The sequence below is a fragment of the Phyllobates terribilis genome, unplaced genomic scaffold (genome assembly GCF_046119375.1).
Source record: "Phyllobates terribilis strain yellow unplaced genomic scaffold, ASM4611937v1 Scaffold_4__5_contigs__length_816908805, whole genome shotgun sequence".
Taxonomy (NCBI): Eukaryota; Metazoa; Chordata; class Amphibia; order Anura; family Dendrobatidae; genus Phyllobates; species Phyllobates terribilis.
Genome location: NW_027362764.1, coordinates 507771780 through 507843868, shown reverse-complemented (window position 1 = coordinate 507843868; position 72089 = coordinate 507771780).

The window sequence follows — 72089 nt, the reverse complement described above, 5'->3', positions numbered from 1 at the left end:
ATCTGTTAAAAAATGAAGATGAATTTCACCTTTCAGAACGACAATGACCCTAATCGTACCAGAATATAAAAGTTTTGGGATGGGCCAGCCAGAACCCAAACCTAAATCCAATTGCAAATCTGTGGGTTAACCTAAAGAGGGATATACACAGGAAATGCCCTCATAATCTGATAGATTTGCAGAACTACTGCCAGGAAGAGCGGGCAAAGATTGCAAATTTTAGATGTGCCATGCTTATAGATTCCTTCCCAAAAAGACTGAATGCTGTCATAAATTCAAAGGGTACTTCAACAAAGAATTAGTTTAAGGGTGTGCATATTTATGCAACCACATTATTTTAGTTCTTTATTTTTCTTTTTAAATCTGAAAAAATCTGTTTATTTTTCAAGAGAATTGTACAGATTATGAATGACATTAAAAGTGGGAAATGTTGTGAAATGATTCTTCTTGGTATAATTTTTTTTTACATAATAAAAACCTGGCCTTTTATCAAGGGCGCATATACTTTTTTACTCACTGTATAAAGAAACATGTGGATTTCTTTGCTATAAGGATTGCATATATCAAGGTATCATTTTATTCAACATTCTATATATCCTTATAGATGGCTTAGGAGGGTTATGAAAGATTTCCTTGTAAGGGTGATTTCCAGAAAATGAAGTTATCCTCTATCTATGGGACAGAGGATAACATGCTGATTGCTTGGGGTTTGACTGCTGGATAGTTGGATAGTTCTGGAACACCTAGATCAGAGCTTCGGAACCTATCTTCAACAGAATGGAAGTGCAGTCACCACTCCATGCGTTCTATGGCACTGCCGGGTAACAACACTCAGCTGTTTGGTTAATCCCATTGACAATGAAAGCAGTGGAGGCCAAGCATGCACATTTTCGCTCCATCTAGGTTGGGGCTGCAAAGGGTCACTTTGGGCTTCCAGAACACCAGTCTAGGTAATAACTCTTTAATCACCCCTCAACCTAGATTATAATAACATCCCCCACACAGTGCAATCCTTTTTTATAAATATCGACATTTCACAAAATCAATCCCCATAATATCCATCCCCAAAGAACTAGAATACTGATACCCCACTTTGCCAAATTAAATGCATAACAAATTGAGTGCTGGCAATGTGACACAACCCGATGTACACAAATCATTGGCACATTGACAGCATTAGTCAGCAACCTAAGTATTACTGTATAAATGATCAATCTCACTTGGTGTCACTACCAGTCATGTACAATAACATCACCCAGCCCACAAATGTAGCACCCAGTCTACAAATGCAGGAAGGATGAAAAGGTCTACTTCTGCGTGGATCATCCTAAAAATTGTGATGGAGCTGCAAATGATTTACTCCACTCAACCCCCTATATATATATAATCCTATCCTGTTGTATATTGCTCCTCAGCCCCTCTATATATAGCCCCATCAGTCTTTAACTTATATGTACAGTGCCTCAATCTGCCCTTCTATACAAATTCTCCATCTGCAGTACATGCTTTTCAGCCCCTCTGTGTAGAGCCTGTATCTGTGGTAAATGCTTCTCAGTCACTCTATGTATAGTCTCCATCTACAGTACTTCGCTCCTCAGAGTAGTACTCTCATCAGCCGGCTCCTGTGACCAGCGGTAAGCTTCTTACCGGGGGTCACAGTCACAGCTGCGGGCTCACACTGACATCTGACAGCGTGATCTCACAGCATTCTGACCGGCAGTAACGATCTTACCTCCGATCATAGCCCTTGTTTCCCAATGTTCGGGGTACCGAACCCGAACAGTAACATGGACTTCCTGAGGAAGTCTATGTGCGGGGTCCATGCGCGAACACTAGGTGTTCAGTACGGACCCCGAAATTTACTGTTCAAGTTTGCCCATCTCTAATCACAATTTGTGAAATTGTGCCTGTTACATATTATGAGGTGGCCACAGGTGAATTGGTAAAACACCCAGGTGCCCCTAAACAGTTGTTAGATGACCTGACGAGGGCCCTCTGCATCCCAGCCTAGCCTACCCCTGACTGAAACTGGGTGGGAATCTTATGACCTCTGGCAGCATGTGTGACGAGAGACTAAGACTGACCTGCACTGATAGTGCGCCTAGAATTTAACAGTTGAGTTAGGCCTCCTTCATACGTTTAATGACCAAAATACCACAAACATGCTGCTGGTCGGCACATCAACACGTAAAAACGGGAGTGTGCCGCTGCAAGAAAACCACTCCAAATGACATGGAAATGAGCAAGAAAAGAAAGGAGTTCTAAGGTTGAAAGTGTAGTAGTGGTGAAGGAGGTAGTGTTCCCCCTGGCACAGAAAAAGGGTTAACAGCATGTTCCCAAAAGTTTGAACTCCCGGGGCTGCAGTTAGGTCCAGGTAAGGGGTTAACTGTGACAGCCAGCCCAGTAGAGGGAGGGGGAACCCAGTGCTAATGTTGAGTACAGGAAGTGAGTAGTTCAGTTGTTGGCAGTACTTCAGAGAAAATTGACAGGCTCTATATATTGGCTGCTAGGGTAGACATGGGCCTAGTATCCCAGACAGTGGATCATCAAGCAGAAGAATCTCTTCACAAAAGTCCCCTTAACTGGACTGGGAACCTCGAGAGAGTCGTCGGGGACCTATCTGCTGGCTTGCAGAAGAAGTTAGGACTCAAGGCTAGGACGAGTAGAGAACTTAGATCCGGATATACAGTCTTTGGTAAGGAAGATTCTCTAGGGCTAGAGAACAAAGCAACAGAGATGCTTCACCTAAATTGGGAACCAGGGCTGAAGTTGTATCAAGTACCTGTGGGAAAGATGACAACCCGTTGGGCCTTATCCTTTATGCCTGCCTGTAAATATTGTAAATACTACCAGTTACTAAGTAAAGTTCCAGTTATTGTTATGAACTTTGTGTCCTCTGAATTCATTGCTGCCCTGGTTCCAGAAGAGAAATGCCTGGAGTCAGAAGAGACCGGCTCGTCAGAAGTAAGTGGAAAACATCACATACACAGCAGCATGCCAGAGGGAGGACACTCTGTGTCTGTAGGGTGCCAAAGCAAACATGGGATACAGCTCGCCCAGGACTACCTTGCTGGGACACCTTACAAAAGTATAAAACAATCCTTTATTAAATATACAGAATAACACGTATACATACAATTCATAAAGGGACAAAATGTAACTTGTGCAGTATGGAATGCGGAAACACCTAAGGAGCCGAAAACTCGGAAAAAAAGCCAAGTAGAAACTAAAAATGGTAATAGCGAAAATGGAAAGATTGGTGCAGTATTGAAATGGCCACATACAAGGAACACTGGCTGTAGAGTGGCATTTCAGACCAAGTGGTCAATTGCAATAAATATACTGTATTACCATAACAAAACTTGGCCAGTGAAAGACCCTAGGGGGCAAATAATACAACTGTACACATAATATATGTTCAAATATATACTGCACCACATACACAGTAATATACAGGCTCCTAAAGAGTGTCAGAGTGGATACTCAAGAGGAAGCGGTGTACGTCCACTCTGACACTCTTTAGTATATTTATTACAATTAACCACTTGTCTACAACGCCACTCTACAACCAGTATTCCTTGCATGTGGTCATTTCAATACTGCACCAGTCTTTCCATCTTAGCCAATTCCATTTTTAGTAGCCACTTGACTTTTCTTCCCAGTTTCAGGCTCCTTAGGTGTTTCCGCTTTCCATACTGCACACGTTCCATTTTATCCTTTTATGTATTGTATGTATACATGTTATTCTATATATTTAATAAAGTTTTTTTTTACTTTCAACCTTACAACTCCTTTCTTTTTTCGCTCATTTCAATCTCCTTCATACATTTGTATAAAACACGTATGTGAAGAATCAGTACAGGTGTCGTTAGTGTTTTCCGTCCCCTGACGAAGCTGCTGGTGAGCGGCGATACGCGTTGGGTCCACTCACTTTGTAGGTAACTAAATGCATTGATCCTATATATAATGCTTTCATCTGCCAAGGTCACGTTTTTTACCGCAAATATTGATTGTTTATTAATATATTGATCCAGTGGTCAGTGACCTAAGGTATCGTTTTCTATCTGGACTCAATAAATACTTGACTTTTCACAGTACCGACAAAGTTTAGAGGTTTTCTGCATTGCTGGGTTATTTTCCCATAACTCTTGTATCTGAATATTTTCTACACAGGTTGTGTTTTAAGTGTTTTTTTAAAAAAAACTTGGTTGTTCGTGTGTTGTTGATGTATTATTAATAAAAACTTTTTGATATTTTGCATTACATTTGGAAGTGCATGGTCTTTGTTTGCCCTATGCCCTTTTCTCTTCCGTATACCAATTGATTCTCAGCGTGGGATTACTGTAGCACCCCTTTGTTAAAAATAAAATGTTTTTCTTTTTTATAGTTAATCATTGAGCAGTGCCCGCTAAATGTGTTGTGTGTTTTCCATCAGTGTATCATCAGTGTGTCATCCCTGTGTCCGTTTTTACCATCAGTGTTTTTCCGGTATGGATAAAAAAATAAATAAATTCAATACTTCTCCAATGCTTTTCATTGATAAACACAGCACATGGATGCCCTATGTGTGCTGTACGTGTTTTTCACGGACCCATAGACTTGTATTGGCTCTTGTCATCCATCCTGCTGAAAAAAATGGTCACGGTTTTGCACGGGCATAGTTACATAGTTTATAAGGCCGAAAAAAGACAAGCGTCCATCCAGTTCAGCCTATTTCTTGTGCACTGCAGCTATTCCGCAGCGTTGATCCAGGAAAAGGCAAAAAAATTGCAAATTTATTAAAAAAGAAAAACTGAAGTATCACATGGTCATAAGTATTCAGACCCTTTGCTCAGACACTCATATTCAAGTCACATGCTGTCCATTTCCTTGTGATCTTCCTTGAGATGGTTCTACTCCTTCATTGGAGTCCAGCTGTGTTTAATTAAACTGATAGGACTTGATTTGGAAAGGCACATACCTGTCTATATAAGACCTCACAGCTTACAGTGCATGTCAGACCAAATGAAATTCATTAGCTCAAAGGAACTGCCCAAGGAGCTCAGAGACAGAATTGTGGCAAGGCACAGATCTGGTCAAGGTTACAAAAGAATTTCTGCAGTACTCAAGGTTCCTAAGAGCACAGTGGCCTCAATAATCCTTAAATAGAAGACGTTTGGGACCACCAGAAGTCCTCCTAGACCAGGCCGCCCAGCCAAACTGAGCAATCGTGGGAGAAGAGCCTTGGTGAGAGAGGTAAAGAAGAACCCCAAGATCACTGTGGCTGAGCTCCAGAGATGCAGTAGGGAGATGGGAAAAAGTTCCACAAAGTCAACTATCACTGCAGCCCTCCACCAGTCGGTCCTTTATGGCAGAGTGGCCCGACGGAAGCCTCTCCTCAGTGGAAGACATATAGAGTTTGCTCAAAAACACATGAAGGACTCCCAGACAATGAGAAATAAGATTCTCTGGTCTGATGAGATGAAGATAGTACTTTTTGGTGAAAATTCTAACAGTATGTGTGGAGAAAACCAGGTACTGCTCATCACCTGCCAAATACAATCCCAACAGTGAAACATGGTGGTGGCAGCATCATGCTATGGGGGTGTTTTTCAGCTGCAGGGACAGGACGACTGGCTGCAATTGAAGGAAACATGGATGCGGCATGTGACATCCTCGAGCAGAGTAACGATACAGGAACTGTGAAACACTTAAAACCCAACCAATGTATGTAAACTTCCACAAAAAGGAAAGTTTCTTTTTGTGGAATAGAAAATACAAAACATATTGGACTGAAGGTAATTATATACACCAGATATCTTGAGCAGAAAGTAAGTGGATATTCACATTAAATACATTGAGCTCAGTTGGTCTTAATAGCTAAAAATAAATATTTGCTTTTTGGGAAACTAGCAATTGACATCAGAACCAGTGCGCTGTAGTACTCACCTATAAAGGAACTGCCATAGCCATGGAGTGTAATCCCTGACGAAGGAGGAGTATACCTCAGAAACACGTCAGATAGGAACATTCACACTCCTTTTTGCCTCAAAGAGAGCCCGTAGCTAGTAGCGTCACAGGTGCATAGGGCAGCAGTTTTCTTTTTCTTTTCCAATAATTTTTATTAAATTTAGATTTAACAAAGGGAAGGGAATGATAAAGAGGGGAAGGAAAGGGAGGGGAAGGGAGGGGAGGTGAGAAATGTATTTACTTTTCAATGGGACAAGGAAAAAGGAGGGGGGAGGGTAGGGAAAAAGGGAAAACTTAGTTTGATACAAAGTAGATAGTAACGAGAGCAGTATTGCAGTGAACAAATTAGAGATAAAAAAAACAAACAAAACAAAAAAGTTTGAGAATTATCATTAGGTTTATACTATATATAATCAATATTTAAATTACCCACGAGAGTACCAATTGAAAAAAGAGAAGTATGCAAATAACAATGTCAAAGAGAAGATAATCAAGGGAATTTTTAAGTCTAGCAGTTCCATTTTTTGTGATGTTTAGGAAGATAGTTATTGATTAGGGCATATCTAGATTCTAATGAGCTATGGAGAGAGATTTTTTCAATGCTGTCACAAAGTTTAGGAGGTTGAGAATCCTTCCAAAGGGCGGCAATAGAATTCTTGATTACGAGAAAGATGTGTATCAGAAGCTGTCTTTGAAGAGGTTCAACATTTTCGAAATCCAGAGAGAGGAGGGCTATTTGAGGAGTAATTGGGAAATTATTATTGAATAAATTTGTTATCAGAGAAAAAACCTGGCTCCAAAGTGATTTAATTTTGGGGCAGCTCCAAAAAATGTGAAAAAGTGTGCCCGGTTGGCTGCAGTTTCTCCAACAAAGAGAGGAACCATCATTAGAAAAATGAGCGAGTCTAACAGGGGTGAGGTACCATTTGGATAAAATTTTGAAGAAAGACTCATGAAGGAGCATAGAGATATTTGAAGAATAGGAGTAATCTATTGCATTCTTCCATTGTTCAAGGGTGAATATTTTGTTTAGATCTGTTTCCCACTTGTGCATGTAGGAAAGTTTGAAAAAAGAAGGGTCGTCATTAAAAGTATTGTAATGATATTTAGTGCTCCAGAAGACCTTGTGATCCCCATCATTAATTAGGTTACATGTAACCTCAGATAGAGGAGCTTTGTTAGATAAGATAGTGTTTATATTATGCTTCAGAGATGTACAATATAAAAAATCAGTCATAGAAAGATTATGTTTCTTTTTTAAATCTTTGAAGGGAGTAAAACTGGAGCCATTAGAAATATCTTTTATTTTTTGGAGGCCAACTGAATTCCACGAAGGGAGTGAATGTTGATCAAGAATTAAATTGACAGACAGGAAGGAGAGGTTTTTGATTTGGTCTGATTTTTTTATTTTTTTCTAAGTTTGGCCATTGTTTTCCAAGTGAAGATGGTAGCTTGTAGAATGGGATGGGTTGGTTTGTGAGACTTTGGATTAAGCAAATGTTTAAATAGAAGGTTTCTTAAGGGTTGGTAATTGTTATGAGCTAATTCTAGGTCTAGCCAAGCAGGAGTGAATTTAAGGTTAAACCACCCGTTACTTTGTTTAACTAAATTAGCGAGGTAGTATGCGTGAAGGTTTGGTAGACTCAATCCACCATGAAGTTTGTTTTTATACAAAACCTTAGAAGCTACTCTAATTTTTTTATGATTCTAAATAAAGTTGTTTAGTAATTTCTGTAGCTTGGAGAGAGAGAGTTCATATGAATGATAATGGGGAGAGTCCTAAAGATATAGAAGATTTTAGGGTATATATAGGTTTTGACTACCATTACCCTACCTACCCAAGATAATTCAGAGGTGTTAAAAGAGATTAGGTCATTAGAAATAGTTTTAGACATATTATCCATGTTTGTAGGAATAAGGGATTTCAAATTTTTAGTTAGGAAGATTCACAGATACGGTATTTCCTTATTTTCCCAGTTGAAAGAGGATAAATTCCTGATGTCATCGATGGTAGTGCTTTTTAGATTAAAGTGAAGAATTTGAGATTTGTCAGAATTGATTTTAAAGTGTGAGACTTCAGAAAAGGCTTTTAGAGTAATTAAAAGTTCTTTTATAGAGGTAACGGGGTCAGTTAAGGAAAGAGTCAAATCATCTGCAAAAAATCAGATTTTCAAGTGACGAGTAGGAGTATGGATACCCTTGATAGCAGGGTTATCTCTTATAGATTGGGTTAAGGGTTCGAGAGCAAGGGCAAATAATAGAGGAGATAGGGGGCAACCCTGCCTAGTGCAGTTTGATATCTGAATGGGGTTTGAAAGGTGATTGTTTGCGTATACTTTGGCCTTAGGGGAAGAATAGAGTGCAAAAATAGAGGACAGACTAAAGGCCCCGTCACACTAAGCGATGCAGCAGCGATCCCGACAACGATACGACCTGTCAGGGATCGTTGCTGCATCGCTAATACATCGCTGGTGAGCTGTCAAACAGGCAGGCTCACCAGCGATCAGGGGAGCAGCGATATCGTGGAAAGAATCGTTCCACGATGTCCTGCTCCCGTTACCAGCCTGCTGCAAGCAGGAGCAGGCTGGTAACTATGGTAAACATCGGGTTACTAAGTGCGCGTGTGCCCCTAGTAACCCGCTGTTTACCATGGATACCACTCTGTTACGGTGCGCGGGAGCCTCCGAGCACCGTAGCAGAGTGGTATCCATGGTAAAAAGCGGGTTACTAAGTGCGCGCGTGCCCCTAGTAACCCGATGTTTACCATAGTTACCAGCCAGATCGTTGGTCCCGCTGGTCACACACAGCGATGTGTGCTGGCCAGCGGGAGGCCAACGACCAAAAAATGATCCAGGACACTTTGCAACGATCAGCGACCTCACAGCAGGGGCCTGATCGTTGCAAAGTGTCACACATAGCGACATCGCAGGTGAGGTCGCTGGTGAGTCACCAAAACCGTGACTCAGCAGCGATATCGCTAGCGATATCGCTATGTGAGACGGGGGCTTTATTATTAAACCCAAATTTGGCAGGGGTCAGTTTGAGGAATCTCCAATTCAGTCTATCAAAGGCCTTTTCGGCATCTAAGGAAAGGATGATAGATGAAAGATTAGAGGTATAAATTCATTTATAATATTTAGAAGTCTCCTGGTACCATTGGTCGATTGACGACCCACAATGAATCCTATCTGATCGTTATTAATGAGTTTGGGTAAGATTGTTTCTAATCTATTTGTTAATATTTTTGCATATATTTTTAAGTCAGAATTAATTAAAGAGATCGGTCTGTAATGTTTAACCTGATCAGGATCTCCTTTAGATTTGTAGATGAGAATGATTGTAGCTTCCAGCATTTCTGTAGGAAAGGAACCCTGAGTCGAGGCCAAATTAAAGACTGTTGCAATATGAGGAGCAAGGAGGGCGCAAAAATTTTTATAATACTCGTTGTTGAATTTTTTCAGGACCAGGAGACTTCATAAATTAGAGTTTTTGTATTGTGGCTAGAATTTCATCAGTTGAGAAGGGAAGATTAAGGCTATGTGCCCACGTTGCGGAAATTAAGCATATTTTTTACGCTTCTCCCTGGCAGGAAAAACGCATGCGGATTTTACATGTAGTTTTCCCGCCAGGTAGAAGCGTTTGTGAAGCGTCTTTGCATGCATTTCTGCATGCGGGTTATCAAGCGCTTTTCCAAGCGATTTTAGCATCGCTTGGAAAAATGCTTGACAACTTGTTCACACTATATAAATCCATGCAACCGGCATGTATTTATAGTAGTGTGACCAAGTTAGTTAAAAAAAGAATAAGAATGGTGAAAAATAAAAACTGTAAAAAAAAGATTTTTAAAATAAAAAATAAAGTTTATACTCACCTTCCGATGTCTTCCCGGTGTTTTGTCTGCTCCGTCCGGTGTCTTGCACTGCTTGCGGGGGTGTGAAGGACCTGCGGTGACGTCATTGAGCCATGTGATGGGTCACATGACTCAGTGACGTCATGGCAGGTCCTTCACATCAACGCGAACATTGCAAGACACTGGACGGAGCAGACAAAACACCAGGAAGACATCGGAAGGTGAGTATAAACTTTATTTTCTATTTTTAAATCTTTTTTTTACAGTTTCTAGGGTACCCAGGTCTGAATGAGAGTCTTCTCTCCTCCAGACTTGGGTACCATCCGCAAATTGAACCGTGTGATATCCTCATGTGCAAATGCAGTGATGCGGATGTCACGCGGTCCAATGCAAGTCAATGGAGGCGATTACGCTGCATATCTGCAAAATTAATGGACATGCTGTGGATTTTTGAGCGCAGCATAAACGCTGCGGAAAAATCCGCAACATGGGCATTGAAAGTGCGGCTTGTCATTGGGGACCATGGGGGGCGGATTACCAAGTGTTTCCCAAGCGTTTATGCTGTGGAAATTCCGCAGCATAAGCGCTTGTAAAACGCTACGTGGGCACACAGCCTAAGAGATTCTAGGTCTAATGGATTGATTTTAGGGAGATTAAAACTGGAGAAAAAGTTGTTAATGGATTCCTCGTTTGGGGGTTTAATGGAAGGGTCAGAATCAAGATTATGTAAGTTTGAGTAATATTTGACGAATGATTCAGCAATATCTTTAGAATGATATTTAATTTCACCTGATGGAGATAAAATTCTATCAATTCTTTGTTTGATTCTGGAATGTTTAATTCTCTGGGACATGAATTTAGATGGTTTGTTAAGGGAATAATAAGATTTAAATTTACATGATTTGATGAATGTATCGTATGAGGAAAAGAGTTCTTTTTTGAGTTCTTGTCTGAGTGTAATTATTTCTTGTTGCAGGGTGGGAGAGGGGAAGGCTAAGTTACTGTAGATTGTGAGGCTATTTTAACATTTAATTGGGTTTGTAAATAGGAAATTTTTCTCTGCATTTCTTCTTGTGAATGGAGGATAATTTCATCAGGATACCTCTTATAACCGCTTTATGAGCGTTCTAAATATGGAACGTGCTTACTTCATCGAACGTGTTTTCATACTGTTTAATAGGTGATTCAATTTCAGATTTATAGGAGGGGAAATGTAGGTGGGAGGAGTTACATCTCCATAATTGTTTGTTTAGTAGATTAGGACCAATTTGAATTTTTCCCAAAACTGGGGAGTGATCAGAGATGGATTTTGGTAGGATTGAGACCTCTACAAATTTGGAAATAGAGAAGGTGTCGGTAAGCAGTAAATCAATTCTAGAAGAGGAGTTGTGGACATCAGAGAAATGTGTGCATTCTCTAGAAGATGAGTTCATACATCGAAAGACATAAAAAAACTCATTTCTTGTCAACCAGGAATTTAGGCTAGGGGAGGATTGTCTTTTTGAAGAGGAGTAGTCAATAAAGCAATCAGGTACTATATTAAAGTCACCGAGTGAAATTAGATCGCCTTTTCTTATTAGTTGAATTTTTTTAATAAGTTTATCCAGGAATTTGAAAATTCTTTTGTTAGGGGCATAGATATGGACAATGGTGCATGGGCAATTATTAAGATAACATACTAATATGTGGAATCTACCCAAGTCATCCCCTAGTTCCTCTATCAATTTGAAAGGGATAGTGTTCTTTATAATTGTAATAACTTTTTTATTATCATTGAGAGCTTTAAAAATATGGGGAAAGTCTCTTTGATGGAAAGATCGGTGGTTAGATTTACTAAATTTGGTCTCTTGAAGGCAAATTATATCGGCACAGCTATTTTTGATCTCTCTCCAAATTGTGAACCTTTTCATGGGACTGTTTAGGCATTTGACATTGTATGAGAGAAAATTGGTACTCATGACGGGGTGTAATGTATTTGTGAGTAAGAGGATATTAATTAAATAATGATGGAACCAAGCAAAATTAAGTTAAACTAAGAGATGGAATATAGGCAGTAAGTGCTGTGAAGAATGGCGAAAGTCTCAGACTGCAGAACAAACACGTTCTGAATCGCAGCGTGAGACCACAGTAAGCCACAGCAGTCATGGTGTGCAATAGAAGTTTATTTAAATATGAACTATAAAATCTTACTTGAGATATTTAAAAGGAAACAAACATAAAAGAAAAAGTTCTCCTGAAGGAACACCGCCAAACAAAGGGATCTCTCCTCTTGGTGGGGGAAAGTTCAGTGAAGAGGTCTGCGAGGGACATCTCGATAACTTTTCGGAAGCCTTGTAATGTAATTTGAAATAGAGAAAAATACAAACAACATATAGCTAAAATTACATTAAAGACCTGCGTAACAAAAAATATCTAACTACTCAATATTTCAAGTCAAAGAGACTAGGTCTGGAATGCAGAGTTCAACAAGTGAGGAAACATAGTGGATTGTCAAAGATTAGCAATGACATGAAGGGTGTTATCAATACCAAAAATGTTTATAAATGGTGGTGAGGAAGTCCCAAAAAAAAACCAAAGTCTCACTCAGCGATTCACTCTGGTTGGAGAGACAGATTTTAATGAAGAAATAAATTTGATGCTTTCTTCTGGAGTGAATAGGGGTATAGTCTTTCCTTTGAAAAAAAACAAGGAGCTTAGTAGGAAAGTCCCACCTGTAGGGAACCTCCAAAGATCTCAGCAAAGAGGTGACTTCACCGAAGGATTTCCGAGCGTTTATAGTGTCTTTAGATAGATCCGCAAACAATTTAATATGGGAGAATGGATCTGGGAAAGATTTATTCTGTTTGATGAAATTTTGGATCTTGTCTTTGGTGGCAAAAAAGTTGATTCATAAAATGGTATCTCTTAGGGAATCTGGATGAAGACCATGGGGACGAAGTAGGCGATGGATTCTGTCGATAGACATGTCTAGGTCAGAAAAGCTCGGAATATTTTTATGAAATAGGTCTTTGACATAATTTGTTAAATTATTTTGTGAGATGTTTTCAGATATCCCTCGGAGTTTGATGTTATTTCTCCGGTTACGATCCTCTAGATCTGGCAGCTTAGATCTAAGTTTAGAAACTTCCTGATGCAAATCTTGGTGGGATTTTGACAAATGGTCTGGTTTTTTTTTTCAACGGAAATGATTCTTATTTCACTAGCTTCAGTTCTCTGAGTGATGGCATTAAGAGTAGATTGGAGAAGATTTGTTTGTCGTTCAAAGCCTAGTTCCATATTGTTGTTTAAAGCTTTTGTCAATTCCTTCATAAAGTTTTCAGAGGCGTTTTTATACGAAGAGTTAATGTCTTCAAAACTGATTAAGGATTTTAGATTATTATCTGGAGATTGGGAAGAAAAAGTAAATTGATTTTGCCTACGACGGTGTCTATCCGGACTTTGAGTGGAAGAGGTGACGTCATCTTCAATACCAGAAAACCCCTGACAGGTAGAGTCTTTGACTTCTCTGTCATCAGGTTCCTTCCTCTTTGACGATACAAACAAATCCATTTCATCGACAGGAGGGTCTTCAGTAGCAGAAAGATGGTGTTTGTTTATACCAGATTTAATAGAATTATTAAGATGTGTGTTCGATTTTGGTGGTTCACCATAAGAGGAGTATTGTTTTTGTCTGGAAGACTCCGGGTTGTTATCTAGTCTCCTTAAGGGAGACCTGGATTTCAAAGGGCTAATTGAGTTAGGGGATTCTTCTGAAGTAGATGAGAGAGAAGTGTGTCTAGTGTTTTAAAGAAGGCTCTGATTTTCTTTCTGAGAGCCCATTTTTATGTTGCGTAGGTTAGGATTAGGGCTGTATATGATGAGGGGTAACCCTGGATCAGAGACTCCACCAGAAGAGACAAAGTTGTTGCTCACTCCTATAATGGATTCAGATGAGATTTATTATGGATTAGTAGGTGAATTCAGTGCCGAACGTAATAGGTTCACAGAGTAGAGTAAGTCACTTGTATAATTCAATGGTGATAGATATTGACCAAAGGAACTATAGTGGATAGGTTTATTATTGACTGTGAGAACCTAATGCAGAGTGTATGACACGAAAATTGAGGGGTTTTTCTTCATTTACTAAGTCTGATTCAGACTGAGCTTCCACATCTGGTAGATATTGCATGGATGAAAGCAGAGGTATTATCTATGGCTTTTGTAGTCCATACACACCTATGATATTAACCACTGTTTATGAGGGAGCAAGAGGAAAATGGTTGCTTTGAAATAATAAAGGGATTTCTTATGAGGTACTGCTGTTAAACTGTCATTTTTTAGATCGCAATATTTAGATCAGGCCAAAACCTTACAATGTTTTTTTAGGGTTCCTCTCTGTAATAAAAGAAAGAGGAGGGTGATCTGATACTTTAGTGTCTGTAGGGTTCTTGAGTCTTCACTTGTAGCGCTCCTCAGCGTGTATGACAGAGCTGGACGGAGACCGCAGGCACGCGCAATGATCCAGGTAAGATTCATTAGCCTATTCATGATTATAATTGGAGCTTTTTAGCACATGGCAGTATACTTTATATACTTCAATTGTAGCTTCATAAGGGGGCTCTTTGGTGTGTGTTCTGTGTAATAAGAATCATAAGTCAACTAAGAAGGAGTAATATACCTTAATAACACAGGGCATAAATATAGGCGGAATTCGGAATAGTAAAGTTAGAATGAAAATGGGAAGAAGTGATAGTCATGTCAACTAATAGAAAAACCATAAATGCAAAACTCATATTTTTGTAATTTTGTGATTTCTTTCAACATATTCATTTTTTACTATACGAATAACAGGATACTGCATAGTGGTTAGTTCAAGAGGCATTATCTACCTTGACTTGATAGCTACGGTATATACAGTATGTGAAATAAACAGAGTGAGATGGGTCAAGGACAAGGCCTTTCTGTGTTGTATGGTACATCATGAGCGAATCTGTCCTCCCCTCCTTTCTCCCTCTTGCTCCCTCAAATCAAGTCCACCATCTGCTGTGACAAGTGTTCTCATTCACCTTTTCCTTCTTATCAGTTCTCGTGCAGAGAAGTGCTCTGGAGGCTGACAGCCTAATCTGGCTGCTGATACTGCATTTCTGTATTCATCTCTCTGCCCCTGGGGCGGCTGCTGAGTCCATTCTTTTATCAGGAAGAGAAAGCGAACAAAAAGAAAAGTGCATTCAGGAAAGAAAGCAAAAGGAAAGCATCATCACACACTCTTTTACTCTTCTTTTAAAAGAGGTGACCCCATTATATTCCAGTATGTTCCAGCTATCTGTTATTATTAGATGATCTTGTCTTTTTATTATCGGCAGGGTGGTCTCTGTCCTTGGAGGTCTCTTTAATACTGCAAGGAGGATGAAATTAATTAGAATTAGTATTTAATTTGATTTTTTTACCCACGTTGATAGAAAAATACCACAGTGAAGGAACGGAAGTTAATCATCTTTGTAAAGTGTTCGTGACATCAGTCCTACAACCAGTTAATATAAGCATCAGTAAACACTAAAGCAAGGATTTTTTTCAGCTGGCTTCTGGGAATGAGCCACCTGGATGGTAGCAGGATCTTCTGCTCTGTATACAGACCTAACTTTGACAGCACACATTAAATAAGACTAAATTAGCCTCAGGGTTTTATGCCAAATTGCATTCTGAACTCCTGCGTCTTATACGTTATATTGAATATCAGGATTTTGAATCCAAAAGAAATTGAGTAAATATAAGATACACAATGCCGTCAGTATATTTAGAGGGATTTATTTGGGATAAATAAGTACACTAATTTTTAACATTTTGCTCACAGTTGATTTCAGGAAATGTGACACTGAGAAGAATGCACCTTAAAGCTTTGGTGGTGTTTCAGGGATGGTTTTGGAGAAAGTATTGGAAGAGTGCAGAAGTCAGTAGTTTGCATGCTCCTCTAGTAAGCAGGTGGTACAAACATTCTTTGTAGTCAGTGTGCAATCAACTGTCTATGGCTGCCCTTTTTATTTAAGAAAACATTTGGCAGCCACGTACTGGTGCTTTTACTAAACACTAGTGTTGAGCGAACATGCTCGACACTGCTCGGTACTCGCCCGAGCATCACGCTACTCGGGATGTTCGGCGAGCACCGAGCATTTCCGGGTTACTCGGGCGGGAGCTCGAGTCTCCGCCCTGCATGTTTGGCGCTCTTTACAGAGCCAATGAACATGCAGGGATTGCCAGCCAGTCACTGTAATGCCGCAGCCATGTTGTTTGTGGGCATTACAGTGATTGGCTGGCCGCACAGCGTCACCTCGAGAATTTAAAACCGGGCGCCGCCATCTTGGACACAGTCTCTCCGGATCAGACAGTGTAGGGACAGCGCTGCTGATTTAGGGAGAGATATATCCTGCAAAATAGTTAGTGTAGGGTCTGTAAAGGCTGCCAGATCAAACAAACAGTCCTTCTCAGGACTAATATCCATCCCAGGTATATCAGGCAGGCAGGCAGGCAGGCTGTATAGGAGACGCAGAGGTTATACCAGCAAACGCTGCATTACAGTCCTGTGTGCTGGTCCTGTTGCTGAAATTGCTGGACTTAGCTCCAGGTCCCGGGTGCCAGGAAAAATCCTTTTTTTTATCTAAATCCTCTTTTTTTTTTTCCTCCTTAACAATGTACAAATACCCATCTTATTAACCTTTTGGTGCCCCCCCCCACCTCCCCCAAAAAAAGTGTGCCTCTGATTTTTCAGACACAAATATATCTGTTGAAAATAGTCTGGTGTAGGCCAGAGAAATAGAAGTGTGGTTTTGCAGTTCTATGGGCCATTTGTATCTAAAAAAAACAGTTTGAGTGTGTTGCTCACTGTTCAGCCGCAAATATATATATATTTTAAAAAGCCTGGTATACACCAGTAAATTATTACTGTGGTTTTGATGTTCCACGGTAAAACATCTCTATTATCCTGTTTTTGGCATTTTTTGCTGTATAAAAATAATAATAGTGTCTCCCTGATTTTTCAGACACAAATATATCTGTTGAAAATAGTCTGGTGTAGGCCAGAGAGACAGAAGTGTGCTTTTGCTGTTCCACAGTAAAAAATCTCTATTATCCTGCTTTTTGCATTTTTTGCTGTAAAAAAAAAAAAAATAGTGTCTCCCTGATTTTTCAGACACAAATATATCTGTTGAAAATAGTATGGTGTAGGCCCGAGAAATACAAGTGTGGTTTTGCAGTTCCACGGTACAAACCTCTGTATTATCCATTTTTGGGCCATTTGTATCTAAAAAAAACAGTTTGAGTGTGTCGCTCACTGTTCAGCCGCAAATATATATATATTTTAAAAAGCCTGGTATACACCAGTAAATTATAACTGTGGTTTTGCTGTTCCACGGTAAAAAATCTCTATTATTCAGGTTTTGGTAGTTTTTTCCGTAAAGAAAAACAGTAGTGTCTCCTGACTGTTGTGATACAAAAATATATCTGTTGAAAATAGTCTTGTGTAGGCCCGACATCCCAGTGTGGTCTCGCAGTTCCACGAGTCAAATCGCTGTACTATCCAGTTTTGGGCCTTTAGTATCTAAAAAAAAAAGCAGTTTGAGTGTGTCGCTCACTGTTCAGCCGCAAATATCTCTATTTAAAAAAGTGTGGTATACCCCAGTAAACAATAACTGTGGTTTTCCTCTTCCACGGTTCTAATCTACTCTTTATTACCCTTTTTCCATTGATAGTGCAAGTGTAAGCTATTTTACTTCATATACAATGGGCAAGGCGCGTGGCAAGGGACGTGGAAGTGGACGTTCTGGTGATGGTTCGTGCAGAGGACGGGGCCGTGGCCAAGGTGAAAATGTGCCACAACCAACAGCCACATCTTCTCGCTCCCACATCTTGACCGAATTACTAGGGAAGCACAGAACAACACCAGTATTGAGAACTGATCAGTGTGAACAGGTTATTAATTGGATAGCAGACAATACTTCCAGTTACCTGGGCACCACCACCTCCGGTCTGTCTTCCACACGGTCAACTCTTAGTAGCCGTGAGTCTCGACCACATACTCCTCCTCACCCTGATGCTCCTTCCTCCCACCATGCCGAGTGTCGTCAGACAGCAAGTGATCCCACACTTGGACACTCTGAAGAGCTGTTCACTGTTTCATTTCCATATTTGGGCCCCTCGTCTGATAAGCTTGAAGTGGTGGAAGAGGTGATCCCATGTTGCGATGCCCAAATATTTGAACAGCCACGGCCACAGGAAGTCGACGTTGGCAATCTGTCACAAGAGGTGGACGATGACGAGACACAATTGCCAGGAAGTGAGGAGGAGGATCGTGGTGCGCAAGTGGAAGAGGAGGAGGTGGTGGATGATCTAGTAACTGACCAAACGTGGAAGGAGGACATGCAGAGTGAGGCCAGCAGCACACAGGGGGAGGGAGGCAGAGTACCCCAACAGGCAGGAAGAAGCAGTGTGGTGGCCGCTGACAGAAGGCAGGCAACCGTTCCCCGTAACACCAACACGAGGGACGTTGCCAGTACAAGCGGTAGGTCTTCCAGAGTCTGGAATTTTTTTAAAGACTCTGCTGATAACACCAAAAAGGCCATATGTTCCACCTGCCATGCCAGCATCAGCAGGGGTGACAAAACTACCAGCCTGACCACCACCAGCATAATCAGGCACATGGCAGCAAAGCACCCGACTTTGTGGGGCGAAACCCAGGGTCCACGACCAGTGACAGCGGGTGTCACCACTGCTTTTTCCACTGTTGTGCGTGCAATAGAACCCCCTGTTGTGTGTGCAAGGCAATCCCCTGTCCATACTGCATGTAAAGATGCCCCCTCCTCTCAGTCTTCACTTGTTATGGCAGTTTCTCAAGAAACAGCATCAACGTCCACGTCCACGTCCCACCGCAGCGTTCAATTGTCCATATCCCAGACCTTTGAAAGAAAGCGGAAATTCGCAGCTAACGCCCCACAGGCCACAGTCCTAAATTCGCACATTTCACGACTGCTTGCATTGGAAATGCTGCCTTTTAGGCTGGTGGAGACGGAATCCTTCCGCAATCTTATGGCGGTGGCCGTCCCTCGGTACTCGGTCCCCAGCCGACACTATTTTGCCCGGTGTGCCATCGCCGCACTACACAAGCACGTGTCCCAAAGCATCTGCCGTGCCCTCAACAACGCAGTTACTGGGAGAGTCCACCTGACAACGGACACGTGGACAAGTGCTTGTGGCCAGGGACGGTACATCTCTCTGACGGCACACTGGGTAAACATAGTGGAAGCCGGGACCCAGTCGGACCTTGGGACGGAACCCATCCTCCCCACACCGAGGATTGCGGGCCCTATGTCAGTCAGAGTTGCCCCCATAGTGTACAGCTCCTGCGCATCCTCCTCCTCCTCCTCCTCCTCATGTTCAGCCTCCATCTCAGATATCACCACATCAGTTACAAGCTGGAAGCATTGCAGTACTGACTCCGCCAGGCGGCAACAGGCTGTGCTGAAACTCATAAGCTTAGGTGATAAACCTCACACTGCTTGTGAGTTGTGGACAGCTGTGAAAGAGCAGGCAGATCTGTGGCTGAGACCGCTGAACCTACATCCCGGCATGGTCGTGTGTGACAATGGCCGTAACCTGGTGGCGGCTCTGAGGCGAGGTGAGATCACACACGTACCATGCCTGGCTCATGTGCTTAACCTCGTGGTTCAGCGGTTTCTTAAATCGTACCCCGAGTTGCCAGATCTGCTCGTGAAAGTACGCCGCCTGTCAGCTCATTTTCCAAGTCGGCTACAGCTTCCGCCGCCTTTGCTGTGTTGCAGCAGCGTTTGCAGCTTCCGGCACACCGACTGGTGTGTGATGTCCCCACACGTTGGAACTCTACCCTCCACATGTTGCAAAGGATTTGTGAGCAGAAGAGAGCAGTTGTGGAGTACCAGCTGCAACAAGGCCATCGATATTCAGGTCAGACTCCACACATAAGACCTCAGGAGTGGACCTGGATGTCTGACATATGTACCATCCTGACAAACTTTGAGGAGGTCACCAAGATGGTGAGTGGCGATGACGCCATCATTAGTGTCAGCATCCCACTTGTCTGTCTTTTGCAACGCTCTCTGCAGAGAATTAAAGAGGAGGCATTACAGCCAGAGTATGATGAGATGGATCAAGAAGCCGTAGCAGGCGATTACACACAGCCCAGCCTCATCTCATCCCAACGTGCATTGGGGGACAATGAGGGAGAGGAGGAGGAAGAGGAGGAGGAGGAAGAACAGGAGCTGCTATCATGCGTTGTAGACGGTAGTACCTGTACAAGTGTCATACCGTCGGTTCAGCGTGGGTGGCCTGAGGACAGGGGGGCGGAGGAAGAGGAGGAGGTATTGGGTATCCAAGCTGGACACTTGGAATGAACTCGCTCTGTACGCCTTGGAGGTCCAGGCCTGCCCTGCCGCTAGCGTGTTATCGGAGCGTGTTTTTAGTGCCGCTGGGGGAATTATAACATAAGCGCACTCGCCTGTCAACTGACAATGCTGACAAGCTGACCCTTATCAAAATGAACAAGGGCTGGATTGGGCCAGACTTCTCATCACCACCAAATGACAGCAGAGTAACATAAGGTCAAATCCACTGTGTTATTTCGGGAGGTGTATTCACATGCACCGCTTCACACCCACACATGGGTATACGCTTCCTCGTTTCGGCTGTTTTATCTTCTTTTCCTTATCCTCAGCCTCCACCACCACTATACCACCAGGGTGCCAGCATTGCAAGTTCCTCCGTCCTTATTTTTGGCAGCTTTTGCTTGCAAGGCATAAGCAAATACTATGGGACACCCACTCCCCAATAATGGGACTTATGTTTGTAATATGCTGTACTGCATGGCTCTTGTAAGGGGCATTGCAAGTTGTTCCGTCCTAATTTTTGGCAGCTTTTGCTTGGAAAGCATAAGCAAATACTATGGGAGACCCACTCCCCAATAATGGGACTTATGTTTGTAATATGCTGTACTGCATGGCTCTTGTAAGGGGCATTGCAAGTTGCTCCGTTCTAATTTTTGGCAGCTTTTGCTTGGAAAGCATAAGCAAATACTATGGGACACCCACTCCCCAATAATGGGACTTATGTTTGTAATATGCTGTACTGCATGGCTCTTGTAAGGGGCATTGCAAGTTGCTCCGTCCTAATTTTTGGCAGCTTTTGCTTGGAAAGCATAAGCAAATACTATGGGAGAACCACTCCCCAATAATGGGGCTTATGTTTGTAATATGCTGTACTGCATGGCTCTTGTAAGGGGCATTGCAAGTTGCTCCGTCCTAATTTTTGGCAGCTTTTGCTTGGAAAGCATAAGCAAATACTATGGGACACGCACTCCCCAATAATGGGACTTATGTTTGTAATATGCTGTACTTCATGGCTCTTGTAAGGGGCATTGCAAGTTGCTCCGTCCTAATTTTGGGCAGCTTTTGCTGGGAAAGCATAAGCAAATACTATGGGAGACCCACTCCCCAATAATGGGACTTATGTTTGTAATATGCTGTACTGCATGGCTCTTGTAAGGGGCATTGCAAGTTGCTCCGTCCTAATTTTTGGCAGCTTTTGCTGGGAAAGCATAAGCAAATACTATGGGAGACCCAGTCCCCAATAATGGGACTTATGTTTGTAATATGCTGTACTGCATGGCTCTTGTAAGGGGCATTGCAAGTTGCTCCGTCCTAATGTTTGGCAGCTTTTGCTTGCAAGGCATAAGCAAATACTATGGGACACCCACTCCCCAATAATGGGACTTATGTTTGTAATATGCTGTACTGCATGTGACGCGCCCCCTGGGCTGTGTGTACACGTGTGTGGGATACCCGGTGCCGGGTCTCTGGGGTCTGTAGTCTCCTTGGCGGTGACCCGGTCCCGTGGCTCAGGCTGGTCAAACCAGTGGCAATCTTTCTTAGGTTTTGAGGTTAATTGTCCGACTGCGCCACCCGTGGATTGCGGTCAGGGAGTACCACCGCTGCGAGGCAGACCGCTGAGGCTGGTGTTGTGTGCGCAGCATAAAATGGGATAACTCCCCTCGGGAGGAGTATAGCCTCAGGGCAGTGAGTGTGGATGATGGGGGTGATGGTGCACGAGTGCAGCAGGAATGACTCAGAGTCTTTGCAGTGCAGTTCAGGGTCTTTACTGATGATTATAAGGTAGACCCTCCCGGGAGTACTGGCTAGCATAAGAGGCCTGGTCAGTCTGTGAGCAAGCAGGAGTTCCCCTGGCCAGGTGGAGTTGTAGGCCTCCCCGTCTGTCTGCTCTCTTCCTGGCTACCTTGCTGTAAGCGGTTAGAAGTAGCCCACATCCCTGAGTGTACCGTGTAGTGATCACCCGTGTGGCTGGTGACTTGGGGCCTTCTGTTAGCCTCCGCTCCACGACGGCGGTGCTGGTCCCTTGCTTGTGACTGAGCCTCCGGGCTTCTATGGCCAGAGGACCTGAAATCCCCTGCCGGCTGGTTTCTGCTGCTGGATATATAAGTCCTCACAGCTTCGGACTCCTGTGTCCGGTTCCTATTGTCTTCTGCCAGGGAGAGCACTGCTCAGCTTCCAGCCCCTGGTCTTTAGCTCCTAGCTCCTACAAAGCTCCTTGCTGTTACTTTCCCTTGCTCTCACTCTGACTCTGACTGTTCTCTGACTCACTCAACCCCGCCCCAGATCCAGTTTATAAGGGCAGAATTCTCCCCTCCCAGGATTGGGGCAGGAGGATGTTGCATGTTTAAGGGATCCTGACCAGGAAACCTCCCACTTGCTCTCCGACGTAATATCTCTATTTCTGTGGTGACCAGACCCCTGGGGTGCCACACATGGCTCTTGTAAGGGGCATTGCAGTTCCTCATAATTTTTGGAAAGCCTTCCATTCACTGCTTAGGCCAACAGTGCACGGGAGACCCAGTTGCTATAAATGGAAAAAAAGGTTTAGTTAACGCCCTCTGACCTCCATGTCATTTCCAAGGGGCATTGGAGTGCCTCAAAATTTTTGGTAGGCATTGCACTCACTGTATGCCCTATAACTGTGTAGCCGAACCGCTCCTTTTGTTACAGAAACATATCCTACAAGACATATCTGGTTGACTGGCCTGTTATTGATGTGAATGGTCCCTGTTCCTCCTGCTCTTTCTCCTTTGCCACTACCTCATCCATCATTTATCACCTGAAGCTTTGTTTTAACGGGAGTCATAGAACTTGGATAGTAGCAGGAAAACATCCAGCAATCCTCGGAGGAGGTAGGATATGCGCCAAAACGCTGACCACCTCAGGCCTAGCCGCTACTACATACATGCGCTTGCATTACAACAAAACAAAGCAGATGCTAACTTCTATCATCCTCATCATGCTCCTCACCTTGGCACTCTCAACTCCCCTGATGGAGAAGCCAGGGCCCACCGGAGGAGTCTGATAGTCCGGTGGGCTCGGACAATGCTGCCCTAAAGCAGGCCAGGCTAAGAAAAGTGTGGGAAAGGTTACCGGGACAAATAGGGGTGGCTGGGGACCGAGTATGGACACCCGGCCACCCCCTGGAGGCTGGGGAGCAAGCGGGGACACCCGACCACCAGGAGGCTGGGGACTGAGTATGGATACCAGGCTGCCGACACAGCCATGGCGTGGTGGCCAGATTCCGCCTCCACATGCCTAAAAGGCCCAATTTAAAGTGCAAGCAAGCAAGCAGTATGGTATTGCAGCCTGGGGGTGGGTGGGTGGCAGGCAGCATACTTGAGCTTGTATTGCAAGGAATGGGGGAGGTACAATTGAACACTGCCCTGGGACTAGAACTTGCATGGAGATAGTTGCAAGTCTGCATCTTCTGATGCGGTAAGGATCACTTATGATGGGCACACTTTTAGACAGTGACCTGGGAGTCAGAGATGCTTCCAGGGGTCTTCCCCATGCTGTTCCCTTGTCTTTTCAGCACTTTATGCATGTGTCACACAGCACATGGCCAGATAAGGTTGTAAAATGTTAAAATGACATTTCACGGTGAATGCATTTGTCATAGTTGAAAGCAATACAAAAGTGCAAAAACGCATAAAAAATGCTACTTGTGAACATAGCCGAAGGTGTGGAGGAGTATTTTTGTTTTTGGTCATTTATTTTAACTTATACACAAGTCTTTTCCCTGGAAAGGATGTTCCTTAACTAGTGTTGAGCACTCCGATACTGAAATATCGTGTATCGGCCGATATTCGCGGTATGGGAATTCCGATACTTAATTCCGATACTTTTACAATATCGAATACCGGAATCGGAAGTTCCCATAATGCCTGCGCTCTGCAGTGTCTCTGAAGTATGACAAGCTGGATGGCAGCGCTCAGCTGAGATCCAGCCTGTCATCAGAATGCCATCCCAGCAAGGGAGAATTGGTTTCCCGCAGCCTCCCACCCCGATCCTCCGCTCCCCTCGCCACCTCCCATACCGATCGTAACTTAGGACCTGGCGGGGAGCGCAGCACAAAGGAGCGGGGAGCGAAGGACCCGGGCGGGGAAGCCGGCAGTGAAAAGACTTCACCGCCGGCTTTCCCGTTCTGTGCTGAGCTTTCCCGCCGGTTATTTCAAATGAACAGCTGAGGTATCAGGTGATGCTGATCAGCTGTTCATTTGAAGTAGCCGTGGTGCCCTCAGAGGGTTCATGTGAGTTCATGCTTGACTGCATTGCATGAACTCACATGAACTTTCCCACGGCCGCACAGGTCAGCCTCACCTCCCAGACGATCAGCCCGTCATGATTGGTGTGTGTGGGTGTCTGTGCGTGTGTCTGCGAGTGTGTGCGGGGTGTCTGTGCGTGTGTCTGCGAGTGTGTGCGGGGTGTCTGTGCGATGTCTGCGGGTGTGTGCGATGTCTGCAGGTGTGTGCAGTGTCTGTGCGATGTCTGCGAGTGTGTGCGGTGTCTGTGCGATGTCTGTGGGTGTGTGCGGTGTCTGTGCGATGTCTGCGAGTGTGTGCGGTGTCTGTGCGATGTCTGTGGGTGTGTGCGGTGTCTGTGCGATGTCTGTGAGTGTGTGCGGTGTCTGTGCGATGTCTGCGGGTGTGTGCGTGCAGGCAGACATAGGCCGATGTGACACTACTACTCCCATCGGCCTATGTCTGTCCCCCGTCCACTCGTGCCAGCAGGATCAGCTCGATGGGAGCAGTAGTTCCCATCAGCCTGATCCTGCTATTTAAATTGCCCTACTGTGTCCCCAATAAATTTTAAATACCAGTCATTGGTGGCCAGTGGTTGCCTACAATAAATTAGTTCATACATTACCTGTCCCCGCCGATCGCCACCTAAAATAAAGTAAAAAATAAAAAACTACAACTATACTCACCTAGACACCTAATTCCCCGAAGCCATCGATCTCCTGTAATAAAATATAAAATAATAAACCACAACCTTATCCTTACCCCTCCGTAGAAGTCCACGAGTGTCCCACGATGATCTCCAGTTTAGAGCAGCCACATAGAATGTGACCGCTCTGAACCGCTGCCGCCGCTAGAATGATGGGGCCGTAAAGCAGCCCCGTCATTGCATAAGCGGGTTTGCCGGAGTTCAGGCAGCGCTGCTCCGGTTAGCTCCTTTACGGCCCTGCTGTATCGTGAGAAATTCCCACGGTACAGCAGTGCCATAAAGGAGGTCTCCGGAGCTGCGCTGCCTGAATGCACTCCGGTGACCTCAGTCAGTGGCTCCCGCTGCCGGGAGCGAACGTGTTCCCGGCAGTGTGAGCTTACAGCAGCCATGCACAGCTGTCACCATCTCCAGATGTGACAGCTGTGCATGGGAGATCAGCGCAGGAACGTGGACAGGTAACTATTTTTTTTTAGTAAACTAAGAATTAAATAAAATTGTGTGTTTTATTTCAAATAAATTATTTTTTTCTGGGTGTAGTGTGTTTTTTCTTTTTAACACTTTGTAGGTCTTATAGACGCCCATCATTACTAACCTGGGCTTCATGGCAGCTGGCGCTGACATGAACCCCAACCCTATTACCCCCTGCCACCGCACTAGGGCAGCGTGGAAGAGCGAGGCTAAGTGCCAGAGTTGGCGCATCCTATGGATGCGCCATTTCTGGGGCGGCTGACGGCTGGTGTTTCTAGCCTGGGAGGGGGCCAATATTCATGGCACCCTTCCTGGGCTATTAATATCAGCCCCCAGCTGTCCGCCTAGCCTTTGCTAGCTATTAAATAGGGGGTACCCCACGTCATTTTTTGGGGGGGGGTCCCCCATTTTAATAGCTAGTAAAGGCTAGGTATTCAGAAGGGGGCTGATATTAGTAGTCTGGGAAGCTCCGTGGGTATTACCCACTTCCCAGGCTTCAAACATCTGCCCCAGCCGTCTGCTTAACCTCCGCTAGAGCCTAAAATTATGGGGGATCCCATGCCAATTTTTTTTTAAATAAATCCTTTCTTTTAACACTAAATGACATTTGAGGAGTTAATAAAGATGTAGTCCCTAAATTATTATTTATTTTTTAATTAATTTTTCCCAAAAATTTTGACGTGGGCTTTGCCATATTTTTGTATGCCAGCCAGGTACAGCATCCAGCTTCTATGAATGCGCCATTTTCCGGGGTAGCTGCGGACTGCAATTTGCACCGGGGGGGGGGGGGGCAGAAAGCTTGGGCCTCCCTGCGCTGCTGATTCCATCCCCCAGCTGACTAGTTGTACCTGGCTGGACACACAAATAGGGAGAAGTCCCACGTATTTTTTTTTAATTATTTCATGAAATTCATGAAATAATAAAGAATAAAAGGGCTTCCCTATATTGTTGTGTCCGGCCAGGTACAAATAGGCAGCTGGTGGTTGGGCGCAGCCCATTCCTGCCTGCTGTACCTGGCTGGACACAAATATAGTGCGAAGCCCCATGTCAATTTTTTTTTAATTATTTCAGGAAATTCATGAAATAACTAAACAAAAATTGATGTGGGCTTCGCCCCCTATATTTGTGTCCAGCCAGGTACAGCAGGCAGAAACGGGCTGCGCCCAACCACCAGCTGCCTATTTGTAGCTGGCCGGACACAACAATATAGGGAAGCCCTTTTTTTAAAAAATTATTTCATGAAATAATTTAAAAAAAATTGACGTGGGGCTTCGCACTATATTTGTGTCCAGCCAGGTACAGCAGGCAGGAACGGGCTGACCCCAACCACCAGCTGCCTATTTGTACCTGGTTGGACACAACAATATAGGGAAGGCCTTTTTTTCTTAATTATTTCATGAATTTCATGAAATAATTAAAAAAAAAAATACGTGGTGCTTCGCCCTATTTTTGTGTCCAGCCAGGTACAACTAGTCAGCTGGGGGCTGGAATCCGCAGCGCAGGGAGGCCCAAGCTTTCTGGGCCCCACCCGCTGCAAATTGCAGTCCGCAGCCACCCCGGAAAATGGCGCGTTCATAGAAGCGCCATCTTCTGGCGCTGTACCCAACTCATCCAGGGCCCTGGTGCGGTGGCTCACTGGGTAATAAAGGGGTTAAGGCCAGCTTGGCATTATCAGCTGGCCCTAAGCCCGAAATTCATGGGGTCACGCCAATATTAGATATGACCACCATGAATTTCTAGTAAAGTATTTAAAAAAAACACAACACCCAGAAAAAAAGTCCTTTAATTGAAATAAACACACAATTCTTTATTGTTCTAAATTAAACTATACTTACCATCACGCCCATTCCAGCTGAAGCCAACGATCTCCTGCAATAAAAGAAAAATAATAAAGCAACCTCATCCTTACCTTTCCATGGTTCCCACGACAGCTTCAGCTCTGCTACATCGAGATGACAGGCTGGACCGCAGCAGAACGCTGCCATCCAGCCTGTCATCCCGCAGACACTGAGAAGTGCAGGCATGCTTGCGCTCCTCAGTGTCTCTCTGTGACGGCATAAAGATGAGCCGAGGTCATGTCCAATGAACTCGGCTCACCTCATGCACGTCACTGACAGCGTGGGAAAATTCTCCTGCACTCAGCGCTTCAGCGTAAGAATTTTCCCACGCTGTCAGTGACGTGAATGAGGTGAGGTCATGTCCAATGAACTCAGCTCACCTCATGCACGTCACTGACAGCGTGGGAAAATTCTCACGCTGAAGCGCTGAGTGCAGGAGAATTCTCCCATGCTGTCAGTGACGTGCATGAGGTGAGCTGAGTTCATTGGACATGAACTCGGCTCATCTGGATGCCATCACAGAGAGACACTGAGGAGCGCAAGCATGCCTGCGCTTCTCAGTGTCTGCGGGATGACAGGCTGGATGGCAGCGTTCTGCTGCGGTCCAGCCTGTCATCTCGATGTAGCAGAGCTGAAGCTGTCCTGGGAACCATGGAAAGGTAAGGATGATGTTGCTTTATTATTTTACTTTTATTGCAGGAGATCGTTGGCTTCAGCTGGAATGGGCGTGATGGTAAGTATGGTTTAATTTAGAACAATAAAGAATTGTGTGTTTATTTCAATTAAAGGACTTTATTCTGGGTGTTTTTTTTTTTAACTTTGACTATGGGGTTAGTAATGGGGGTGTCTTATAGACGCCTCTCCATTACTAACCTGGGCTTGATGTCAGCTGGCATTATAAGCTGACATCAACCCCAACCCTATTACCCCACTGCCACCGCTACAGGGCAGTGGGAAGAGCAAGGCTAAGTGCCAGAATTGGCGCATCCTATGGATGTGCCATTTCTGGGGCGGCTGACGGCTGGTGTTTCTAGCCTGGGAGGGGGCCAATATTCATGGCACCCTTCCTGGGCTATTAATATCAGCCCCCAGCTGTCTGCCTAGCCTTTGCTAGCTATTAAATTAGGGGGGACCCCACGTCATTTTTTTGAGGGGGTCCTCCATTTTAATAGCTAGTAAAGGCTAGGTATTCAGCTGGGGGCTCATATTAGTAGCCTGGGAAGCTCCGTGGGTATTACCCCTTCCCAGGCTTCAAACATCTGCCCCAGCCGTCTGCTTAACCTCCGCTAGAGACTAAAATTAAGGGGAACCCCACGCCAATTTTTTTTTTAAATAAATCCTTTATTTTAACACTAAATGACAAGTACAGTAATCAACACTGTCACTGTACTTCATATATATGTGACTGACATGTTTCTATCTATCTAATCTATGTATGATTCTCTATTCCTTCTATTCTAAATTGTCGGGTACAGATGCTGAATTGCCGGCTGGCTTTTTTAAAGAGACGGTGCATGAAAACACTATTATATTTTTACATAAATCCTTTACACTAAATGACAAGTACAGTAAGCAACACTGTCACTGTACTTCATATATATGTGACTGACATGTTTCTATCTATCTAATCTATGTGTGAAGCTCTATTCTGTCTGTTATAAATTGTCGGGTACCGCTGCTGAATTGCCGGCCGGCTTTTTTAAAGAGACAGTGCATGAAAACACAATTATTTTTTTAAATAAATCCTTTACACTAAATGACAAGTACAGTAAGCAACACTGTCACTGTACTTCATATATATGTGACTGACATGTTTCTATCTATCTAATCTATGTGTGAAGTTCTATTCTTTCTGTTGTAAATTGTCGGGTACCGGTGTATGCCGCTGAGGAATTGCCGGCTTTTCGCGTAATACATTCTACATTATTCTTAGTTGTTTTACTTCATGTAGAATTAACCTACAAGGAAAGAAAGGGTTTATTTTCATTCCGATATTTGTGTCCCATTGACTTGCATTGGTTTCCGGTATCGGAATCGGTGATATCCGATACTTTTTGGGTATCGGTCCGATCCAATCCGATACGATATTTCCTGATATCGGAAGGTATCGCTCAACACTATCCTTAACATATTTCACAGGAAAAAAGTTTCACTTTCGTTTTTGAACGTTTTATTGTGAGCCCGTAAAAGTGGCTTAATACCTCTGACCACGTTGTTGACAGCAGTGACCTGGGGGTCAGAAATGCTTCCTGGGGCGATCCCCATGCTTTCCCCATGTCATTTGAGCACTGTCACTATCGTTTTGGGCACTTGTTATGCTTTTAAAAGACTGCCGGGGGTGCCACCGCAAAAATGCTCGAGTCTCCCATAGACTAACATTGGGCTCGTTGCTCGGGTCGAGCACCCGAGTATCACGGCGAGCTCGGCCCGAGCTTCGAGCACCCGAGCATTTTAGTGCTCGCTCCACACTACTAAACACTAGTGTTGAGCGAACATGCTCGACACTGCTCGGTACTCGCCCGAGCATCATGCTACTCGGGATGTTCGGCGAGCACTGAGCATTTCCGGGTTACTCGGTCGGGAGCTCGGGTCTCCGCCCTGCATGTTTGGCGCTCTTTACAGAGCCAATGAACATGCAGGGATTGCCAGCCAGTCACTGTAATGCCGCAGCCATGTTGTTTGTGGGCATTACAGTGATAGGCTGGCCGCACAGCGTCACCTCGAGTATTTAAAACCGGGCGCCGCCATCTTGGACACAGTCACTCCGGATCAGACAGTGTAGGGACAGCGCTGCTGATTTAGGGAGAGATATATCCTGCAAAATAGTTAGTGTAGGGTCTGTAAAGGCTGCCAGATCAAACAAACAGTCCTTCTCAGGACTAATATCCATCCCAGGTATATCAGGCAGGCAGGCAGGCTGTATAGGAGACGCAGTGGTTATACCAGCAAACGCTGCATTACAGTCCTGTGTGCTGGTCCTGTTGCTGAAATTGCTGGACTTAGCTCCAGGTTCCGGGGGCCAGGAAAAATCCTTTTTTTTTATCTAAATCCTCTTTTTTTTTTCCTCCTTCACAATGTGCAAATACCCTTCTTATTAACCTTTTGGTGCCTCCCCCCCCAAAAAAAGTGTGCCTCTGATTTTTCAGACACAAATATATCTGTTGAAAATAGTCTGGTGTAGGCCAGAGAAATAGAAGTGTGGTAATTGCAGTTCTATGGGCCATTTGTATCTAAAAAAAATAGTTTGAGTGTGTCGCTCACTGTTCAGCCGCAAATATATATATATTTTAAAAAGCCTGGTATGCACCAGAAAATTATTACTGTGGTTTTGATGTTCCACGGTAAAACATCTCTATTATCCTGTTTTTGTCATTTTTTGATGTATAAAAATAATAATAGTGTCTCCCTGATTTTTCAGACACAAATATATCTGTTGAAAATAGTCTGGTGTAGGCCAGAGAGACAGAAGTGTGCTTTTGCTGTTCCACGGTAAAAAATCTCTATTATCCTGCTTTTTGCATTTTTTGCTGTAAAAAAAAAAAAAAATAGTGTCTCCCTAATTTTTCAGACACAAATATATCTGTTGAAAATAGTCTGGTGTAGGCCAGAGAGACAGAAGTGTGCTTTTGCTGTTCCACCGTAAAAAATCTCTATTATCCTGCTTTTTGCATTTTTTGCTGTAAAAAAAAAAAATAGTGTCTCCCTGATTTTTCAGACACAAATATATCTGTTGAAAATAGTCTGGTGTAGGCCCGAGAAATACAAGTGTGGTTTTGCAGTTCCACGGTACAAACCTCTGTATTATCCACTTTTGGGCCATTTGTATCTAAAAAAAACAGTTTGAGTGTGTCGCTCACTGTTCAGCCGCAAATATATATATATTTTAAAAAGCCTGGTATACATCAGTAAATTATTACTGTGGTTTTGATGTTCCACGGTAAAACATCTCTATTATCCTGTTTTTGGCATTTTTTGCTGTATAAAAAGAATAATAGTGTCTCCCTGATTTTTCAGACACAAATATATCTGTTGAAAATAGTCTGATGTAGGCCAGAGAGACAGAAGTGTGCTTTTGCTGTTCCACGGTAAAAAATCTCTATTATCCTGCTTTTTGCATTTTTTGCTGTAAAAAAAAAAAATAGTGTCTCCCTGATTTTTCAGACACAAATATATCTGTTGAAAATAGTCTGGTGTAGGCTCGAGAAATACAAGTGTGGTTTTGCAGTTCCACAGTACAAACCTCTGTATTATCCACTTTTGGGCCATTTGTATCTAAAAAAAACAGTTTGAGTGTGTCGCTCACTGTTCAGCCGCTAATATATATATATTTTAAAAAGCCTGGTATACACCAGTAAATTATTACTGTGGTTTTGATGTTCCACGGTAAAACATCTCTATTATCCTGTTTTTGGCATTTTTTGCTGTATAAAAATAATAATAGTGTCTCCCTCATTTTTCAGACACAAATATATCTGTTGAAAATAGTCTGGTGTAGGCCAGGGAGACAGAAGTGTGCTTTTGCTGTTCCACGGTAAAAAATCTCTATTATCCTGCTTTTTGCATTTTTTGCTGTAAAAAAAAAAAATAGTGTCTCCCTGATTTTTCAGACACAAATATATCTGTTGAAAATAGTCTGGTGTAGGCCCGAGAAATACAAGTGTGGTTTTGCAGTTCCACGGTACAAACCTCTGTATTATCCACTTTTGGGCCATTTGTATCTAAAAAAACAGTTTGAGTGTGTTGCTCACTGTTCAGCCGCAAATATATATATATTTTAAAAAGCCTGGTATACACCAGAAAATTATTACTGTGGTTTTGATGTTCCACGGTAAAACATCTCTATTATCCTGTTTTTGGCATTGTTTGCTGTATAAAAATAATAATAGTGTCTCCCTGATTTTTCAGACACAAATATATCTGTTGAAAATAGTCTGGTGTAGGCCAGAGAGACAGAAGTGTGCTTTTGCTGTTCCACGGTAAAAAATCTCTACTATCCTTCTTTTTGCATTTTTTGCTGTAAAAAAAAAAAAAATAGTGTCTCCCTGATTTTTCAGACACAAATATATCTGTTGAAAATAGTCTGGTGTAGGCCCGAGAAATACAAGTGTGGTTTTGCAGTTCCACGGTACAAACCTCTGTATTATCCACTTTGGGCCATTTGTATCTAAAAAAAACAGTTTGAGTGTGTCGCTCACTGTTCAGCCGCAAATATATATATATTTTAAAAAGCCTGGTATACACTAGTGTTGAGCCACCCCCGTAGTGTTCGAGTTCGGTTCGGTTCGTCGAACACCCGTCTGTTCGTCGAACTGTTCGTCGAACACCTTCGAACACCGTTAAAACCAATGGCAGGCAAACAAAAACACATAGAAACACATAGAAAACACCTTCAAAGGTGTCCAAAAGCTGACAAACTGCTCAGAAGACACAACTAACACATGGAAAAGTGACAAGTACATATAGTCATGCGAAAAGAAAAGAGGTGGAGGAGTAAAAGGAGGGGGAGACACAGATATAGGCATGTCATGCCCTTCTAAAATCCAAAAAAGTGAGAAGCCGACACGCTCAGTCCGCTCCTGCCCGTGCCACCTCCGTGTCGCTGGGTTTGTGCCAGCCCCCCTCTCCCAATACTGGTGCCTGTCCGCTGGTGGGTCGAGCGAGCCCCCCTGTGGTGGAGGCAGCTCTAAGCTTTTTAATTTAAATTGTCTCTCTAATTTGAATAAATACACTTTAAATCCATTTACAAGGATCTATTGGAGGGCAAGTCTCATGCCAGCAGCCGCGTAATTCCAGCTCCAGTAGCGTCCACTAAAGCTGCTGCAGTTAAAAAGCTTTTATAAGGATCGAGCTCGGCTGTCCACCGCAAGGCATCCTACTGCCAGTCCGAGCCCCTATGCCTTGGGGTGCCTCCTGATGCTCTTCACTGAGTATCTCGTGGTCCCGAAGCATTTCCTTTGAAAAAATGAAGTGTCCAAACTATAGGTGGTGTAGCTTGCTTAACAGCCGGGATAATCCGCTGACTAGCAGACCCTGCTACTAGGCACAAAGTATTTCCTGGGCTAGATGCAGTTAAAAATTTGTAATTAGATACTCTCGTTGGATGCTGAGAAAGCATTCCATAGAGTCTCCTGGCACGCCATATATGATTCTCTTAAAAAGCTTGGGGTAGGGGTCTAGGGGACCCTTTTATAGCCAAAATCACGGCCCTGTATCGCAATACGTCACCTAGGCTGAAGATAAATGGAACTGTAGCACACTGAGGGCTCGGTTGCTACAGAGGTATTGCACCTCACCCAGAGGTGTGATATCTCGCTCTCAGGTAAGGATGTAGTGTGGATCAGGACCCGACACCTGCATGCATTACACCACATTGCCGTGGGGCAGGGCGACCAATATGCCCCTGAGATGGGCACGACAGTCCCTGTCCCTGGCTGGAGTGGGGGGAGGGAACACTGAGGAAGGGGAACCCTGTAGTGCAGGAGCAGGGAGGAAGCAGTTCTTGGGTGCATTGAGAAGGGAGTATAAAAGGTGGGCACCATCTTAGTTCAGTGCAGAGAAGTCTGAGCAGAAGTGGCAGGGAGCAGGGGCTCTGCATGAGCTCTGCTCCGGAGGCGGGCCTAGTAACAGAGGCCCAGGCCTGGAAGAGGGAGAAGGAAGGAAGAGGAGCGGAGAAGGCTCCAGGAATGAGGAATGAAGGGATCCCAGGGGTGCGGACGGGCGAGTCGCCACCGCACGCCCGAATCCACCTGCGTGGAGGGGTCAGGCAAAAGGGGGAGACCGGTCCCCGAAACTAGTGGAGACAGGAAATGACCCTCAGCTAGAAACCGGAGGCTGTGACATTTTATGTGGCGCAGCCCCTCGCTACACCCGCTAGGAAGGCACCACATAGGGTCAGGGAAACTGGCGCCAAGTTTACCAAGAGGAGGCCCGAGGCAGCCGGACAGAAGGGTTGGTAAGAAAGGTCAGACAAAGGACACACAAAGGGGGTCCTGTGAAGCGCTCCAAAGTGATCTGGGAGTTGTCTGAGCCCCTCACCTGGTGAGCACAGTACGACGTGGGCAGCCGTTACCTGCAGACGTGGTCTGGATAATAAGAACTGTGAGTAAAGGCCCTGGACTGCATCACTGACTCCGTGTCGTTACTGCTGCTGCCCTGCACCATCACCCCCATCCTCCGCATACACTGCCCTGAGGCTATACTCCTCCCGTGGGGAGTTATGCTACGCTCTGCTGCACCCACAACACCAGCCTCAGCGGTCTGCCCTGGAGCGGCGGTTCACTCTGACCGCAATCCACGGGTGGCGTAGTCGGACATTTAAACATCAAAACCACATAAATAGTTCCGCCACTGGTTTGACCGCCCTGAGCCACGGAACCGGGTTGCCGCCACGGAGACTACAACCACCAGCATCCACCAAAAAGGGTCCGGCTCCGGGTGTCCCAAGGCCCAGGGGGCGCGTCAGAACATTTTCATCACCTTTCACAATCACCAATGGGACAAGGCAGGGATGTTCTCTGTCCCCTCTCTTATACATCCTAGTGACGGAGCACCTGCTCTCATCAATTCGCCATAACCCCAATATTAGGTGGATTGAGGTGGGAGGCACCCAGTACAAGTGCTCTCTATTTGCTGATGATGTCCTAGTATATATCACTCAATCACATATATCCATCCATGCTGTTATGGCTGAAATAGATCACTTTGTTACATGGTCAAATTTTAAAATCAATGCAGCGAAGTCTGAGGCCCTCGATGTCTCCCTCCCCAAATCCATATAGGATTCCATCCAGTCCAACTTTCCCTTTTCCTGGCCCTCACAGGGTATCAAATACTTAGGAATTCCTATTCATAGAGACCTCTCCCATCTATGTTATCTTAATTTTGGGCCCTTTATTGAACAACTCCATACAGACCACGGTTGGCAAGTTAGAACTGTAAGATTCACTACGTGAACCACTGGTGTTTTGTGGAAAAGCACATGTACACTGTGTTCCAAATTATTATGCAAAAAGTGTTTAGGAGTGATAAGGGAAGAATTTGTTTGTTTGTCAGTTAAACTCATTGATGGTGATGTGTGTCAGGGCTCTTTATATCACTGTAAGCAATTGCAGACACCTGTGCTAATTAGTTTGGCAGGTGTGTCCAATGAAAGGCAAGACTACTTAAGAAGGCTGTCTCACATTATTAAGCAGCCTACATTTTCTGCCAAAATGGGAAAGAAAAAGGATGTGTCGGCTGCTGAGAAGCAACAAATTGTGGAGTGTTTAGGTCAAGGCATGACTACAATCAACATTGTGCGATGATCAGGATGAAGTGTCTTGGCAATCAAGAAGTATGTAGCTGATTCACAGTACACACGTGTGCGTGCTGATAAGGGCAAATTGAGGACTCTTTCCTACAGGCAATTACGTCAGGTTGAAAGAGCAGCGGCAAAAAAGCCTTGTCATAGCAGCAGACAAGTTTTTGAAGCTGCTTGTGCCTCCAACGTCCCCCGAACAACAAGATGCATGGTCCTTCAGAGGTTTGCAGCTGTGCATACGCCATCCTGTCGACCTCCTCTATCCACTTCACACAAGCAGAAACGGCTCCAGTGGGCCAAACATTACATGAAGACTGATTTCAAAACTGTTTTGTTCACGGATGAGTGCCATGCAGCGCTCGATGGTCCAGATGGATGGAGTGGAGGATGGCTGGTTGATGGACACCCCACGCAAACACGGCTACAGCGCCAACAAGGAGGAGGTGGTGTAATGTTTTGGGCTGGAATCATGGGGAGAGAGATTGTCGGCCCCTTTAGGATTCCTGAAGGCGCTAAAGATGAACTCCATAATGTATGTGGATTTTCTCAAACAGCACTTCCTGCCATGGTTCAAGAAGAAGAACCGTGTATTTCACAGCAAGATCATTTTTCTGCATGATAATGCACCATCTCATGCTGCACATAAAACATCTGCATCTCTGGCTGATATGGGCATAAAAGGGGACAAACTTATGGTGTGACCCCCATGCTCCCCTGACCTCTACCCCATTCAGAACCTTTGGAGCATCATTAAAAGGAGTGTCTATGATGGCGGGAGGCAGTTCACATCTAAGCAACAGCTCTGGGAGGGTATTCTGTCCTCATGCAAAACAATTGAAGCAGAAACCATCCAAAACCTGACAAATTCAATGGACGAGAGAGTTCAGAAGCTCCTTTCGAACAAGGGGTCCTATGTGAAAATGTAACATCACCTAGAATAAAGTTTTGAGTTGAAAACTGTTTGATTTCAGTTTCTAACAACCTGCTAATGCTTATAATTTCAAAAATGACCATTTTTTTGGTCTTTATTAAAATGAAAAGGTTGATCGAAAAGTTTGGGGGATCTAAGAGTGTGGCAACCCAGTAGTCATGATTACTTCGAATTCTGACAATATGAGGGTCATGCTGCAGGTAGTGCAGCAAGAAGGCACTTATGTGTCTTGCGCATCTCGGAGCCCCAAAATTATTTTCCGGGCTAGATGCAGCTAAAAATTATTATTAATTTTAAATCTGGTGAAGCTTTAGTATAGATGGCCTAATAGGATCAGAGCTGCACACTGCTACAAAGCCCAAATTATTTTCCAGTCAAGATACAGATAAACATGATTAGTAATTTTAAATCTGGTGGAGCTTATTATAGATGGCCTAATAGAATCAGTGCTGCACACTGCTACAAAGCCCCAATTATTTTCCAGCCAAGATACAGATAAATGTAGCACCCTGAGGATTCGGCTGCTACAGGGGTATTGCACCTCAACCCAGAGGTGTGATATTCCACTCCCGGGTAAGGATGGAGTGTGGAACTGAGCTCGGTAGGCTGCATGCACTACACACATCCCATTTCCGAGGGGCAGGCCGACGGTACTCCCACTTAGAAATGTGCAGGTACAACCGAGTCTGTTCCTGGCTGGAGTGGGAGGGGGGTGGTACATCCCAAGTAGTGTAGGGGCAGATAGGGGGAGCAGCCTGGGTAAAGATAGGAGCTCATTGGGTGCTGGTCACCTGAGCTCACACATAGAGGGAGTATTTAAGGTGGGCACCATCTAAGATCAGGGTCAGTCTGTCAGAGTCAGTAAGAAGCAGAGGTCCAGATGAGCCTGCAGAGAGAGAGTGGAGCAGAGAAGGAAAGACCCAGAGAGGGAAAAAGAAAGGACTCTGAGAACCCAAATTCAATCCCCGGGTGAAGAGTCGGCAATAGGGTACCGGATCCCAAACTGGTGGGGGCAAAAGCACACCCTAGCCAGAGACCGGAGGCCGTGGGCAGCGTCTGCCACGGCCACCCACCACATCCACCCCGAAGGCAAACCACGTGGAGGGTCAGGGAACCCAAGGCCAAGGGTCTCCCAACAGAAGGCCCGAGGGAGCTGGACCTAGGTGGATCACTAGTGGGGATGGCCAGAGGAAAGGACAGAAGGAGAGCTCAGGGTCACGCTCCGGACTTGTTTGGGGGTTTGCTGAATCCAGGACCTGGTGGACGCAGCACGGCTCGGGTGGTCACTTGAAGCTGGAGTGACCGGAACATCAGCAATGAGTAAATACCCTAAACTGCACAACCCGACTCTGTCTTCACTTAACATCTATGCTGCACCACCACAACCCCCATCCTCTGCATCTGACCCCCTGAGGCCATACCCCTCCCGTTGGGGGTTATACTAGCTAAAGCTGCACCAACACCATCAGCCTCAGCGGACCCTGCTGCAGCGGCGGCCGTAGTGACCGCAATCCAACGGGTGGCGTAGTCGACATAAAGAACATCCAGTAACATCATAGGACTGCCACACACTGAGCTTGACACCCTGGGCACGGACCGGGTCACAGCCACTCGGAAGACTACAACTCCCATCTGATCCGGCTCCGGATATTCCCCTAAAGAATATGGCCCAGGGGGCGCGTCAACTTTGGCGTAGTCGGCAGGATTACGTGCCCGCAACAACCGGGTACTGCGTGCCTGAAGAAAAGAACGAGTTTACCTCAAAAAGAAGTCTCCTGCCGGTTCCGTAGGGTCCCCGCCATCGGACCCCATCACAGGTCGATTCCAGCCGGTTGTCCGCCATTAACAGCGTTTTCCCGCCATCTGCAGAGTTTCCCGCCACTGGGAGACGATTCCCGCCATTTCCAAAGGTTTCCCGCCTTGGAAGAGAGGACGCCATTATGGGCGTGCCAGAGGGTGGCAAGAGGCCACCTCCCATCGTGGGCCAGGACCGAAAATGGCGCCAAAAGTGGAAACCGCCCCCACCAACAGAGACTGTGATGCTAGAGGTGTCTGTCAGCGTGAAAGAACTGCCCCTGGAGCTGACAATCACCAAGTGGCCCCGGGACCGCCCTCGAAGTGGGAGGACGGAGAAGAAGAGAACAAAGATGGGTGTCGCTTGGAGCAGTCTGGAGCGAGCGCACCCGGAGGCAAGAAGCCTGGAGAAGAGTATCGGAGGAGCTTACCCGGAGATGGCGAGAAAGCAGAGCAGCACCGGCCCGTTGGCCAGGAGCCTGCTAGAAACAGAGGAGGGAGAGCAGAGCAGCACCGGCCCGCTGGCCAGGAGCCTGCTGGAGACAACGGAAGGAGAGCAGAGCAGCACCGACCCGTTGGTCAGGAGCCTGCTAGAAGCAACGACCCCACTAGGCCTAGTGGAGGTCCTAGCACAGCTTCCCCGAGACCGGGAGTGTGCGCAGACCGCTCTGGAGGGCCTCGCAAGGAGGATGGCCCGGGTGCAGCGAGAGACGTTGGCGGAGTGGAGCCGTGAGATGGCCCAGCAGACCGAGACCCGTCAGCGGAGCACGCCACCCGAGATGAGGAGACAGACCGCCTCTGAGGATGGCGCAGGAGGACTGAAGGCCGGAGACGGTGCCGAGAAGGGAGCCGAACGAAAGGAGGCAGGTAAAGGGGACGTCTCTACCCCAAACCGGGAAACCGCGCACCTGCCCCAGCTCCCCGTCGCAGAGCCCGAAGTATCCCCTGCCGTGCCCGTCACTGCAACGTCACCGCCGCAGACTAGGCCTCAAACGGGAGCCGCGACCCCTGTGACGTCACACGCCTCGACCCCGAGCGTGACCAAGCAGGAAGTACCACCAGCCTGGTCGCAAGGCCTAGTACCCCCGGGCGCCGCAATACCAACAGCGCCCCCTACCTCCGCGGAGCCCCCGGCCTGGTCGCAGGGCCAAGTAGCCCAGGGCGCCGCCGTCCTTACGGTGCCCTTCACTTTCCAGGTGCCCCAGGCCTGGCCGCAAGGCCTGGGCAACCCGGGCGCCGCCACCACCACCGCGCCCATAAAACCTAAAGGGCCGCATCTGGGAGAAGATCTGTTCGCCCAACACACATGGCCGGACGGGCAGCCCTTTGTCTGGCCCAGGGAGTACTACGAACAAGAGCTCCAAAAGAGGGCAAGGCCCATGTGTGAACCCCTGATCCCGGCTCCAAAGCCCGTAAAAAGGATCTCGCCCCCGCTAGCAGAAGCGCAGTTTGAGTGGGACCCCACCGGAGAAGATCTCATGGGGTTCACTCAGGAGACTCGGGCAGCTGCAGCGGAGCGTGCTGAGTGCTGCCGCCAACAACTCGAGGTCTTTGAGAGGGAGCGGAGAGAGAGGCGGGTCCGGGAACAGCAAGCTCAAATAAGGAGCGCGGAGCAGAAGAGCCGGGCCAGGAGAGACCCCCGTGCAGCGCATAGTCCCCGCACCACCGGGACTGTGATCAAGTTTAACATGCAGCATGGGTGGGGCTTCATCCGAGACCACCGCACCCCAGGCGACGTCTTCGTAACCAGGAGAGACGTTGAATCCCACCTACCGGAGGGACACAGAGGTCGTGACCTTTACATCGGGGACGAGGTCACCTTCACCCGGCACAAGTGTGCCAAAGGACCCTACGCCCTCCATGTGCATCGCCTGACGGAGGAAGAGCTGCGGTGTGAGGAGGAAGAACAAGAGGACCCGGACGGGCCTGAAGCTAAAGGTAACCACAAAGAAAGAGCAGGAGGACGCCGTCGTTAAGTACAGCAGAGTACAAGCTGTATATAGTTGCCCGTCGGGGCACAGTGAACTGTTGCTAATATAGTCCCCGTTGGGACCAGCAAGTGTGAACTGTTTACCCGTTTATCCCTTAAATCCCACTGACCGAGGACTGAGAGCGGTCATTCCTCCCTAATACCTGGCCGAGGACTGAGAGCGGCCATATCCCTTGTATATAGTTGCGCGTCCTAAAGCGCTCCCTACTGGTTTTACAGGAAAGCCACGAGTTTTTCAAGAAAAGACTGTCGCACTTTACCCGGTCACACGTTGCACAGTGACCGGAGGAGGAGCAGAGGCGACGAGAATGTTATTTGTATGAAAAGTTTTCTGATATATATATGATATTTTATATGTTTTTACTATGTTGTTTATATGAAAAAAAAAATTTGTATGTTTTGTGGTGTTTTGTTCTTACAGCCCGAGGACGTGCTGTGATTTACCAGGGGGGAATGTAGCACCCTGAGGATTCGGCTGCTACAGGGGTATTGCACCTCAACCCAGAGGTGTGATATTCCACTCCCGGGTAAGGATGGAGTGTGGAACTGAGCTCGGTAGGCTGCATGCACTACACACATCCCATTTCCGAGGGGCAGGCCGACGGTACTCCCACTTAGAAATGTGCAGGTACGACCGAGTCTGTTCCTGGCTGGAGTGGGAGGGGGGTGGTACATCCCAAGTAGTGTAGGGGCAGATAGGGGGAGCAGCCTGGGTAAAGATAGGAGCTCATTGGGTGCTGGTCACCTGAGCTCACACATAGAGGGAGTATTTAAGGTGGGCACCATCTAAGATCAGGGTCAGTCTGTCAGAGTCAGTAAGAAGCAGAGGTCCAGATGAGCCTGCAGAGAGAGAGTGGAGCAGAGAAGGAAAGACCCAGAGAGGGAAAAAGAAAGGACTCTGAGAACCCAAATTCAATCCCCGGGTGAAGAGTCGGCAATAGGGTACCGGATCCCAAACTGGTTTGGGCAAAAGCACACCCTAGCCAGAGACCGGAGGCCGTGGGCAGCGTCTGCCACGGCCACCCACCACATCCACCCCGAAGGCAAACCACGTGGAGGGTCAGGGAACCCAAGGCCAAGGGTCTTCCAACAGAAGGCCCGAGGGAGCTGGACCTAGGTGGATCACTAGTGGGGACGGCCAGAGGAAAGGACAGAAGGAGAGCTCAGGGTCACGCTCCGGACTTGTTTGGGGGTTTGCTGAATCCAGGACCTGGTGGACGCAGCACGGCTCGGGTGGTCACTTGAAGCTGGAGTGACCGGAACATCAGCAGTGAGTAAATACCCTAAACTGCACAACCCGACTCTGTCTTCACTTAACATCTATGCTGCACCACCACAACCCCCATCCTCTGCACCTGACCCCCTGAGGCCATACCCCTCCCGTTGGGGGTTATACTATCTAAAGCTGCACCAACACCATCAGCCTCAGCGGACCCTGCTGCAGCGGCGGCCGTAGTGACCGCAATCCAACGGGTGGCGTAGTCGACATAAAGAACATCCAGTAACATCATAGGACTGCCACACACTGAGCTTGACACCCTGGGCACGGACCGGGTCACAGCCACTCGGAGACTACAACCCCCATCTGATCCGGCTCCGGGTATTCCCCTAAAGAATATGGCCCAGGGGGTGCGTCATAAACATGATTAGTAATTTGAAAGCTTAAAACGGTTGGTAGGGTGATTTTAACCAATCATCAAGCTTTTACTCTCCCCAGGATGACACAGGGGTAGAAAAGTCGTTTCGGATCCATGATTTGTTCATCTTTATGAACGTGAGTCTGTCTACATTATCAGTGGAGAGCCGCGTGCGCTTATCTGTCAGCACACCACCAGCAGCGCTGAACACACGTTCAGAAAGAACGCTGGCTGCGGGGCATGACAAGATCTCCAAGGCGTAAGTGGCTAGCTCCGGCCATTTATCCAGATTGGAAGCCCAAAAAGAGCAAGGGTCCAGTGACACAGTCGTGGCTTCAATGTTTACTTGGAGATACTCCTGTACCATCGTCTCTAGGCGTTGACTATGTGTCAGACTTCTTGTCTCCTGTGGCCTTGCAAAGGATGGGCTAAAAAAGTGGTGAAATGATTCCGCAAAATTGATGTTACCAGCAGATACTGTGGTTCTGTTACGGTTTGAGTGCTGAACACTTGACGGTCCCACGGTTGGCAAGTTGGAACTGTGAGATTCACTACGTGCACCACTGGTATTTTGTGGAAAAGCACATGTAAGATTCTGCAACAGTCTCTGCTGATACTCCTGCATGCGTGCATCCCTTTCTATGGCAGGAATAATTTCTGCAAATTTACTTTTGTACCGGGGATCTAACAGTGTGGCAACCCAGTAGTCAGGATTATTTCTAATTCTCACAATTCGAGGGTCATGTTGCAGGTAGTGCAGCAAGAAGGCACTCATGTGTGTTGCGCATCCAGGAGCACCAAGTCCCTGTTGTGTTGGTGGCGAGGTAACAATCATGCTTCATTCCTCTGTCCTCTCCCCCCAACCTCGCACAACAGAAATGTGATCAAGGTCTCCCTCATCTGATGAGTCTTCCATCAGTTCGTCCTCCACTTCTTCCTGGGCTCCTGCACCTTCCTCACTAGTTTGGCTGCTACCATGCGCCCTGGTAAAACCATCTCCCCCACCCTCACATGCCTGCCGCCTTGGTGCTGCCGACCGTCTGGACCTTGCAGATGTTAGCCCTTCCGCATACAACTCCTCCTCCTCTACTTCCTCCACCTCCTCTTGTGCCACCACCTGACTCCGAATTCTGTTTAACATGTGCTCCAGCATGTAAATCACCGGAATAGTCATGCTGATAATGGCATCGTCAGCACTAAACATCTTCGTCGCCATTTCAAAACTGTGCAGAAGGGTGCATAGGTCCCTGATCTGAGACCACTCCTCCAGCGTGATTTGCCCCACCTCTGGATCTCGTTGGCCCAGGCTATACGTCAGAACGTATTGCACCAGGGCTTGTCGGTGCTGCCACAGTCGCTGCAACATGTGCAGAGTTGAATTCCACCGGGTAGGCACATCGCATTTTAGCCGGTGAAGTGGCAGGCCCAACGACTTCTGTAGAGATGTAAGTCGCTGAGCTGCGGGATGCGAACGGCGAAAGTGAGCACACAGCGACCGTGCCCTCTGCAGAAGGCCATCTAGTCTGGGATAGTGGGCTAAAAATTGCTGGACAACCAGTTTCAACACGTGAGCCATACAATACACGTGTGTGACATTGCCCCGGCGAAGGGCCGCACCCAGGTTTGCAGCATTGTCGCACACGGCCTTCCCTGGTTTCAGGTCCAGTGGAGACAACCATTCATGAAATTGGTTCTCCAGAGCTGACCACAACTCCTCAGCTGTGTGACTCACATTTCCCAGACATTTCAATGTAAAAACCGCCTGATGACGTTGAGCCCCACTGCCAGCATAGTAAGGAGGTGTGCAGAATCCCTTCTGCGCAGTTAGAAAGCTTGTGGCATGGCCAGACAGGCTTTGGGTGCAGGTGGAAGACCGAGAGGAGGTTGAGGAGGCAGAAGCAGTGGAGGAACTTTGACATAAAGAGGATTGACGCACAACTCGTGGGGACGGCAAGACTTGGACAGCAGCCCCTTGTCCTGCTGTCACCATAGTTACCCAGTGCCCAGTCAGCGACATGTAACGCCCCTGTCCATGCCTACTCGTCCAAGTGTCTGTGGTGAAATGCACCCTGTCACACACAGAGTTTCTCAAAGAAGCGGTGATGTTGTGTGCGACATGCTGGTGGAGCGCAGGCACACCTTTCTTTGAGAAGTAGTGCCGACTGGGCTTCTGGTACTGGGGCACTGCGACGGACATAAGGTCTCGAAAATCCTCTGTGTCCACCAGGCGGAAAGGCAGCATTTCTGTAGCCAAGAACTTGCAGATGGTGAAATTCAACCTCTTAGCTTTCTCATGGCTAGGAGGAAATGGTCTTTTACTTGTCCACATCTGAGGGACCGAGGGCTGGCTATTGTGCTTAGACGGGGTTGATAAGGGTGTCCCCGGCAAACTGCCGGTCTGTGAGGAAGATGCAGGCGGACATGTTAGGTTGCCTTGATCCAAAGGTGGTGCTATCGAAGTCGGACAGCGCTCAACACCAGCTGGTGTTACCACCTCCAAAGAAAATGATGACCTGCCAATCACGCTGGCTGTTGCGGGTAAAGAGGCGGCAGGTCTGCGCCCCAAAACAGGTGTGACTGCCGTCCCCCCAGTCACAGAGGATGAAGAGGCCGCGGATGCACAAGATATGGTAGACGGTGGTTGGCCCGGCCGGCTAGGCCGCATTGTAGCACACTCAGCTTCCCACTGCAACTTATGCTTCATGTCCATGTGCCGGTTCATGCATGAAGTACTCAAACTATGTATTTTTTGGCCTCTACTTAGCTTTTGCTGACAAATGTTACAGATAACACGAGTTGGGTCATCTTTATCGATCTGAAAAAATGCCCAGGCTATGCAAGGCTTAGCACCCATGCGACCTGAAGAACCACCACGACTTGTGGTGAGAGGCAGAGTTGTGTTTGAGGATGCAGTTGTTGACGTGCTTCCAGTACTACGTCTCTGTCCAGGAAGGCGCAACCTGACCTCGTCGTCACTAGCATCTTCCTCCACCTCCTCTGCTGACCTCATCTCTTGGCTGACTGTGGGTTGACAGTAAGTGGGATCTCCAACCTCATCATCATCACCCTGTGCGTTATCACACCCGTCGTCCTCAGAGCTAACCTGTTCCTGCCCTGACAAAAACTAAAGTTGTCGCTCCAATCAGGTATTTGAGTCTTATCATCGTCTTCCTCATTGTCTCCACCAACAGGAGTTACAGTTTGGGAATGAGGGTCTACATTATGGTCAGAACCTTCTGCGTCTGGTCCTGGATCCGACTCATAAAGATTCTGGGCATCAGTGCAGATCATTTCCTCGTCTGGATTCACAGAAGCGCTGGAGTCGACCTCTGATTCCCAGGCTATAGTATGAGTAAACAGCTCTGCAGACTCAACCATCTGTTCTACCTCATACTCAGACGGGCAGCTGGAGATTTGGGAGCTGTGAGGAAGCAAGTGCGATTGGGGTGACACCTTTGAGGACTGGAGTATTTGTGATGTTGAAGTTGATGTGGAGGAGAGCCCACTTAAAGGAGCACTTGATATCCGTTGAAGCACCTGCTGTTTTTGTGCCTCATCTGGAATTTGTAGCGATTGGCGTGGCCGTAAGAAAGGGATCTTATCACATTGTCCGCTAAAAGAAGTAGACATTTTAGTTTGGCTGGAAGATGGTCTTTCTTCTGCAGATGTTACTGTTGCTTTAACACCTACCCCACGGACACAACCTTTTTTCCCCTTCCCAACACGCCTATTCCCCTTTCCACCAGCAGCAGGCCTTTTTCCACTCATTTTGGTGGTTAACTAATTAACAACTCTGGAGTTGTTTGCACAAAAAAACAATGGATGGGAACCGAGCAGAGCTGAGTGGCCAAACTGTGGTATTAGGCCAAAACTATTGGCTGGGTTAGATGCAGAAAAAAATTATATTCAATTTGCAACCTGATGGAGGTCAGTATAGATGGACTAATAGAGAAAGTCCCACACACTGCTAGAAGGCCAAATATTTTTTCAGAGCTAGATGCAGATAAAAATTATTTTTAATTTGCAACCTGATGGAGGTCAGTATAGATGGACTAATAGAGAAAGTCCCACACACTGCTAGAAGGCCAAATATTTTTTCAGAGGTAGATGCAGAAAAAAATATATTCAGTTTGCAACCTGATGGAGGTCTGTATAGATGGATTAATAGAACAAGTCCCACACACAGCTAGAAGCCCAATATTTTTTCAAAGGTAGATGCAGAAAAAAATATATTCAGTTTGCAACCTGATGGAGGTCAGTATAGATGGACTAATACAACAAGTCCCACACACAGCTAGAAGCCCAATATTTTTTCAGAGGTAGATGCAGAAAAAAATATATTCAGTTTGCAACCTGATGGAGGTCTGTATAGATGGATTAATAGAACAAGTCCCACACACAGCTAGAAGCCCAATATTTTTTCAGAGGTAGATGCAGAAAAAAATATATTCAGTTTGCAACCTGATGGAGATCAGTATAGATGGACTAATACAACAAGTCCCACACACAGCTAGAAGCCCAATATTTTTTCAGAGGTAGATGCAGAAAAAAATATATTCAGTTTGCAACCTGATGGAGGTCTGTATAGATGGATTAATAGAACAAGTCCCACACACAGCTAGAAGCCCAATATTTTTTCAGAGGTAGATGCAGAAAAAAATATATTCAGTTTGCAACCTGATGGAGGTCAGTATAGATGGACTAATACAACAAGTCCCACACACAGCTAGAAGCCCAATATTTTTTCAGAGGTAGATGCAGAAAAAAATATATTCAGTTTGCAACCTGATGGAGGTCTGTATAGATGGATTAATAGAACAAGTCCCACACACAGCTAGAAGCCCAATATTTTTTCAGAGGTAGATGCAGAAAAAAATATATTCAGTTTGCAACCTGATGGAGGTCAGTATAGATGGACTAATACAACAAGTCCCACACACAGCTGGAAGCCCAGTATTTTTTCAGAGGTAGATGCAGAAAAAAATATATTCAGTTTGCAACCTGATGGAGGTCTGTATAGATGGATTAATAGAACAAGTCCCACACACAGCTAGAAGCCCAATATTTTTTCAGAGGTAGATGCAGAAAAAAATATATTCAGTTTGCAACCTGATGGAGGTCAGTATAGATGGACTAATACAACAAGTCCCACACACAGCTAGAAGCCCAATATTTTTTCAGAGGTAGATGCAGAAAAAAATATATTCAGTTTGCAACCTGATGGAGGTCTGTATAGATGGACTAATACAACAAGTCCCACACACAGCTAGAAGCCCAATATTTTTTCAGAGGTAGATGCAGAAAAAAATATATTCAGTTTGCAACCTGATGGAGGTCAGTATAGATGGACGAATACAACAAGTCCCACACACAGCTATAAGCCCAATATTTTTTCAGAGGTAGATGCAGAAAAAAATATATTCAGTTTGCAACCTGATGGAGGTCTGTATAGATGGATTAATAGAACAAGTCCCACACACAGCTAAAAGCCCAATATTTTTTCAGAGGTAGATGAAGAAAAAAATATATGCAGTTTGCAACCTGATGGAGGTCAGTATAGATGGACTAATACAACAAGTCCCACACACAGCTAGAAGCCCAATATTTTTTCAGAGCTAGATGCAGAAAAAAATTATATTCAATTTGCAACCTGATGGAGGTCAGTATAGATGGACTAATAGAATGATGCTATGCCCAAAAGATTTTACTTCACTAGGTGCAGTAAAAAAATTGGTATTCTATACACAGGTGGTATATTTTGCAACACAGATAGGCCACTCCACTGACTAACACACTCTGCAATAGGCCAAAAAGGATTAGCTTTGCTAGATTCAGCCAAATGCTGTGAAAAAAACTTGCACAGCACTGGCACAGACCTGCCTGGCAAAAACTGATAGGAACTGATGTAACCTAGTCCTGAAAAGGACTCCAATTACAATTAGTCTTTACTCCCACAATCTATCTATTTAAGAGCACAGACCTGCCTGATAAAAGTCGTAGGAAATGCTGTAACCTAGTCCTTTAAAGGACTGCAATCACAACTATTCCCTACTCCCAAGCTATCTGTAGATTTGTGCGAAAATTGGCTTGAAATTAACAAGGTATAGCGCACACAGCAACAGCGGTGCTGTCTAACACGCAGCTGCAGCAGTGAGAAAATGGTGGCGACGGGGAAAATGGCTTGGTCTTATAGGGCAAGGACATGTGACATACACTGCCAATGACACATGCCCTTGCTTGTGTGAAAAAAAGCACTTCGCTCCGTATGTGCGCTGCTGATAGGCTGACAGATTGCACCTCCCCACTGTAAATGCGGGAAAGAGAAAAAAAAAATGGAGATCTTCATTGTTCCTGCAGAGATCCATCCCATGCCCCTCCCCCCACCCCGCTGTACACTCAAACTGCGTATTAACATTAATTTTCATCATTACTGAGAAAAAATCCAGTTATGATTTTGGTGCACGAACAGTTATCGAACATAACCTCGAACAGCCGAATTTTTCTCAAATTGTTCGTGTTCGCCGAACGGCTCGAACACCGCCCAAAACAGCTCGAATTTGAGATTGGCGAACAGTTCGAGTAGAACAACGCTCATCTCTAGTATACACCAGTAAATTATAACTGTGGTTTTGCTGTTCCACGGTAAAAAATCTCTATTATTCAGGTTTTGGTAGTTTTTTCCGTAAAGAAAAACAGTAGTGTCTCCTGACTGTTGTGACACAAAAATATATCTGTTGAAAATAGTCTTGTGTAGGCCCGACATCCCAGTGTGGTTTCGCAGTTTCACACGTCAAATCGCTGTACTATCCAGTTTTGGGCCTTTGGTATCTAAAAAAAAAGCAGTTTGAGTGTGTCGCTCACTGTTCAGCCGCAAATATCTCTATTTAAAAAAGTGTGGTATACCCCAGTAAACAATAACTGTGGCTTTCCTCTTCCACGGTTCTAATCTACTCTTTATTACCCTTTTTCCATTGATAGTGCAAGTGTAAGCTATTTTACTTCATTTACAATGGGCAAGGCGCGTGGCAAGGGACGTGCAAGTGGACGTTCTGGTGATGGTTCGTGCAGAGGACGGGGCCGTGGCCAAGGTGAAAATGTGCCACAACCAACAGCCACATCTTCTCGCTCCCACTTCTTGACCGAATTACTAGGGAAGCACAGAACAACACCAGTATTGAGAACTGATCAGTGTGAACAGGTTATTAATTGGATAGCAGACAATACTTCCAGTTACCTGGGCACCACCACCTCGACCGCATACTCCTCCTCACCCTGATGCTCCTTCCTCCCACCATGCGAGTGTCGTCAGACAGCAAGTGATCCCACACTTGGACACTCTGAAGAGCTGTTCACTGGTCCATTTCCATATTTGGGCCCCTCGCCTGATACGCTTGAAGTGGTGGAAGAGGAGATCCCATGTTGCGATGCCCAAATATTTGAACAGCCACGGCCACAGGAAGTCGACGTTGGCAATCTGTCACAAGAGGTGGACGATGACGAGACACAATTGCCAGGAAGTGAGGAGGAGGATCGTGGTGCGCAAGTGGAAGAGGAGGAGGTGGTGGATGATCTAGTAACTGACCCAACGTGGAAGGAGGACATGCAGAGTGAGGCCAGCAGCACACAGGGGGAGGGAGGCAGAGTACCCCAACAGGCAGGAAGAAGCAGTGTGGTGGCCGCAGACAGACGGCAGGCAACCGTTCCCCATAACACCAACACGAGGGACGTTGCCAGTACAAGCGGTAGGTCTTCCAGGGTCAGGAATTTTTTTAAAGACTCTGCTGATAACCCCAAAAAAGCCATATGTTCCACCTGCCATGCCAGCATCAGCAGGGGTGACAAAACTACCAGCCTGACCACCACCAGCATGATCAGGCACATGGCAGCAAAGCACCCGACTTTGTGGGGCGAAACCCAGGGTCCACGACCAGTGTCAGCGGGTGTCACCACTGCTTCTTCCACTGTTGTGCGTGCAATAGAACCCCCTGTTGTGTGTGCAAGGCAATCCCCTGTCCATACTGCATGTAAAGATGCCCCCTCCTCTCAGTCTTCACTTGTTATGGCAGTTTCTCAAGAAACAGCATCAACGTCCACGTCGACGTCCCACCGCAGCGTTCAATTGTCCATATCCCAGACCTTTGAACGAAAGCTGAAATTCGCAGCTAACGCCCCACTGGCCACAGTCCTAAATTCGCACATTTCACGACTGCTTGCATTGGAAATGCTGCCTTTTAGGCTGGTGGAGACGGAATCCTTCCGCAATCTTATGGCGGTGGCCGTCCCTCGGTACTCGGTCCCCAGCCGACACTATTTTGCCCGGTGTGCCATCCCCGCACTACACAAGCACGTGTCCCAAAGCATCTGCCGTGCCCTCAACAATACAGTTACTGGGAGAGTCCACCTGACAATGGACACGTGGACAAGTGCTTGTGGCCAGGGATGGTACATCTCTCTGACGGCACACTGGGTAAACATAGTGGAAGCCGGGACCCAGTCGGACCTTGGGACGGAACACATCCTCCCCACACCGAGGATTGCGGACCCTATGTCAGTCAGAGTTGCCCCCACAGTGTACAGCTCCTGCGCATCCTCCTCCTCCTCCTCATGTTCAGCCTCCATCTCAGATATCACCACATCAGTTACAAGCTGGAAGCATTGCAGTACTGCCTCCGCCAAGCGGCAACAGGCTGTGCTGAAACTCATAAGCTTAGGTGATAAACCTCACACTGCTTGTGAGTTGTGGACAGCTGTGAAAGAGCAGGCAGATCTGTGGCTGAGACCGCTGAACCTACATCCCGGCATGGTCGTGTGTGACAATGGCCGTAACCTGGTGGCGGCTCTGAGGCGAGGTGAGATCACACACGTACCATGCCTGGCTCATGTGCTTAACCTCGTGGTTCAGCGGTTTCTTAAATCGTACCCCGAGTTGCCAGATCTGCTCGTGAAAGTACGCTGCCTGTCAGCTCATTTTCGCAAGTCGGCTACAGCTTCCGCCACCCTTGCTGTGTTGCAGCAGCGTTTGCAGCTTCCGGCACACCGACTGGTGTGTGATGTCCCCACACGTTGGAACTCTACCCTCCACATGTTGCAAAGGATTTGTGAGCAGAAGATAGCAGTTGTGGAGTACAAGCTGCAACAAGGCCGTCGATATTCAGGTCAGACTCCACACATAAGACCTCAGGAGTGGACCTGGATGTCTGACATATGTACCATCCTGACAAACTTTGAGGAGGCCACCAAGATGGTGAGTGGCGATGACGCCATCATTAGTGTCAGCATCCCACTTGTCTGTCTTTTGCAATGCTCTCTGCAGAGAATTAAAGAGGAGGCATTGCAGCCAGAGTATGATGAGATGGATCAAGAAGCCGTAGCGGGCGATTACACACAGCCCAGCCTCATCTCATCCCAACGTGCATTGGGGGACAATGAGGGAGAGGAGGAGGAGGAGGAGGAGGAAGAACAGGAGCTGCTATCATGCGTTGTAGACGGTAGTACCTGTACAAGTGTCATACCGTCGGTTCAGCGTGGGTGGCCTGAGGACAGGGGGGAGGAGGAAGAGGAGGAGCATGAGGAGGAGGAGAGCATGGTCAGTCGTCATCTTGGTGAGGACACGGAAATCTTGCCCGTTACCAGTCTGGCACGCATGGCTGACTTTATGCTATGCTCCCTTAACCGTGACCCTCGCATTGTCAAAATGTTGGGTGACAGTCATTACTGGTTGGTGACACTTGTAGACCCCCGCTACAAGGAGAACTTTCACTCTCTTATTCCTGAGGTGGAGAGGTCTACAAAAATGGGGCAATACCAGAAGGCCCTTGCAGCAGAACTCTTAAAAAAATTCCCATCTCAACACGCTAGCGGCAGAGGTCACAGTTCGTTGCCCAACAAAGGCGTACAGGCGAGAGAGATGCAACTCCAATCCAGCAGAGGCAGGGGAACACTGTCAACGTTCTGGGACAGTTTTCTGACACCCGTCCAGCTTACAGGCCCTGAGGCGCGGGGTACTCTCACAAGGAGTGGAAAGTTTCAAAAGATAGTGAGGGAGTACCTTGCCGATCGTACCAGCATCCTCCGTGATTCCTCTGTGCCTTTTAATTATTGGGTATCCAAGCTGGACACTTGGAATGAACTCGCTCTGTACGCCTTGGAGGTCCTTGCCTGCCCTGCCGCTAGCGTGCTATCGGAGCGTGTTTTTAGTGCCGCTGGGGGAATTATAACTGATAAGCGCACTCGCCTCTCAACTGACAATGCTGACAAGCTGACCCTTATCAAAATGAACAAGGGCTGGATTGGGCCAGACTTCTCATCACCACCGAATGACAGCAGAGTAACATAAAGTCAAATCCACTGTGTTATTTCGGGAGGTGTATTCACATGCACCGCTTCACACCCACACATGGGTATACGCTTCCTCGTTTCGGCTGTTTAATCTTCTTCTCCTTATCCTTATCCTCAGCCTCCACCACCACTATACCACCAGGGTGCCAGCATTGCAAGTTCCTCCGTCCTAATTTTTGGCAGCTTTTGCTGGGAAAGCATAAGCAAATACCATGGGACACCCACTCCCCAATAATGGGACTTATGTTTGTAATATGCTGTACTGCATGGCTCTTGTAAGGGGCATTGCAAGTTTCTCCGTCCTAATTTTTGGCAGCTTTTGCTGGGAAAGCATAAGCAAATACTATGGGAGACCCAGTCCCCAATAATGGGACTTATGTTTGTAATATGCTGTACTGCATGGCTCTTGTAAGGGGCATTGCAAGTTGCTCCGTCCTAATTTTTGGCAGCTTTTGCTGGGAAAGCATAAGCAAATACCATGGGACACCCACTCCCCAATAATGGGACTTATGTTTGTAATATGCTGTACTGCATGGCTCTTGTAAGGGGCATAAAAAGTTGCTCCGTCCTAATTTTTGGCAGCTATGGCTGGGAAAGCATAAGCAAATACTATGGGAGACCCACTCCCCAATAATGGGACTTATGTTTGTAATATGCTGTACTGCATGTGACGCGCCCCCTGGGCCGTGTGTACACGTGTGTGGGATACCCGGTGCCGGGTCTCTGGGGTCTGTAGTCTCCTTGGCGGTGACCCGGTCCCGTGGCTCAGGCTGGTCAAACCAGTGGCAGTCTTTCTTAGGTTTTGAGGTTAATTGTCCGACTGCGCCACCCGTGGATTGCGGTCAGGGAGTACCACCGCTGCGAGGCAGACTGCTGAGGCTGGTGTTGTGTGCGCAGCATAGAATGGGATAACTCCCCTCGGGAGGAGTATAGCCTCAGGGCAGTGAGTGTGGATGATGGGGGTGATGGTGCTCGAGCACAGCAGGAATGACTCAGAGTCTTTGCAGTGCAGTTCACTGATGATTATAAGGTAGACCCTCCCGGGAGTACTGGCTAGCATAAGAGGCCTGGTCAGTCTGTGAGCAAGCTGGAGTTCCCCTGGCCAGGTGAAGTTGTAGGCCTCCCCGTCTGTCTGCACTCTTCCTGGCTACCTTGCTGTAAGCGGGTAGAAGTAGCCCACGTCCCTGAGTGTACCGTGTAGTGCTCACCCGTATGGCTGGTGACTTGGGGCCTTCTGTTAGCCTCCACTCCACGACGGCGGTGCTGGTCCCTTGCTTGTGACTGAGCCTCCGGGCTTCTATGGCCAGAGGACCTGAAATCCCCTGCCGGCTGGTTTCTGCTGCTGGATATATAAGTCCTCACAGCTTCGGACTCCTGTGTCCGGTTCCTATTGTCTTCTGCCAGGGCGAGCTCTGCTCAACTTCCAGCCCCTGGTCTTTAGCTCCTAGCTCCTACAGAGCTCCTTGCTGTTACTTTCCCTTGCTCTCACTCTGACTCTGACTGTTCTCTGACTCACTCAACCCCGCCCCAGATCCAGTTTATAAGGACAGAATTCTCCCCTCCCAGGACTGGGGCAGGAGGATGTTGCATGTTTAAGGGATCCTGACCAGTAAACCTCCCACTTGCTCTCCGACGTAATATCTCTATTACTGTGGTGACCAGACCCCTGGGGTGCCACACATGGCTCTTGTAAGGGGCATTGCAGTTCCTCATAATTTTTGGAAAGCCTTCCATTCACTGCTTAGGCCAACAGTGCACGGGAGACCCAGTTGCTATAAATCGAAAAAAAGGTTTAGTTAATGCCCTCTGACCTCCATGTCATTTCCAAGGGGCATTGGAGTGGCTCGAAATTTTTGGTAGGCATTGCACTCACTGTATGCCCTATAACTGTGTAGCCGAACCGCTCCTTTTGTTACAGAAACATATCCTACAAGACATATCTGGTTGACTGGCCTGATATTGATGTGAATGGTCCCTGTTCCTCCTGCTCTTTCTCCTTTGCCACCACCTCATCCATCATTTATCACCTGAAGCTTTGTTTTAATGGGAGTCATAGAACTGGAATAGTAGCAGGAAAACATCCAGCAATCCTCGAAGGAGGTAGAATATGCGCCAAAACGCTGACCACCTCAGGCCTAGCTGCTGCTACATACATGCGCTTGCATTCCAAGGAACAGAAAGCTAAGGAGGTGGATGGCCTCATGATCATGAATAATTTACTCGTTGTGTAGGAGGCCGACCACTGCTGATGTCTACCTTCTGAACTTTGTGTTGAAGCCTGATTGACCCAGGACCCGCAATCCTCTATGTCTGGAGGACGTGTTGCATCCCAGTGTCCAACTGTGTCCCGGCTTCCACAATATTAACCCAGTGTGAAGGCGTCAGTGAGATGGACCATTCCTGGCCACATTCACTTGTCCACGTGTTTGTGGTTAGGCTGTCCTTCCCAATAAATGCACTGGGGAGGGCACAGGTAATGTTTTGGTATGCGCGCTTGTGTATAAGGCGCACCGGGACAAATAGGGGCGGCTGGGGACCGTTTATGGACACCCGGCCACCCCCACGCGGCTGGGGACTGTGTGTGGGCACCCGGCCGCGGGGCGGCTGGGGACTGAGTATGGACACCCGGCCGCCCCCTGGCGGCAGGGGACCAAGCGTGGACACCCGGCCGCCAGGCGGCTGGGGACTGAGTATGAATACCAGGCTACCGACGCAGCCATGACGTGGTGGCCAGATTCCACCTCCCCATGCCTAAAAGGCCCAATTTCAAGTGCAAGCAAGCTAGCAGTATGGTATTGCAGCCTGGGGGGTGGGTGGGTGGCAGGCTGCATACTTGCGCTTGTATTGCAAGTTATGGGGGAGGTACAATTGAACACTGCCTTGGGACAAGGACTTGCACGGGGATAGTTGCAAGTCTGCATCTTCTGATGCGGCAAGGATCACTTCTGATGGGCACACTTTTAGGCAGTGACCTGGGTGTCAGAGATGCTTCCAGGGGTCTTCCCCATGCTGTTCCCATGTCTTTTTAGCACTGTATGCATGTGTCACACAGCACATGGCCAGATAAGGTTGTAAAATGTTAAAATGACATTTCCCGGTGAATGCATTTGTCACGGTTGAAAGCAATACAAACGTGCAAAAACGCATAAAAAATGCTACTTATGAACATAGCCCAAGGTGTGGAGGAGTATTTTTGTTTTTGGTTATTTATTTTACCTTATACACAAGTCTTTACCCTGGAAAGGATGTTCCTTAACCCCTTTCCAACCTGGTCAGCAATAGTACGCACCAGGTCGGGAAGGCCGGTTCAGCGGGGGCTCCGGCGGTGAGCCCGCACTGAAGCGAGCACATGTCAGCTGATTATTGGAATCGCAATCCACCCGCGGCTGTTAATATGTTAAATCTCTGACAGTGGCATTTAACTCGCGCTTCCGGGAGTCCTAAGCCCCGCCCATCAGTGACCCCGTCACGTGATCGTGGGTCACCAATGGGTGGGCATGACAACTCAGGGTCTGCAGCAGACGCCTGTGGTTGTCATGTCTCAATTGCTATGAGCGCCACCTAGTGGTCAGCGCTCATAGCAAGTGAGCATTTCTCCTGCATACAAGCGATCTGCTCATCGCTTGTATGCAGTAGAAGCAATCAGACAACTGCTGCTTCTAGTCTCCTCTGGAGACTATAGAAGCAAGCAGAAAGTGTAAAAAAAAGTTTTTAAAAAAATTAAAAAAATAAAAAATATATAAAAGTTTAAGTCACCCCCCTTTCGCCCCATTCAAAATAAAATATATATATATATAAAAAAAAACCACATACACATATTTTGTATCGCCGCATTCAGAATCGCCCGATCTATCAATATAAAAGAAGAATCAATACAATCAGTAAACGGCGTAACGAGAAAAAAATTTTAAACGCCAGAATTACGTTTTTTTGGTCGCTACAACTTTGCAATCAAATGCAATAACGGGCGATTAAAACATCGGATCTACCCCAAAATGGTATCAATAAAAACGTCAGCCCGGCACGCAAAAAATAAGCCCTCACCTGGCCCCAGATCCCGAAAAATGGAGAAGCTAAGGGTCTCGGAAAATGGCGTCATTTTTTTTTGTTTTTTTAGCAAGCTTTGGATTTTTTTTTCACCACTAAAAAAGAACCTATACATGTTTGGTGTCTATGAACTCGTAACGACCTGGAAAATAATGATGGCAGGTCAGTTTTAGCAATCTGTGAACGTGGTAAAAAAAGGACCCAAAAAACAACTGTGGAATTGCATTTTTTTTGCAGTTTCACTGCACTTGGAATTTTTTTCCCATTTTCCAGCACACGATATGGTAAAACCAGTGATGGTGTTTAAAAGTACAACTCGTCCTGCAAAAAATAAGCCCTCACATGGCCATATTGAACGAAAATTAAAAAAGTTCTGGCTCTGGGAATAAGGGGAGCAAAAAAGGAAAACACAAAAACAGAAAGACCCATGGTCATTAAGGGGTTAACATATTTCACAGGAAAGCACTTTCACTTTCGTTTTTGAACGTTTTATTGTGAGCCTGTAAAAGTGGCTTAATACCTCTGACCACGTTGTTGACAGCAGTGACCTGGGGGTCAGAAATGCTTCCAGGGGCGATCCTTATGCTGTCCCCATGTCATTTGAGCACTGTCACTATCGTTTTGGGCACTTTTTAGGCTGTCTACAGACTGCCGGGGGAGCCGCCGCAAAAATGTTCGGGTCTCCCATAGACTAACATTGGGCTCGTTGCTCGGGTCGAGCACCCGAGTATCACAGTGAGCTCGGCCCGAGCTTCGAGCACCCGAGCATTTTAGTGCTTGCTCAACACTACTAAACACTAATTGTAAAAAATGTCCTTAAGTGTCCCTAATGCCAGGCTAAAGGACCCAACTTTCTAGGAAAAGTTGGGTCCAAACTTTTTGTATATGGAATCGCAGCATGCAGAGTGGGAATGCACGGACTCCCTCACTGTGTTGGCAAGAGATTTGGTGCTTTGAACTTGAAATGGCGAATCCTTTACTAAGCAGTTCCCGATTGGTAACATCATCAATGTCTTTAGTTAAAAGCACAAGATCTTGTGATAACATGAGATATCTTATGGTTTCACAGTGAGGCGGTGGGGGAGGCAGGAGTGTTGTGGGATCCCGATCTGCATACTGGGGATCTCACAACCTGGAAGTTCAAACCTGAATTTTGCAAGAAAATCAGATTTATTAGCCTGGCAAAAAGGACACTTACGGAAATTTTTGCTAAGCGTTATTTATTAAAAATCACCAGTCTGTAGCTGCCATCTGTTCTATTAAATTAAAATGGAGGCCACAGAATGGTGATAGGTACTCTTTAAAGTCTATGAAATGACAGAGATCTGGTGATGACAGACAATTGACAGTGGCAAATTCCAGGAAAGAAGGTGAAATAACTGAAAGAGAGCAGAACCAGGCAAAATGACTTCTACATCTAGTATTAAAATGGATGGCAAGTTGTGAGTGCACGTTAAATGAGGACTAGAGGAATCTGTCTACAGTATATTATGCCATCGAACACCATAAACCCAGAAATACAACCCGTGTCATGTTTCTTTGTGAAGCTCTGTTCTTTTCAGCGATGAGTGAAGCTATTGTTTTGGATGCAATCATAGTCGGAGATTGTTTTGGCGATCTTGTGAGCAAAGCACTGAAGAGACCTTCATGAAGGAACATCACACTGGTCTTACTAATGGAATTATGTGTCAAAATGTATGGTAGCCAGATCCCTCTAGGCTTTATTCCAGGTCCACTAACAACTCAGCGTTACATTGACTTGGCCTACTACTATTTCTCCACTATACTAGGATTCATTTTTCAACACAACAACATCAAGCTGCATGTTGCTTGTGCTATTTTGAGTGGCCTGTTGGTCTAAATGTTCTACCATGGCCTGCAGCGTTTCTGGACTTGACTTCCTTTGATCGCATCTGACACGTCATTTGTTGGCAATTGCAAAGGAGCTGCCAGAAGTGGATCTTGATGATTTGTGTGCCAAATTTTATTTAGTGTGGCAGAACATTCCTCAGACAACCATTAATAACCTCACTGAGAGCAGCCAAAGCGTGTAAGTGTGTTTATTTCTGCATGTGGTGCTCAGACTCAATACTTAAACAATTGAGATTTTATGAAAAATTTCTCTCCATGTTTTCATCATTTGCATACTATTAACATGTCTAAAGTTTCTGTGATTTCTATAAATCCACGAGTTTTCCTTCTTGGCGTTGCAATTTCAATGTTGAGGAGTGTTTATAGCATGAGTGCAGACTCAGAGTGATGGTAGAAGTAAATTATGCATATTCCCTCTTTTGCACCTGTTCTTTTTAGTATAAACAATTCATCTTTCTGACCTTCTCAAACATCTGTGCATCATGAAGCACCTGTCATCTCTCTTATAACCCATATGCTTTGCAAGAAATGTAGGTGAAATTTAGCTGTTTGGCTTATACATTTGTTACTAATACCAATACTTATACTTTTACATTTGTTAGTAATGCCAAAAGCCAACAAGTAGTGGATATATGGTTGGGGTGGTGGGTTTAAATATATTATTTCACACAACTCTTCATGTAAATATGTCAATATAATTAGATTATAATCTTTCAGACATTAAGTGGGTCATTCGATTCTTAGCATTCTTAGAGCAATATTACTACTGGGAATGGTGGTGGGGAGGGGGAGAGAAGGACTATTGCAATAAGAAAGTTCTATTTAGTTCTATTTAGAAAATGTAGGTCTAATTTTTGTAGTTGTGAATTATTTTTTTATTAAAAATGGGATTATTAAAATTACTGGACAATGTTAATAGAGTCCAACTGATGAGCCCATGTCCAATTTTAAAACATTCTTATGCAAAACAAAGTCAACAAAGAGAAATAAAAAGCATTTAGGGTTACTCTTTGTAAAACTTTTTCTGCATAATTAATATTTAACTTGAGATAATAAATGGCACCAAAGCCTTACAAAATTATATTAACATTCTTATTTTAGAAACAGCAGAAGAAATGAACTTCCTCTTATTAGTACTTTTCCAGTCTCTTTTCAGCTCGCTCACTTTCCTGTTTGATAAGCATGCCTTTTTTTCATTCTCTTAATCCTATGCTAATTACATTAGTCTATTTATTTCTTTTTGTGTATTCTGCAGTTAACAGTGGCGGATTATTATCTTCTGTTATGTTCTCCTGTAGCAATATTATAATGTTTAGGGTATTTGTTGTATATCCATAGTATTAAAAAAAGGAAATAATTGGTACCATTTTGCCCCCCTCGCTCATGCACTGAAACCTTAATGAAATTATAGTAAAAAGTATTGTTATTATTTTTGAAATGTAAACACATATGTAATATATTTATATGAGTATGATCCATAAAATCTATGTGGAGGAGAGAATAAGAAGTCTGGGCAGCAGTTGGAGCATTTTGTTTAGAGAGGAGATGCGGACCAGCCTGTGACAGTGGAGTAAACATTGGGAGCTGTCTTTGTGTGGAAGGCCCTTGTGCAGTGGCATACATAGAAATCACAGGGCCCCATAGCAAAAGTCCTAATTGGGCCCCCCCTTCCCCTTATGATATCTATACACAACATGATGACCCAACAAGCAGTATGAGTGTCACCAGCCCCCGCACACAGTACAATGCCCCCCACAGTCTCTCAGACAATGAGGGCCCCCACAACCCTCGACACACTATGATGTTCCCCAAAGCACCCCACACAATATGCGGAACCCCACAAACAATTTGAAGTCCCTCACAGCACAAATAAGCAATATGAGGACCCTAACACACAATATGAAGTCTCCCACAGCCCCAACAGGCAGTATACAGTGATGAGCAAAAGAGTAACAATGTTTTGAACTTTTGTCTTTCAGGCCCCATATCTCACCATCCACTACTGCTTTGAAAGTGAGACTAATATAATTTTATAGACAATCATTTTTGCTATCTCATATATACAGTGGGTATGGAAAGTATTCAGACTCCTTTAAATTTTTCACTCTTTGTTTCATTGCAGCCATTTGGTAAATTCTAAAAAGTTTTTTTTTTTCTCATTAAAGTACACTCTGCACCCCATCTTGACTAAAAAAAAGCAGAAATGTAGAAATTTTTGCAAATTTATTAAAAAAGAAAAACTGAAATATCACATGGTCATAAGTATTCAGACCCTTTGCTCAGTATTCAGTAGAAGCACCCTTTTCAGCTAGTACAGCCATGAGTCTTCTTGGGAATGATGCAACAAGTTTTTCACACCTGGATTTGGGGATCCTCTTCCATTCTTCCTTGCAGATACTCTCTAGTTCCGTCAGGTTGGATGGTGAACGTTGGTGGACAGCCATTTTCAAGTCTCTCCAGAGATGCTCAATTAGGTTTAGGTCAGGGCTCTGGCTGGGGCCAGTCAACAATGGTCACAGAGTTGTTCTGAAGCCACTCCTTTGTTATTTTAGCACAGTGTACTTTAATGAGAAAAAAATTAACTTTTTAGAAGTTACCAAATGTCTGCAATGAAACAAAGAGTGAAAAATTTAAAGGGGTCTGAATACTTTCCGCACCCACTGTAAATTTGATTTGCAACTATTTAGCATATGATTTGTTATGCAGATTCTTGTCATGTCACTGCATTGTTACTGTTTTGCTCCTAAAAATCTAAATTTACATTTTTATTATTTTGTTGATAAATCCACCTTTGGCTTTCAACGATGCCTGAATCCTTCTGGGCATGCTCTCGATCAGATTCAAACATGTCTCTACTGACATCTGATCCCAGGTCTCTTTTACATGTTCCCAAAGTTGGTGCATACTGGTCGACACACTTGGGTATGCATACAGTTTTTTCTTCAACTCTTTCCACAAGTGTTCAATTGGGTTGAGGTCTGGGGACTGTGGGGGAAAAACAAGCACCTCTACTTCATTGTCATTGAACAATTTCTTTGCCAATCTCAACGTATGCTTTGGGTCGTTGTCCTGCTGGAACACTATGTCATCCTTTTCATACCCAGAGTACTCGAGTGTAGAAAGTAATTTGCCTTTTAGGATACTTGCATATAGCTCAGCATTGAGACCACCATCGATCCTGGTAAAGTATCCAACGCCTTTCGCTGTGAAACAACCCCATACCATCAGGCTTCCTTCTCCGAACTTGACACTTCATTCAATTTCTCCATCCCTTTTTCCCTTGTTTCTTCCAGACCCATTTGCACCCATCAGAGCCTAGTCTATTAACTTTTGTCTTATCGCTTCAAATCACTCGTTTCCAATCTTCTAGTGTTCACTTTTCGTACTTTTTTGCAAACTCGAGCTGGTGCTTCTTTTGACGATATTGAAGTCGAGGCTTCTTCACCTTTTTTGAGCCACCATTCAAGACTTGTGTAACATGTGTTGCGAGGTGCTTGCATGGTTGTCTGTGATCTCACTATTATGAAGCATACGAGTCACCTTCCCTGCCATGTTTGTCGCACCAGAACTAATAGACCTTGTGATGAGCCAACTTGTTGACTCCTATATTTGGCCTGGACGTCCACCTCTTGGCTTTTGAATGGATGGACGGACTTCATTTTGTATTCTTCCAACTGTCATGGCACTCACATGATGCAGTTTGACAATTTTCTTGGCTGAGAGACAGCTATTGATGAGTTGGATGATGCCGTTTCTCTTTTCTTGGAAAATCTTCTTCATGGATGCTCCTCGATTCAAACCCGTGACCTTTCCCTTGTGAATTAACCTAATAACACTGAGCTATTAGGGAATGTGAGAACAGGTTGTATTTTGTAGTATACAGGAAGAAAAAGATTTTTCCACCAGTTGGAGCAAAACAGTAGCATTGCAGTGACATGACAAGAATCTGCATAACTAAACATATTCTAAATAGTCAAAAGTTCAAAACATTGTTACCCTTTTGCTCTTTACTGTAAGTGCCCACAAACACAATATCATTTCCCCGGCAGCCTCCACAGGCAATAGGAGGGCCCCCACACAGTATGGAGGCTCAACACACACAATATAATTTTGACGCTAGTCACTACTAAAGGACAAGCCATGAGGCTGGGTAGTCAAGAGGTCTGGGGTCAGATAACTAGAGGGCTCATCATAAACAAAGGGGTAAGGCACAGGTGTTGTCAGGTCACAGTTCTATGTCACAATTCCGGGAAGGTAGCAGATCAAGACAAAAGGGCAAGATAAACGGATGATTCAAGGCAAGGTCCAAGGTTGGGCAACAAAAATCAAATACAGGAACACAAAAAACAGAGCAAGCACACACCACTTGAACTAAGCTACAGCTGACACTAATTGGAGGCAGGAAGCCAGCTAAATAGTCAGGTAATGACTTGAATAGCAAACACATGAAGGAAGACCAGGCTCACTCAGGCCCTGATTGGAGGGCTGAACTGTCACTCAACACAATGACAGCTCAGTATGCCCCAGTCTCCGATTGGACGGATGAGCTGTCCATCACCATATTAACAGCTCAACACGCCCCTGTCCTAGATTGGATGCCTGAACCGTCATTTACTGCTTCCAGACACACCGATAGGTGGAATTATAACAATGATGTCCCTCATATCCTCCTTGAGGGCCCCCACAAATTATGAGGCCCCCATATACAAAACGATGTTCTCCATAGCGTATAAGGGCCCCCACAGCCACCCAAACAATATAAGGGGCCCACACACACAATATGATGTCCCTAACAGCCCATAAGAGGGCCCCAATAGCCCTCAAACATTATGAGGGCCCTAGCACACACAGCATAAAGCCCCCCCCCAAGGCATCATGTCCCCCATAAGTACTGACAATAGAAAAATAGAAACTACTACCACATGAGGGCCCCCCACAGCCCCCACACATTATGAGGGCCCTGGCACACAATATGATGGCCCTCACAGGCAGTGTGGCGCCCCTGTGGGTTCAGTTGCCATGGAGGTACTGCATCTCACCCAGAGGTGTGGAATCCCACTCTCAGGTAAGGATGGAGTACTGCCCGGGACCCACACACTTGCATCCATTACACTCCATTTCAGGAGGGAAGGGTGAGATTGCTCCTAAGGGAGGACACAGTCCCTGGTCCCTGGCTGGAGGGTGGAACCAAGTAGTGGGTGTGGGAGGAGGAAGTAGTTTGGGGGAGTGTGACGCCCAGCTGAGCTTGGTATCACAGATCCTAGAAGGGTGTATTGATGGATTCCTCCACAAGAGGCCCCCACAGCATACACACATCTTCACCTTCCACCTCGGACCAGCAGAGGGAGCCCGTTAGGGATAGATAAATAGGGAAGGTGGAGTCAGGGAGCAGTTAGTTGGAGTCAGAGTCTATTCTGGAATTCAGTCTGGTTAGCAGTGAGTCCAGTACAGCCTGAGAAGAGTTACCTCAGAGGACAAAAGCCTGTTCCAGCTCCTGCAATTGCCATCCTGCAGTGGAGCTCATTCAGATCAAGACTCCGTGTAGCTCAGAGAGGTGAGCTTTAGGTGTGCCGGCGCCATAATATCGGTGAAGCGCGGCAAGCTGCCGTTAGTGTGTATAGCCTAGTGAGGACCCGAGTAGGCCCAAGGCGAGTGGAGAGTTAGTACATAGGGGGCAGAGGAGCTTAACTAGCTCACCCCGAAGAATTTACCGGACACCGGGTCCAAAGTTTACCGGGATCTCTATGACCCAGTAAGATATAACCGGAATCCCTGGGGAACTACAAGTCCCAGGATCGCTAAAGTGCTGATACGTATCAGATCCAGGAGACACACAGGCCCCGCAAGCTGAGGAGCGTGTACTCCAAGGAAAGGCCCTACCACAAGGTCAGCCAGCGCAGGATAGAGACAAAGTTAGGCCTAGCTCCAGGCAGGTCAGAAACTTACTAAGCAGAGGCAAGAAACAGGAGGCCCAAAAACCCGCTCATTGGGGAGGATCCTGATATGCACCCTTCACCCTACAGTGCTCCGGGACGTGCCTGAATTTCCATCAGTAAAAAGTACTGAAGTGACTATCGTGTCTGTCCCTGTTCTTGCTCTGACCCGGCTCGGTCTTGCCTGTCCTGCATTCCCCGTCATACAGTGCCCTGAGGCCTAGCTCCACCTGTGGGGAGCTATACCATCGAGTTGCCTTATCATCGGCCTCAGTGGACTGCGCAGCACTGGTGATCCTCACCAGAAGCCACGGGTGGCATCACGAACTCTTTAATAAAATAAACAACCATAAACGCTTTTAAGGAGCAACCCCAGGGTACGGGCCCGGGAGCCGACCATTGCGACATCCCTAAAGGCCAGGCTAAAGGCCCGGGTACCGAGTCATCCCCATTCCCCTGGGCTAGTCATCTCCTCTTGGCGTCACGAACAGGATCACGTGCCCGCTGCAACGACGAAGTGTTATGCCCGTTGCCACCGGGTACTGTGCGCCTTTATTCTGAACTGTGTACGTAAAGTTGTTGTGAAGATTGCCGCCATTGTTGGGCCGCCGAGCGAGAAGAAGGGCGAAACCGCGGGAAAATTAGAGGCGTACCTCTAAAAGAGCGCAAAGCCCCGGACACGCCCCACGCCTCGACGTCAAACCAGGAAGCGCCAGGTCCTGTAATGAGCGTCGCTGAACGCTCTGACGTAGGACACAAGCGACGCAAGGTCCTGAATACGACAGTCACCTGTGGAGCTGCGGCCTGCCAGAAGAAAAACTAGAAAGTAGGCCACGGTTAACTAGGGGGGCGCCAGAATGTCCGACGAACAGCAGAACTCCGACATGCCGGCCAACGTCCCTGAAGTTCAACCCGCGCCCGATGATGAGCAGGCCAAAGCAGCCGCTCCACCAGCAGCGCCTGTAACACCTGTCATTCCTATGAATTTACCGTATATTCCTGGAGCAAAGTGGCTCCCCCAGTACAACGGCAAACCAGATACCCTGTCTGGATTCAAATGGAAGATATGTGGTATCTTAGACATGTACTCTATGACAGTCAAACAAAGAGCCGCCGTTGTATTAGGACAACAGACCGGTGCTGCGGAACGAGAAGTGGAAACATGGTCGGCCGCAGACCAGGAGTCAGTGTCCGCAATCTTTCAAAAACTACAGACTGTCTTTGAGGACCTTACTGAGGCGGACCTCCGGATGAGGTTCTACAGCTACTCCCAACAACCGGAGGACAATGTTCGGGACTACGCCTGGCGTCTACAGGGGGCCCTGCGGGCTCTGAACCAGGTTAGTCCAACCAGCATTGAGAATGAGAACAAGATGCTGAAGGAACAGTTTGTCCAGGGACTGAGGTCTCCATAGGAGAGCAGGACTGTGCGTTGGTGGTCCCTGGATCATCCAGATGCCACCTTTGACAACCTATGGCTATAAAAGGACTGCAGCCCATGGAAACAAATGCCATTCAATGTTACCAGGGTGGGGCTACCCCAGTACCTGCTACACCCACCTTTTCCCCAGTGGCTGCTGAAGTCAAGGTTCCAGCAACGTCCCCTAAAGAACTGGACAGTCTGCGCTCTGAGGTGCATCAGTTGAGCAAAACCCTGACCACCGTGCTGAGTGCTCTGCAGCTGCGGACGGAGCCCGAGGAAGGAGGGAAAATCCTGCTAGCCGATAGCCCTGAGGATGTCCCCTGGATGCGCAGGAGGAGGAGGCCAACACCGCCCTCGCCAAGTACCAGTGACCAGCGCCATCCACAGAAGGACCCTGCCTGCTACCGCTGCCGCAAGACCGGACACATCGCCCAGAATTGTCCTTTAAACGGGAAAACCCTGGGTCCGAGGGCCGACACCCAGGAGTAAACTCTCCAGGCCCATCAGACTGGTACAACAGGTTCATCGGAGGAAGACCTTTCCTGTCCATTGTGTTGGATGGGATCCTGACGCATGCCCTGCTAGACACAGGATCTCAGGTAACCATCATGCCTGATGTCCTCTACAAGAGGTTCTGGTCCAAGGACGACTTACGTCCGCCAGCTCCAAATTTGTCTATATATGCCTCAAATGGACTCCCCCTTAACCTACTCAGGGTTAAGAATGCGACTGTAAAGGTGGGGAGAGTGGAGCTGAAGGACCAGGGGCTAATTGTAGTAGAGACTAATCCTGAAGACACCAACCCGTATATGGTACTTGGCACTAATATTGTTGGTAACTCTTTGGGAGAGGCTGTGTTCTTACTCCAACATATAGCTGACACTGCCAGACCAGGGCAGAGGAGGGCGCTGCAGAAGGAGATCCGAATTCTGATGTATCAACAGCAAGTGAGGTTAACAGACAGTGAAATCGGTAACGTGCGGGTAACAGACCCCATACCCATTGTCATCCCCCCAATGAGTGAAATGCTCATCTGGTGCAGAGCTGCCATAGGTCTTAGAGGACAGAGCTACCAGGCGGTAGTAGAACCCCTTAGCTCCGAGCATAGACCGACGCTCTTAACCGCCAGGGGAGTGGTAGATGTACGCAATGGGAGGGTGCCCGTCCGTCTTCTCAACTTAGGGGAAGATGAGGTCAGACTGCCACGTTATGCCACTGTTGCCAAATTACATGCTGTCAATAACAACTGCATTCACAAGGCGGAGTCCTTAACTTCACCAGACGAAGTGGAGGATAATGACCCTGCAACCCAGGTGGAGGATTGGTGTCAACAGCTCCATGTTGGGACAGACACCACTCCTGCCCATCAAAAACAGGGTGTACACCGGGTGGTTCAAAAATACTCGCAGGTGTTCAGTAAACATCCACTAGACTTCGGGAGAATTAAGGGGGTTCAACATCATATCCCCACAGGTGACCATTCCCCAATCAAAGAACGTTACAGGCCTATACCACCAGCACACTACCAGAAGGCAAAGGAAATGCTGCATGACATGAAAAAGGCGGGAGTAATAAGGGATAGTTGTAGTCCCTGGGCAGCTCCGCTAGCGCTGGTTAGGAAAAAGGACGGGAGCATGAGAATGTGTGTAGATTACCGTCAAGTAAATCACATTACACATAAGGATGCATACCCTTTACCACGCATAGAGGAGTCCCTAGCTGCCTTAAAGTCTGAAAATTACTTTTCCACCCTTGACCTCACTAGTGGGTACTGGCAAATAGCTGTGGCTGAGGAGGATCGGGAGAAGACGGCCTTCACCACCCCGATGGGACTCTGCGAGTTCAACAGTATGCCGTTTGGACTCTGCAATGCCCCCAGAACGTTCCAGAGATAGATGGAGTGCTGCCTGGGACACCGCAACTTCGAGACTGTGTTACTTTACCTGGACGATGTAATAGTGTACTCCAGAACGTACGAGGACCACTTGAAACACCTGGCAGAGGTATTTGAGTCACTGTCCCGATACGGGATGAAGTTGAAGCCCTCAAAGTGCCACCTGCTCAAGAAAAAGGTACAGTACCTGGGGCACATTGTCAGTCTGGAAGGGGTAGCACCAGACCCGGAGAAAGTCACAGCCATCCAGAAGTGGCCGGAGCCGAAGAACCTCAAGGAGGTGCGTCAGTTCTTGGGACTAGTAGGATACTACCGGAGGTTCGTAAAAGACTATACTAAGAAAGCAGCTTCTCTGCAAGACCTCCTGGTAGGGCAGTCCCCCAAAGTCAGAAATCCCCCATTCCACTGGGGTAAGGAGCAAGCCGAGTCGTTTCAGGAGATGAAGGAGATCCTGACAGGTGATGAGATCCTACCCTACCCTGACTACAGCCAACCGTTCCTGCTGTATACAGATGCCAGCAATGAAGGACTGGGCTCTGTTCTAAGTCAGAAGCAGAATGGCCAAGAGAAAGTGATCGCATACGCAAGCAGGAAGCTTTGCCCGACCAAGAGGAACCCAGAGAACTATAGCAGCTTTAAGTTAGAGTTCCTGGCCTTGGTCTGGGCCATCACTGAAAGGTTCAAGCACTATCTGGCCTCCAGTAAGTTCACTGCCTTTACTGATAACAACCCCTTGACCCATCTTGAAACAATTAAATACCGGGCGGGCCGCAAGAACGCCAACGCCGATGCCCTGTCTAGGATGCCTCACCAGTCAGACACAGAAGAAGAAGTGGATGACTTGGAGGAGATAGAGCTACCTGCCTTTCACCGGAATGGGATAATAAGCGAGCACCGAGCCTCCAGGAAACAGCGTGGAAAGACGTTAAACCCCCTGCCTCACCACAGCTGGAAAGAGACACAGGACAGCAACCCGGGTGTCAGCCGTATCAAGGAGCTGATCACCCAAGAAGGTGCCTCCCTGGAGAAGGAAGCGTCTCTGCAAGCAAAGCAGCTGTGGAACGAGAGAAGCCGGCTGTTTATCTACCGTGAGAAGCTGTGCCGGAGGTACGTTAATCCAAGAACTCATGAGATGGTATGGCAGATAGTGGTCCCGAAGACAGACATCCAGATGGTATTAGAAGCTTACCACGATCAGGCGGGTCAATTTGGCTGGAAAAAGCTAGAGACCCTGCTGAAATGTCGATTCTACTGGGTAGGAATGCGCAGCTCCATTGAGAGGTGGTGCCGGGACTGTGGACCCTGTGGCCTAAGAAGAAATGACTTCAGCAGCCAGAAGGCACCCCTGCAACCCATCAAGACGACTCGGCCCCTTAAGATCGTGGCTCTGGACCATGTCAAGCTGTCCCCCAGCAGGTCAGGGTACTCCTATGCTTTGACCATGGTGGATCACTACTCACGTTTCCTGGTGGTCGCCCCCGTCAAAGACCTGACGGCAGAGACAGCAGCAAAGACGTTTCAAGCATATTTCTGTAGACCCCATGGTTACCCTGAGCAGATGCTGACGGACCAAGGCCCGGCCTTTGAGGCTGAGTTGTTCAAGGAGTTCTGCCATCTCTACGGTTGTAAAAAGATAAGAACTACACCGTACCACCCACAAACAAACGGTCTCTGCGAAAAGATGAATAACATCATTATCGACCTGCTAAAGACCATACCACTTGAGGAGAGAAACCAGTGGCCAGACCTACTACCAGACCTAGTGGATCTGTACAATCATATACCAGTCAGTTCCATCAACTGCACTCCGGCATATCTCATGCGTGCAAGGCCAGGAAAGCTGCCCATGGATCTGGAGCTTGGTGTTGTTGACCCTGAAGCTGATATGACCACTGAGGACTGGGACAAGGCCAAACAAGAGCCGTACAGAAGAGTACAAGCCTGTGTCGAGGACAGTCTTACTCGGGTGAGAGAAAAGCAGGAAATGCACTACAACAAAAACGCACCCGCAGAACCCTTTACACCAGGTGAAACAGTCTTGAAAAGGAAAAGACGTAATCACAAACTTGATGACCAGTGGGAAAAAGACCCCTACACTGTGTTACCGTCAAGGTTTGACAACAAGAAGACATGCATAATCAGTCGAGATGGAGGAAAAACATCTGCTACAGTGTGCAGGCACCACCTAAAGTTGTGTCCAGACTTACTGAAACCCCAAGATAAAGTGCCTCTCACAATCCAGGAAGAACCTAAAGAAACAGTGATCCACACTGACCTAGGAGACTTCCCAGCAGATTGGCCTCAAATAGGAGGTGCAGTAATCATCCCAGTACTCCAATTCTATGAACAGCCAGAAAACCCTCCACAGCAAGTTGAACCTGTAAGTGTTGCAGAAGAGCCTGCTTAAGAAGTATCCCCGAATGAAGGATCCCCGGTAGGAGCAGAGCAAGAGGGCCCAGCCAATGGTAGACTTGCCAGTAGTGTTGAGCCACCCCCGTAGTGTTCGAGTTCTGTTCGGTTCGTCGAACACCCGTGTGTTCGCCGAACTGTTCGTCGAACTGTTCGTCGAACACCTTCGAACACCGTTAAAACCAATGGCAGGCAAACAAAAACACATAGAAACACATAGAAAACACCTTCAAAGGTGTCCAAAAGCTGACAAACTGCTCAGAAGACACAACTAACACATGGAAAAGTGACAAGTACATATAGTCATGCGAAAAGAAAAGAGGTGGAGGAGTAAAAGGAGGGGGAGACACAGAAATAGGCATGTCATGCCCTTCTAAAATCCAAAAAGTGAGAAGCCGACACGTTCAGTCCGCTCCTGCCCGTGCCACCTCCGTGTCGCCGGGTTTGTGCCAGAGCCGCGGTGAACCCTGACGGCCAGCCCCCCTCTCCCAATACTGGTGCCTGTCCGCTGGTGGGTCGAGCGAGCCCCCCTGTGGTGGAGGCAGCTCTAAGCTTTTTAATTTAAATTGTCTCTCTAATTTGAATGAATACACTTTAAATCCATTTACAAGGATCTATTGGAGGGCAAGTCTCATGCCAGCAGCCGCGTAATTCCAGCTCCAGTAGCGTCCACTAAAGCTGCTGCAGTTAAAAAGCTTTTATAAGGATCGAGCTCAGCTGTCCACCGCAAGGCATCCTACTGCCAGTCCCAGCCCCTATGCCTTGGGGTGCCTCCTGATGCTCTTCACTGAGTATCCCGTGGTCCCGAAGCATTTCCTTTGAAAAAATTAAGTGTCCAAACTACAGGTGGTGTAGCTTGCTTAACAGCCGGGATAATCCGCTGACTAGCAGACACTGCTACTAGGCACAAAGTATTTCCTGGGCTAGATGCAGTTAAAAATTTGTAATTAGATACTCTCGTTGGATGCTGAGAAAGCATTCCATAGAGTCTCCTGGCACGCCATATATTATTCTCTTAAAAAGCTTGGGGTAGGGGTCTAGGGGACCCTTTTATAGCCAAAATCACGGCCCTGTATCACAATACGTCACCTAGGCTGAAGATAAATGGAACTGTAGCACCCTGAGGGCTCGGTTGCTACAGAGGTATTGCACCTCACCCAGAGGTGTGATATCTCACTCTCAGGTAAGGATGGAGTGTGGATCAGGACCCGACACCTGCATGCATTACACCACATTGCCGTGGGGCAGGGCGACCAATATGCCTCTGAGATGGGCACGACAGTCCCTGTCCCTGGCTGGAGTGGGGGGAGGGAACACTGAGGAAGGGGAACCCTGTAGTGCAGGAGCAGGGAGGAAGCAGTTCCTGGGTGCATTGAGAAGGGAGTATAAAAGGTGGGCACCATCTTAGTTCAGTGCAGAGAAGTCTGAGCAGAAGTGGCAGGGAGCAGGGGCTCTGCATGAGCTCTGCTCCGGAGGCGGGCCTAGTAACAGAGGCCCAGGCCTGGAAGAGGGAGAAGGAAGGAAGAGGAGCGGAGAAGGCTCCAAGAACAAGGAATGAAGGGATCCCAGGGGTGCGGACGGGCGAGTCGCCACCGCACGCCCGAATCCACCTGCGTGGAGGGGTCAGGCCAAAGGGGGAGACCGGTCCCCGAAACTAGTGGAGGCAGGAAACTACCCTCAGCTAGAAACCGGAGGCTGTGACATTTTATGTGGCGCAGCCCCTCGCTACACCCGCTAGGAAGGCACCACATAGGGTCAGGGAAACTGGCGCCAAGTTTACCAAGAGGAGGCCCGAGGCAGCCGGACAGAAGGGTTGGTAAGAAAGGCCAGACAAAGGACACACAAAGGGGGTCCTGTGAAGCGCTCCAAAGTTATCTGGGAGTTGTCTGAGCCCCTCACCTGGTGAGCACAGTACGACGTGGGCAGCCGTTACCTGCAGACGTGGTCTGGATAATAAGAACTGTGAGTAAAGGCCCTGGACTGCATCACTGACTCCGTGTCGTTACTGCTGCTGCCCTGCACCATCACCCCCATCCTCCGCATACACTGCCCTGAGGCTATACTCCTCCCGTGGGGAGTTAT